The sequence below is a fragment of the Malaclemys terrapin genome, chromosome 5 (assembly GCF_027887155.1).
Source record: "Malaclemys terrapin pileata isolate rMalTer1 chromosome 5, rMalTer1.hap1, whole genome shotgun sequence".
Classification (NCBI taxonomy): domain Eukaryota; kingdom Metazoa; phylum Chordata; order Testudines; family Emydidae; genus Malaclemys; species Malaclemys terrapin.
In genome coordinates, this window is record NC_071509.1 from 143,869,689 (window position 1) to 143,933,702 (window position 64,014).

Below are 64,014 nucleotides of genomic sequence, written 5' to 3' on the forward strand. Positions count from 1 at the left end.
GTGGTACACCCAATTCAAAGTGATCTAGGACGTACCTGCCCTTTAATGACATAACCCCATCTTCCTGCTTTACCATACCTCTCAGTAGTCTCTTACAAAAGCAAGTCTAAGCACTTTCAAACGTAGCCTGCCTCACTTCCCTTCCCCAATATTTTACTGAATGTATTTGTGCTATTTAAATGAAGTAGGTCCTGCCTGATTTTTTCCCCATTTCCCTTGATTTGTGTCCTCATTTAAGAACTTACTCATTTATGATTTATTTAATACAATTGTTAAATCACCCGTTGCTGGCTTATCCAGTTACATAGTGCCCTTTTTGATCCTTTCCTTGTTTTGTTTTGGGGTTTTTGTTTGTTTTTGTTAGTTTTTTTAACCTGGACTTCCTTGTCCAACTCTGCAGTTGAGGATGCAGTAATACCATTTGTGATATGGTGACCAACACCATATATTCCAAAGAAGATTGAACAACTGCCTTGCACAACAGCATTACTGCTTGTTTTCCATCCCACTACTAACACAGCCCAGTCTGTTCGCTAGAGCTCACAGTAACATCCCTCCATCAAACCCTTTTTCTGATTAGTGAGCTCAGTTGTTGCCGCCTTGCTCCCAGGACTCAATTTCAGTTAATTTTCTGAACTGAAATGCATTTGTTATCCCTAAATAAGCCAAAACCTCTGAAGTCATTACATTTCCCTTATGCTGCTCCAACTCCAGTTTTCACCAGAAAGACCTCTTACAAAACCCTTGTTTGAGATAGGAAGACAATAATATAATAAACCCATAAAATCCCCTGCTCCAGAAGTTTCATGCTGTCAAAGTTCCCATCTACAGCTACCCTCATTGTCTAGCATCCTGTTACTCCCTACTCATGAGTTAGTCCTTTGATCCAGTGTGGAATCTTGATCCCCACTCTCAATATGTATTGGGTCACCCTGAACTGCTTTTTGAGAGAGTTCTCTGGACAAATCTTTAAATAGAATTTGTTAGATTCCTCAAAGCAGTATAGAACTTGAGGATCTAGTTTCCTGTGCCTTGGGTAAGTTTAAAATAACCAAGAGTGCAGTTTGCTATATGCCCACCAACAAATCTCATCCAAATCTAGTCAGTTTTCTACTCACCTCTCTAAAGTTAGAGTATATTTTAAAGTTACCAGACAAAAATAAGACATACCTTGAAGCCTAATGATCTGAATTGATGCTTTGATGTGCTGGGTTGTTCGTTTTCTTCGCACTCTTGGTTTGGAGCTTGCAGTGTGGACTCTGCTGGTCTGCTTTTGGATTGTCTCTGCAAAATGTAATGTCATTATGTCTAGAGAACTTTTATACTACAGATTAGGTACAACCTTGATTAAAAAAAAAAAGGACCAGATGTCTGACAAAGAAGACAGACTCATCAGGTGGAGAATCAGCTCAGTTAATGTGTGTTTAATGATAAAAAGTAACAATTAGGAACAAAAACTGGCCTAATTTAAGCTTTTGTAACTCGGCCTTTATGGCTCATAGACTTTAAGGTCAGAAGGGACCATTATGATCTTCAGTCTGACCTGCTGCACAATGCAGGCCACAGAATCTCACCCACCCACTCCTGTAACAAATCCCTGACCTATGTCTGAGCTATTGAAGTCCTCAACTCGTGGTTTAAAGACTTCAAGGTGCAGAGAATCCTCCAGCAAGTGACCCATGCCCCACACTGCAGAGGAAGGCGAACATTTTTTTGCAAACATCCCCATTTTACAGATGGGGATGGAGGCAGAGTGATTAAGTAACTTGCCCAAGGTCACAGAAGAAGTCTACAACAGACCTAGGAATTGAACCCAGGTTGAGACATTTTCAGTGTTTTAACCATTAGACCATCCTTCATCCCTCCTTTTCTATTCATTCATAATGAACCTCGTAAACCATGAAGTCACTATGAAGTGGCAGGGGTGACTCAGATCTTTGGTGTTACATTCCCTTTTACTGCAGTAAGGGTTTGACTTCTATCAATTCTTACCGAATGAAGGGGCTTTAACCATGCTGCTCCCATTACTACTACTATAGGCTACAAAGTTCAGTCAACTTAAACCTTTTTGAGCACCCAACCATTTCAATTTGACCAAGAGCAGCTGCCTGAGAGCCATCAGTGTTTAAGCTGAAAGCACGTATTCATGTTAGCATTAAGAGCTAGTTTCCTTACCTGTCATTTTTCTCATAATGGAGGCATCCACTGATCTGGACAGTTAAGTTGTAGTGTAGAATATGAATTCATATTTTTCCTAGCAGCATCTATGGTGGTACCCAAACATTTCAGACTAGTTTCTAGAAAGTTTGCCAAGTTTTGTTTAAATACAGAACTCCTGTACAGCTTTTCTCCAGAGAAGCTATGCCTGATGCCCCATCCATTACTGGCTTCCTGCCACTTCAAACCCAGGCAAACTTAATGGTTGTGTAGTTTTGCTTCTTTAAACCAATCCTGCCAACAACTTGAAGGTCTCCAGTAAATCTGTCCTTTTTCTATCTCACTCATCCCCAATAAAGTAATGAACCTCACTTTCCCAGAGCTGTGCCAGCTTTGTAGTGCTGTCAGGAGAAAACAGTAATATCTGCTGGCTCAAAGTTGCTAAGACTGAACTCCAATTCTGCCCTTGGTATAGGGTCTCACTTTTACAAAGACTTTTTCAAATTCATTTTTATCTCCTAATGAAGGAGGAAATAATTTTTATGATTTTCTTCCATGAACAATGGAGATCTACTCACATTTTCAAATACTTTTGCAACTTTGTAAATGTAAGCATTGGTTACAAAGGTATCTATAATTACAACCGAATAGACTAATTTTAACAGCAACTGAGGAAAAAAATTGCCAGGGCATTTTTCCTTCATCTTTCAGAATAAGCAAGGAGACAAGTAACCTGATTGGCTGGGAGAGAACCAGCTGAAGTAAGGTAATTTGACCCAGAACTGATCTACAAGTTACTTGCATGAAATATTAAGGGCAGACGCCAGGAAAAGGGAAACCCATAATATCCATAATTCCCTATGGATACTTGTCCTTATCAATACATCTTTCAAAAGACCATATATACTTGCCTTCCTTGTCTTAAGGGGCGTTTGACAGATTGCACCAGCATGCCTTTTTCTTGGTTTATTCAGAGATGCAGAATCTTTCTCTCTCATTACCTGCAACACAAAAGACTTGAGTTTTATCTCACCGCTGGGTATACTGAAGGAGTGCACTAACTCTCTAAAATTTTCCAATTATGACTTGACTATGAATGTGTCTACACAGCAATGTCAACCTGAGTCTGTGGCACTGATCCCATAGGCTCCATGTTTCTAAGCCTGAGCCGGAGTGCCCACATTGATTAGTCACCCTTGGTTTACAATTTCTGAGACTCTGGGCCTCATATGCAGACTCACGCATCCACAACACGCTGTGCAGACTCAAGTCAAGCCAGCCTAGCTCAGGCTTCCTAGTACCTTCCCCAGCTGTAACTGCTCTAGGCCCTTGGTTCATGGTGCACTATGAAAAAAACTTGACTGTCCATCCCACATGGCAGTACAAGAAGTTGTGGCAGCCCACTAACACATCCAGCTGAGCCTTTTTTGGCTCTGCACACACTCAGCAACTGGAGCCGGCAACTTCAAATAGTGCCTCATTTTCAAGAGCTTGTCCTGCTCATGCTTTCACTCCTGTCAGGAAGCAGGCAGAGGATCCATGAGACACTGGTGGACATTTTAGTGGCTTTTTGAGACCCACAAAATGCACCTGGCAGAAGACGACGATACAAACATGGCAGAATCCAGCTAGCTGGTGCTACTCATGACTCTCAATCTAGCTAACGATGTCGTCTCTGTAGGCCGGCACTTCTGCACGACAGTAACAAGAACAAACTGTTGGGATCACAGACCTGGACTGACCAGCAGTGGGTGCAGAACTTTCATGTGAAGAAAGTGACGTTTCTCGAGCTTTGAGCCAATTGCCCAGTCTCTCCATAGTCAGACCCCCCATATGAAGGAGGCCATGCCAGTCTGGAAGCAGGTTGCTATTGCTGTTTGGAAGTTGACTACCCCAGACTGCTACAGGTCCACTGCTAACCAGTTTGTTGTTGGTATAAAGGAAACAGCTGACTGCTTGCGAAGCAAGGGGCAAAGGCGCTCTGGCTGACCACCACGGGCGGTAAGAAGGAACTGAGGGGGCGGAGGGCCGGCGGCACCTGATATACCATGGCATGTGCGCGGAACTCCAGAAGGTGTTTCACCCAGCCCTACGGATACCACTAAGGCAAAAGTCTCTGACGACCATGCATGTGGGCACATGCACACCTACAATGGAATCGACATGAGCAAGCACTCAAAGATGAATAGTTTAGGAATGCATCTGTGCAGAAACAATAATAAATGAAGTACTAATGTTGCATGCTGGGGGAAGGGGAGTGGAAGACAGGATAGTGAGTGTTTTTTTAATTATGATGAGATAACTGAAAAGGTGAACTATCAGGCTGGAAGGAGGTTACTAGTGGAGTTCCTCAGGGATCGGTTTTGGGACCAATCTTATTTAATCTTTTTATTACTGACCTTGGCACAAAAAGTGGGAATGTGCTAATAAAGTTTGCGGATGACACAAAGCTAGGAGGTATTGCTAATACAGAGAAGGACCGGGATATCATACAGGAAGATCTGGATGACCTTGTAAACTGGAGAAATAGTAATAGGATGAAATAGGATGAAATTTAATAGTGAAAAGTGCAAAGTCTCGTATTTAGGGATTAATAACAAGAATTTTGGTTATAAATTGGGGACACATCAGTTGGAAGTAACAGAGGAGGAGAAGGACCTTGGAGTATTGGTTGATCACAGGATGACTATGAGCCGCCAATGTGATATGGCCGTTAAAAAGGCTAATGCGGTCTTGGGATGCATCAGGCGAGGTATTTCCAGTAGAGATAAGGAGGTGTTAGTATCATTATACAAGGTGCTGGTGAGACCTCATCTGGAATATTGTGTGCAGTTCTGGTCTCCCATGTTTAAGAAAGATGAATTCAAACTGGAACAGGTACAGAGAAGGGCTACTAGGATGACCCGAGGAATGGAAAACCTGTCTTATGACAGGAGACTCAAAGAGCTTGGCTTGTTTAGCCTAACCAAAAGAAGGCTGACGGGAGATATGATTGCTCTTTATAAATATATCAGAGGGATAAATATCAGGAAGGGAGAGGAATTATTTAAGCTTAGTACCAATGTGGACACAAGAACAAATGGATATAAACTGGACATTAGGAAGTTTAGATTTGAAATTAGACAAAGGTTTCTAACCATTAGAGGAGTGAAGTTCTGGAACAGCCTTCCAAGGGGAGTCGTGAGGGCAAAAGACATATCTGGCTTCAAGACTAAGCTTGATAAGTTTATGGAGGGGATGGTATGATGGGATAGCCTAATTTTGGCAATTAATTGATCTTTGATTATTAGCAGGTAAATATGCCCAATGGTCTGTGATGGGATGTTAGATGGGGTGGGATCTGAGTTACTACAGAGAATTCTTTCCTGGGTGCTGGCTGGTGAGTCTTGCCCACATGCTCAGGGTTTAACTGATCACCATATTTGGGGTCGGGAAGGAATTTTCCTCCAGGCAGAGGCCTGGAGGTTTTTCGCTTTCCTCTGCAGCGTGGGGCATGGGTCACTTGCTGGAGGATTCTCTGCACCTTGAGGTCTTTAAATCACAATTTGAGGACTTCAATAACTCAGGCATAGGTTAGGGGTTTGTTACAGGAGTGGGTGGGTGAGATTCTGTGGCCTGCATTGTGCAGGAGGTCAGACTAGATGATCATACTGGTCCCTTCTGACCTTAAAGTCGATGAGACTGCTACTGTGGGTGGGGTGAAATGGCTTAGTGTGTTTTTTTACTTATGGAACTGAAAAGATATATGGAGACATTTCTTTGGATACGACATCCCAGTTGTGCTTTAGCATTTCTTTGTTTTTATTCTTTGAAATGCACTTGTTATATGAAGTAGTGCAGTGATGGTAATAAGCTTTTGCAAATGAATTCAGAGCCTTTGTTAAAATGGCTGTATTAGAAAATGACAATACAAAAGTAGTGACAGACAGGACAGCTGCCATGAAAAGACATGGCAAAAAAAAAAGTGCACAAACAAAAACAGGGCACAAATCACAAACAGTGAAACCTATGCGAAAAAACCCTCAAATTTGAAGCCCTCCCTACTTCTGGGCGTACCCTGCCCTCCTCTTCTCCTTTCCCCTTCTAGTGCATTTTGTTCGTACTTGGTGCCGCTGCATGGGGGTGGAGGACTGCATGGAGTACATTTTCCCACTCCAACTAGCATTCAGCCCTGCTTGCATGAATCACCCAAACATAGAATTGTCTAATGGTTTCCTCGACTGAAGGACATGGTAGCGCTGAAGGGATTCATGATATAGGGCTGGCAAAGGACCCTGCACTCATGTGGCCATTAGTGCAAGCAGCCTCTCAAACAGGTCCTTCTGCTGCACTCTACCCTCCTCCCTCAAGTGACATTCCTGCTCAAGAACATCCTCGTGCACTGCAGCTTTTCTCCATCTTTCAACTGGCTGTGAATACTTTCCCCTTTTGTACTGTAGCTACTGACTGGCCTAGTCCAGGATGTCCACCATATAGTCACTGCAGGCATGCTTCCGCTTTGACAGCATTGTCACAGTGAGACATCCAAGGCTCCCGACAGACTGGCTGGCATGCAGAGGTGGAAGGGCCTCAAAACAGAAGCGAAACAGTTCATTATTGTCTCAGTATTTCTGAAAAGATTCACTACATCAGCAGAAGTGGTGCTTTTGGAATCTCAAGACCAAAAATTGATATTTTATAAAAATGTTGTTTCAGTATATTCTGAGAGCAACAGTCAAGTTTCCAGATACTTCTTGGACACAGCGATAGCTAAGCAAAGGTTAAAACCTTCACACACAATAGTAAGGTGAAATTTACTGTGATATATCTTTAAAAATTGCATACTATTTCAGCCTTGGAGTGTGTGTGGTGGGGGCACAGACAGTTGGCGATACTTGCCATGGTTTACTATCTATTGTTTCACAGTCCTTTCAGACTTTCAACACTGAGGACATAATTCTATAGATTTGTGAATGGCAAAGGGATATTCTATTCCAAGATACACCTCTACCCCGATATAACGTGACCTGATATAACACGAATTCGGATATAACTCAGTAAAGCAGCACTCCAGGGGGGGGAGGGGGGCGGGGCTGCGCGCTCCGGTGGATCAAAGCAAGTTCGATATAATGCGGTTTCACCTAGAACGCGGTAAGATCCCGAGGACAGCGTTGGTAGAAGTGTACTGTGTGAAAGCCAGCAGTGTATGCTAAAGAGCATTTCAAGCTTACGCTAATTGAGCAGCAAAGCCATGAGTGGGCTGAGCTGGGAGTTACAGAGGAGGGCCTGGAAAGTACACCCTGGCCAAATTGAACTTCCCATCTGGAGTTCCTACTCTGAGAAATATTTGCAACTATCAGCACCCGGGATGGATCAGAATTCATGGCGGTGTGAGGGGGGCAGAGAAGGGAGGGACAGGACGCTGCACTAGCTTCCACGTGGATTACAGCCTCCCTGTGAGCTACTGAAAGCTCTGTGCATTTGTTTATTTACCCTGGCCCAGCAATAGCTTAAAATACAGCCAGCTTGGAGTATATCTAAGTATGGACTACATGCAAACACACCTGACAATATGGACTCTCAATACTGCTTACCCAAACCATACACACAGACCCCACCCCCACAAGGACTGCTGGGACTCATAATAGGGAAAGTATCACAAAGCATACTTTGCTAACAAAGAACTGCAGAGCACCCCATGTAGGCCAGCACAGATCTGGACTGCATACAAACCCCCTTAGGTGTATTTTGTCCAGTTAATTCATTATGCTATGGTGTGGCCAATTTCTCTGGCACAATGCACTAAAAGGGAAGGCAATATAAAGCTTTTACTTTTAACACCCCAGCACATCTTTCTAACTGTGCAAGTATCCAGTAAATCTTTCATTAGAACTGCTTATTTAGCTGTTGGTTGCGCTTCCAGTCTCAGTTTTGAACTCCATGGAGCAGGAGTGATGCCATGGCCCTGGTGTGCATTTCACTGTTAGCAGCAATATGCTGCTGCTAACCCCACTGCTTGTCATAACGATAGCATTGGATCACAAGTCAGAAATCCCTCCTATCATACATATTAACTTGGAGTCAGAAACTTACCAGACTACAGGGCCACTACTGTCTCTTCTGTGGCAGGCTACGCCTTCAGAAGGTCATTAAACAGCTCCTCCAAGCATGGAGCCAGGATGTGCCATAGCTGCTTTGGCTACAAAGCCTCCTCAGGGACTGATGCAAGCACCTGAATCACTTTGCTAGCCTGATCCAGGGGCTGCTGGCTCCCCTCCAGGGCTATATTAGATTCAGAGGTCAGAAGGTCACCATCCCAACTGACTGGGCTATCTTGAACCACAGGGGACTCAGAACCTGCCTCACTTCCCAGCACCTGGTCAAAGTCCTCAAAAGACTGAAGATGAAAAAGAGTTCCCAGAGGTGCGGTTCTCATCCCTGTCTTTCCCACAGTCTCTTCTGAGCTGCTTGATCTGCTCTCCGCATTGGTCACTGGTCCATTGAATCCCTAACGCTTCCAGCTTCTCTAATACTTTTTGGTACACGTGGCCATTTCTGATACTCTTACTCAAGTCGAACCAGAGATATGCCAGAACCTGACAGGTCCTGTGACCAGGCAGCAACGTGCTTGGCACAGGACTTGTTCTTGCTGGCCGTAGATAATGCAGGAGACTGTTCACAGTTCAGTTGGAATAAAATAGAAGGGTTAAATGCCGAGCAGCCATACTTGAACCAGGGGGTTCCATCTGCTGGGAATTGATGGACTTTCTATCCCAAGACTAGCCAAACAAACAAACAAACACTGCCCCACAGAATTGTGGGATAGCACGGATGGACTCTCAGAGTACAAGTCTAGGGGCCTGTGCCCAAACTGCATCCACGGTGCAAAATGGCACTCTGGGTCAGACTCATTCCCCCTTGCCAGGTCCTATGGCTTGCTGGCCTGAGTCAGACATGAGTGTGTGTGTGGACAAAGTGCTGTTTGGGCCCAAATCTGAGTCTGAGCCCAGGTTTACACTGCAGTGTAGACAACCCCTATCTGAAATGTTAATAAAAACCAACTTGTGCTGTCTGGACACTTGCACATATTTGGATTATTTGTGTTTGTGGAGTATAGAGAAATTAAATCCTGAGTAAAATGAGCTGCCTCGTTTTACTGTTGGGCTTTAGTATTAAGAATTTTTCAAACATGTTGTCTAACAAATACCACCCCCCTTTACAGAGATGAAAATCATTTTTATAAAGATGGAAGGGTGAGATCTGCAGAAGCCCAACTGTGCTCTCATTGACAGTAATTGGGAAACACCCATTAACTTCAATGGGAGAAGAGCTCTTGAAAATCCAACCCTAATTCTTTATTTAACAATTGGATCACATTAGTAAATGACTTGAACCCCTGAACAGCAGTGGACTACAAAGGTGCTGCACAGTTAAACAAGGGGCTTTTCAAATAACCTGTTGGTCTGAAGCCAATATGGTGGCAGCAGAAGCGCCCAGTCTCCCAGGGCCCACATATCCCATCAACAGAACTAAATTAAACATTCAAAGGTGTGAGGAGTGCATCATTTTTATTCCAACAGCACCAACATGCTATTCACACAGATGTTTGCCTGTCTCACCGTATTTGGCTAGATGTTACCCCACCAAAGCCCCTCCATCACTCATTACTTTGTTAAGACCTTTGAGATAGCTAGTGTGAAGAATTGCTAACATTAATTGAAAGTACAGTAGAACCTCAATTATGAGCACCTCGGGAATGGAGGTTGTTTGTAACTCTGAACAAAAAGTTATGTTTATTCTTTCAAAAGTTTACAACTGAACAGTGACTTAATATAGCTTTGAAACTTCACTATGCAGAAGAAAAAGGCTGCTTTTAACCCTCTTAATTTAAATGAAACAAGCACAGAAACAGTTTCCTAACCTTGTCTTTTTTTTTTTTTTTAAAGATTCCCTTTTTTCTTTCAAGTAATTGATGTTTAACACAGTACTGAGCTTTCTCTGAGCTGCTACCCGATTGCATACCTCCAGTGTGGTTGACTGGTCAGTTTGCAACTCTGATGTTCTACTGTAGTGTAACACCAACCCCTGGTCTACCCCCTTTTTTTTTCTCTCTCCTTAAAACACTCACTCTCTCATTCCTTTTCAGGTTTGTGCTGTTCCCACTGATTTGCGATGTAGTCCAGGAACCTCTGACCCTTGATCAGGAAGTTACAGCCTTGTTCTGATTCCCAGTTTTCTATACTCCTTGTCAGTTCTTCTTTGAACTAAGTTTGCAATTGAAAGAAGGTAGTTTGTGTGCATTTCATTATCCATTTGGCCAACTTAGGACAGCCAGCCTGAGACCTTGTTAGTTTCAGAGAGGTAGAAACAGATTCCTTCAGGTACTGCACTTGCCTAAATCTCTGTCAATTTGTAGTTTTACTAGTGACACCATCACAGGACCTAACCAGATCAGCCACAACATCACCGGCTCATTCACCTGCACGTCCACCAATGTAATGTACACCATCATGTGCCAGCAATGCCCCTCTGCTATGTACATCGGCCAGACTGGACAGTCCCTACGTAAAAGGATAAATGGACACAAGTCAGATATCAGGAATAGAAATATACAAAAACCTGTAGGAGAACACTCCAATCTCCCTGGACACACAATAGCAGACTTAAAGGTAGCCATCCTGCAGCAAAAAAACTTCAGGACCGGACTTCAAAGAGAAACTGCTGAGCTTCAGTTCATTTGCAAATTTGACACCATCAGCTCAGGATTAAACAAAGACTGAATGGCTAGCCAACTACAAAAGCAGTTTCTCCTCCCTTGGTGTTCACACCTCAACTGCTAGAAGAGGACATCATCCTCCCTGATTGAACTAACCTTGTTATCTCTAGACTGATTCTGGCCTGCATATTTATACCTGCCTCTGGAAATTTCCACTACATGCATCCACAAAAGCTTATGCTCCAATACGTCTGTTAGTCTATAAGGTGCCACAGGACTCTGTCGCTTTTTGTAGTTTTACAATCACTTTACTATTTTAGACGTATTTCTTTCCACCATGTTCCACACAGCAAGTGGAAAGAGAAATACTTCCAAAATAGCAAAGTGATTGTAAAACTACAAACTGACAGATTTCAGCAAGTGCAGTACTCTTCAGTTTTGTTCAAATGCTTTGCATTTGACTCCCCTAATACACACACACGCACACAAAGCATTTGAACTGAACAGAGATTTTTTTCTCAAATATTTTAATTTTATTAACATTAGGTACTGCTTGTGGAACTAGTGGATGTAATGCTAACTAGATCCTTTTAAAGTACGTCAAGCCTTGCCTCATTGGGAGGGTAAAAGCACAGCTCCAGGCCTTTGCATTTGCCTTATATTGTGCTAGCTAAAAAAAGAGAAGATGCCAAGAAGTTTGAGATGGAGAAAGACTCTGAGCCATTCAAGATAAACGAAGGACTGGATGTTGCCAGAGCATGAATTCATCTGCTGCATATCTGACAGACTGAGGATGAGAGTCAGAAGTTTCAGTAGTCCAGGACAGAGGTTTTACAAAGTGTTACCCAGCAAAGTGACATTTAATTGACACCCATCTTGACTCCTTGAACAGGTATTCAGTATTGTGTAGGCAGTTTCACAGACTGAAGGCTGCCACTCTCTTGTAGGCTGCTGATTTTTTTAATCATTTTAAAAGGGGGGTGTAAGTATTAAATACTAAGCCTTGATTTAAAATGAGTTCACACATAAGTATATTTAAGGGTGTCCATCACCACAGAAGTGGATCAACATCGTTTGAAGAAATTCCATTTAGTTCAGTTTCTATCCCTTAAGCATCAGAATTTCTGGAGTGTTACGGAAATGAGATATATCACATGGCAAATGAACTGACTCAGCATCCAGCCTACTTAGAGAGAATTATAGCAATAGCGTGGTATGTTCCATCATCACAGACAAATTTCCCTATATAGTATTGGAACCACTGAATTTTAACTCTTAATTCCCAGCATGCATACATGATAGTTGGGGTAGGGCTTACATTTGTTAACAGCTTGTGGATCTTTGAGCGCTCTCTCCTGTCTTTCAGTAGAGTGCCACCTCTGTTAACCCATCTGTTTGGACTTGTGGATTATTTCTGAACAAAATACATTAATTAAAATGTGAACGTACACTTCAAGCCTTTCCTTTCCTTCTTCCGGAATGGCAGAGGGTCTTCAGGAGCACCACCATCTAGTAATACAACTCATTACATTTCCCCCAGAATAGGCTATTCTATAGTTAACGCTCAGGGAAGTTTTATTTTTTCAATCCACTATTTCAGGAATGATCAGCGTAATAGCTCCTTCCTCTAAAAAGACCATCAGTGGTGACTTGTGGTTCAACATTTAGACGGCTACAAAAGAATGAAAGTTATTTCCTCAGCACTAAAACACAGTATTTGCATCAACTTGAGACAAGGGTGGCTGGAAATTGTTCGAGCCCAAATGACTGTAAGTGGCAGCAGGGTGTATCACTGAGTCATACGAGAAAAATTAGAGGAGAAAAGCTCTTTAACAGCAATATTAATTGACTGCACTTGCCCTCTTTAGGAAAGAGAAATTAACACCATGAAACAATTAAGATTTCTCAGATGAGTTATTTGCCAAGAACACGTGCTGACTACACTCCTGAACAGGTCTTGTAGAACTAACAATCCAAAATGCTTTAGATACCAACCTACAATTGGAACAAAGGTTGACATGGGTCTAACGCTGACATTTCATCCAGCTTCCCTTAAGTTTGGCATGGATAAAGAGGACCTACAACTGACATGCCACTGGGGTTACTGGGATGTCGTGAAGCCAAAAGCTAGAACTCACTAAGTAGAATGCTATCACCAAGATTATCCATCTTTAACAGGCATTCTACTTGGACTCCCTCTGGCAGTTATTGTGAACAGTCACTTTTGTAGCAGGTCAGACTTCGTAAATTTACTTGACCCAATTTCCCAACCCCAGCAGCCTCTTCTCCAATCCAACAGCTTTTTTCTGCTGATGTTAATCATTAAGCCCACTACTCTTTAGAAATTGTGCCCCATCATTTTAAGTTAGAGTACAAAATAGAAAGTCAGGGCTCCTGGGTCCTGTTCCCAACTCTGCCCCTGACTGCCTGTGTAATGTAAGACAAGGTCCTTTGCCTTTCTCAGCCTTCCTTTCTCCCTCTGTTGGTTAGGGAGGAGGTTGGGGAGCTGTGGGGACCTGTTTGAGAGTGTCACTAGTAGCAGTGTAGCATAGGAGGTGTCCTATCAGGTTGAGTCATTGCAGATTATGATGTAGTGCAGCAGAACCCCGTTTTCCCAACCTTCCATTATGCAGCTTTCCATGTTAACCGAACCACCAGCGCACACAGGTCCAGAAGCCAGCGATTTCTCCTGTGGCGACTAGATGGCGCTGCAGCCTTGCATTTTCCCGTTCTCCTGGTTATCCGAATGTTTGATCTGGCCCCGGTCCCAATTAGATGTGATCAATGGGGTTCTGCTGTGTAATAGCTGAAAGAGTCAATTTTATTGGTATTTTATTATCTTTAAATCGTTAAGAGGAACAACTACTTAGCCCATAATGAAGAATCTTATCTTGTTTCTAAAGCAAAGTAGCTCCTCTTTGTGTGCGAAGAGACAATTTAACTGGATGCCACAAATGGGAGATGCTTTTGGTTTGTAAAACAAAATATGTTTGCTAAGAATTTTCATCCAAATTGATTCATGATTCCACAAACCAAACTTGTTTAATGTTCATGGGATTTTCCAACAGCAAACTGTTTCAACGAAAAATTTCCCACCCTCTCAATTCCTGGGCTCTGTCCCTTTTGGGGGGGGGGGGGGTTGTCATTTGATGACAGCAAGAGTGAGAACTGTTGGCTTTTCTCTCTGGCTCGGCCATAGCTTTGCTGTGTGACCTGGGATAGGTCATTTCCTTTCTCTGTACCTCAGCATCACAATCTGTCCAATGGGAAGAGAGACACTTCTGTAATTCCTGGCAGGAGTGAGTCTGGGTGAGAGAATGGGCATTAAAGCACTTTGTGGAAGAGAAAGGGTTGTTTCATAGTGTTGAGCGCCAAGGCATTCTGACATTTACTAAAATGAATAGTCTAAAGAAACAAGAAATGGTCGGGGACAAAGCCTGCAGGCATGTGAATCAGAGAGGCCAGGGTACGTGTTTGGGGTCTCACCAGTGCTTCAAACCCCTTACTGTCCTGTGGCAGGTGTAGCCCCTGACCTGTGGCTCTGCCTTCCATTATAGGCTCTGCACAAGGTCTTGGCCAACCTCCTGGGTGCCATGCTGGGGAGCTGCTGGCAGAATCCCCAGATACAGACAGGCCCCAATACCTCTTGGTGGTGAGCACGATAAGGAGGGGTGCGGAGGCAATTTTACTTTAATGCTGGGGAGGCCTGGAAAGGAGAGACTGGAAGACCCATTTTCCAGTCTGTCTGCCTAGCTGGGATCCCACTGGCCATCCTTGGCCAGGGCCGTCAGGGCAAGGCAACGTTGGGCCCTTCCTCCTTCAGCGACAGGGGAAGGAGCTGGGACTTCAAGCCAGAGCTCTGCCTGGTTCAACTGAGCACTAATCAAGGGTTCCAGGCTGGCCTAGGCCCATCAGCCGTCCTCCCCGCCATAAGATCCAAAAGATGGTTCTCAGAGAAGAGTCACTGACTCCTTCCTCGAGAACCAGAAGGAGCACAGGCAATCAGCCCCTCTCTCCTACCGGCCCTGACATATCTGGTGGAATTGTCCTCACAGTCACTCCCTTTATCCCACCAAGGACTTTAGAGTGGGGAAGGGTGAGGGTTTGTCTCCTTCCTGAGGAGCTGTTCATGAGTCAGAGCTTCCGGGGGGATGGGACCAACCCTGACACAGTGAACATTGTCCCAGTCTAGAGCGACACTGACAAGTTGGGACCCGCAGGATACATGCATTGTCCTGGGTGCAACAATCCCCTTCGAAATCTCTGCGATCACTGAGTCAGACATTCCAGTCTCAGCCCCTGGGAGATGGGAAGGGGCTCATTTGCACAGCATGTTCATTCACCTGCCCATTGACCCTGACCTGCCTTCTCCCCCCACAGCATGTCAGCTTCGGGATCAGGTCCAGAGTGTCCCTTCCAAAATCTGAGGGGGACAAGGGGTGGAGTGTGCTTTTATGTCTTAAAAGAGCAACACTGCGATGCAGAAACTACAGAACCCAAACCACCAAAAAGAAAATCAACCTTCTGCAGATGATGAAAATGAACATGTGTTGGTCTGCACTGCTTTGGATTGTTATTAAGCAGAACCTGTCATCAGCATGGACACGGGTCCTTTGGGAAGGTGGCTGAAGCACGAAGGGACATATGAATCTTTAGTACAACTGGCATCTTAGGACACCAGTTCCCTGAAGCCCCATTGGTAGAATTGAGACAAGGTGGGGTTGTTTCTCATCTGCATGCCCAGAAAGATCTATGGGGGAGGGATGGCTCAGTGGTTTGAGCATTGGCCTGCTAAACCTGGGGTTGTGAGCTCAATCCTTGAGGGAGCCATTTAGGGATCTGGGGCAAAAATCTGTCCAGGGATTAGTCCTGCTTTGAGCAGGAGGTTGGACTTGATGACCTCCTCAGGTCCCTTGCAGCCCTGATATTCTATGATCTGCTAGACCTCTCCCTACCAACAAACAACCCTCAGATTCAGCCTCTGCTTTGTGTCCCCAAGCAGACCCCAGCTGGGATGGAGTTAGGGAGGGGAGCAGTTTCTCCTGGGCTCTTTCTGCTCCTGCAACCTCTGTACTTTTATCACCTGAAATACAAGCCGTCATCCTGGCAGGGAAAGAAAAGAACAGAAAGTGGAGAGAAAGAAAAAGAGAATTCCCACCCCCACGCCAACCCATCTCGCTTCCACCACCCTCCTGAACTCTCATCCCATCCCACTGGGCTCCGTCTAGGCTGCAGCCATGGAGATGACACAGGGTTTGCTTTGGTATCGAGCATCAGCACTGAGAGCAAGGAGTCTGTTCTCTGGTGCGCTCCATGATCCCACTTCTAGCGCCAAGCAGGATTCAGTACTATAAATAAGCAGCCTGATCCCAATGCAAAGGGGTGAGGAGCAGGAAGGAGACAGCCAGGAACTACTGTGGGTGGAAGGCAGTTAGGAGCATGGGGGGCAGAATGGGAACTACTGGAGTTGCATAGGACTGAGCTGGGATTGGATAGTGCATTCATTCCCCTGCTGACAGCAAACAGCTGTGAAATTCCCTGGAAAAGTGTGGAGTCTCATCCCCCTCTAATGACCAGTCTACATAGAGGATAACAATCTACTACTGCTGTTTCTCCATTAGTTGAGGGGGCAGAAGTCTGTGTGATGGATCTAAAGGGCCTGCTTTCTGAGCACACCTTGGGTGGTCAACACACCTTATCAGAACTGAATTTCTAGTTGTTCATTATGTTTGCTTTAAAAAAATAGAGGAAAAGACATAAAAATGTCCATCCTCTTTCTTATATTTAATTTGCTGGTTCTGAGAAAAAGGCCTTTGTCTCAGAAGACAATCAGCAATGCTTTAGTCAGTGATGGAAGTGCAATCAACACAAATGTTTCTGACTCAACCTTTCTTCCACATCAATCTGTCTGCCCCTGACTTTCCTCATCCAGCCAGCCCCAGACTAGATTGTCCCAGAGACAAGGCCTGTTTCTCCTGTGACAGAACTAGAGCTCTTAGTGGGTCTTAGATTCAAGAAACCCAACAAGAGGAGCAAAACCATCAGGATTGGAGGGTGATGCCTCTCTCAAAGGGCTGTGTGACCTATGCTTGGGGACTCAGTGTTTCCAAGCTCATGTTTAACCATCCCCGTTGCATTGTAAACCTGACTTGACGTGGGTTTGACCCAGGTCTCATATCCACACTGCGCTCTGCAGATAGTCTGGCTTGGATCTGCAGCTTAGCCTGCCTCCACACTGTGCAGTGACAGGGATTGGACTTGGGTCAGACCAGGATTCAGACAGTGACCCGCCGCCTTAGCTCTGTCCTAGGACCTGGGTCCTGGGCGCTTGCTGACCCAAGCCAGATTGATTGTATCTGCCTAGACTGGGGGCTTGGGCTTAACCTCAATTGGAGCCCAGGCGTAGTGAGTTATCCACAGATCTGGGCACTAAACTCTCCACCCAATGAAGGGCATCTGTGGAGAAGAGCGGATGGAGTGTGAACGGACATACACATGGGCAGGGTACTCCCCTGCTCCCTCTGCTCACCAGCCTGGAGTGAGGGGAATGCAGGCCAGCTGCACACTCTCCACTCGCTCCCTGATAGCGTGGAAGAAAGGGCTGGGAAGAAAAGCAAACAACGTCCCGGTAGGAATCTCGGGGGGGGGGGACTTCAGCCCCCCCTGCCCTCCCTAAATGGTGCCCTTGCCCTGCCCTGAGACCCCCCCACTTGTTCTGAATTCAACTTTATATTTCACTGTGACAAGGCATGCTTGCCCTGCACTGGTTCAGCAGGGGTTAACCCCACTCTGGTCTGAGGCGGCCACATCCCCTCAACTCTCTTTTACAGACTAGTCTCCTTCTATTCTGGGTCAAGCAATCACTCACACCCCCTGCAGTTACTGTTCTTTGTTCCAGTTTCTTTCAGATATTCTTGGGGGGGGAGAGGCTATCTCTTGAGCCAGCTGAAGACAAAATGGAGGGGTTTCCCAGGGGTTTAAATAGACTTTCTCTTGTGGGTGGATACCCCTCCCTTCCCCTGTGTAGAATTCCATATACAAGATGGAGTTTTGGAGTCACATGGGCAAGTCACATGTCCATTCATGACTCAGAACTTACAGGTAGCAGCCATGGTTCACATGCTACCTTTAACGTCCTCATGTAGATTTATGTGGATTGGAGCCTTCCAAAATCCATTGTCCGTTAAGTGCTTCTTAATTGGGTACTTAACTTGCAAATTCCTTGTTAAAGAAGCTGACCAAATGCCTTACTAAGGCTATTTAAAAGTATGCAGCCAATATTCATAACTTTGAATATAGTATTAACACATGCATACAAATAGGATGAATATATTCAGTAGAGCATAACCTTTACATAGATATGTTACATGGCATATGTAGCATAAAACATATTCCAGTTATGTCATATATACATTCATGAGCCTATTTCCATAAAGCCTTATGGGGTGCAATGTCACACCATGGATTTATATAGAGACAATATGATGTTTTCTGTCTTATTATCTATCCCTTTCCTAATGATTCCCAACATTCTGTTCCCTTTTTTGACTGCCGCTGAACATTGAGTGGATGTTTTCAGAGAACTATCCACAACTGAACATTGATTCCTACAGTTTGTTTCCTATATTTTAACTAGTTAACAAGAGGACCTTCCCTCTTATCCCAGGAGTGCTTACTTGGCTTAAGAGCCTTTGGTGAGCGACCTTGTCCAAAACTTTCTGAAAATCTAAAAACACTATATCCACTGGATCACACTTGTCCATATGATTGCCACCCTCCTCAATGAATTCTAGTAGATTGGGGAGGCATAATTTCCCTTTCCCTTTCCTGGGTTCGCTTATTCGCACAGTAGTGTCCAGGAAAGGAACCTATCCTTGCAACAACGCCGGATGCCAACTCTGTCCACATATCTATTCAAGTGACATCATCATAGGACCTAATCACATCAGCCATGCCATCAGGGGTTCGTTCATCTGCACATCGACCAATGTGATATATGCCATCATGTGCCAGCAATGCCCCTCTGCCATGTACATTGGCCAAACAGGACAGTCTCTACGCAAAAGAATAAATGGACACAAATCTGACATCAGGAATCATAACATTCAAAAACCATTAGGAGAACACTTCAACCTCTCTGGCCACTCAATAACAGATCTAAAGGTGGCAATTTTGCAACAGAAAAGCTTCAAAAACAGACTCCAATGAGAAACGGCTGAATTTGAATTGATATGCAAACTAGATACAATCAACTTAGGCTCGAATAGAGACTGGCAATGGCTGAGCCATTACAAACATTGAATATATTTCCCCATGTTAAGTATTCTCAGACCTCTTGTCCAACTGTCTGTAATGGGCTATCTTGATTATCACTACAAAAGTTTTTTTCTCTTACTTAATTAGCCTCTTAGAGTTGGTAGGACAACTCCCACCTTTTCATTCTCTCTGTATTTGTATTTATATCTCCTCACTATATGTTCCATTCTATGCATCCAATGAAGTGGGCTGTAGCCCATGAAAGTTTATGCTCAAATAAATTTGTTAGTCTCTAAGGTGCCACAAGTACTCCTGTTCTTTTTATAAAATTGGGTCAACCATGCTAACCACACTAAAGATTTGGCCTACCCTGTGTGACAAAGTTCCTCCTCTATCTTGGTGGGTCCTGCGCTTATTGGTGGATTTTCTTGCCTCAGAGATTCACCATGTGGGTTGGGGAACAGCCCAGAGACCTTCCCCTCTGGAAGAACCCACAGTCCAGGTCAATTGGGAGGTTTGGGGGGAACCCAGGCCTGCCCTCTACACCGGGTTCCAGCCCAGGGCTCTGTGGACTGCAGCTGTCTATAGTGCCTCCTGTAACAGCTGCATGACAGCTACAACTCCCTGTGCTACTTCCCCATGGCCTCCTCCAAACACCTTATTCTCACCACAAGACCTTCCTCCTGGTGTCTGATAACGCTTGTGCTCCTCGGTCCTCCAGCAGCTCACACTCTCACTCTCAGCTCCTTGCGCCTCTTGCTCCCAGCTCCTCACACCACAAACTGAAGTGAGCTCCTTTTTAAAACCCAGGTGCCCTGATTAGCCTGCCTTAATTGATTCTAGCAGCTTCTTAATTGGCTCCAGGTGTCCTAATTAGCCTGCCTGCCTTAACTGGTTCTAGCAGGTTCCTGATTACTCTAGTGCAGCCCTTGCTCTGGTCACTCAGGGAACAGAAAACTATTCATCCAGTGACCAGTATATTTGCCCTCTACCAGACTCCTGTACTCCACTGGTCTGGGTCTGTCACACCTGATTGGTCGGTCTGTTTTAAAACATGGCTGTCATTAAAAGAGGTTTTGTAAAAAATTTTAACTTAAACAGTAACAAGTCACCAGGACCAGATGGTATCACCCAAGAGTTCTGAAGGAACTCAAACGTGAAATTGCAGAACTACTAACTGTGGTATGTGCAGAGATGAAGGAAGAGGGGGACACGCATCAGGGCCCTTATTGTGCCACCCTCTTGTGGGTTCCAGGACCAGCTGCTCCAAGAAGCAGTCATTTAAGGGGTCAAGAAAGTTTATCTCTGCATCCCGTCCTGAGGTGGCACGTACCCAGTCAATGTGGTGATAGCTGAACTCTCCCATTGACTTTATTTGTATAACATATCTAGTCTCCCTGAGCATTTTACACTCACTATCACTATCCTGGTCAATCAAATAAGTGCTGGAGAGATGGAAATAAAGGAGGAACTGAATTTCCCCAAATTCTTTCCCAAGGTTGAGGGTGGGCAGGGAGTCAATTCTGCCTGTATATCCCATCCAAATGCTCGGAGGGGAGGGGGGAAGGAAAAGGAGGGAGTTACTGCCAGGTGTCAGGATGGGTAGGCAGTCATGAGTGACATCTGTGCTGAGGATATGAACCCTCTGGGGACGGTCCTGAACTTAGATAACCCACAACGTCTTTGTCGAGAATCCCAGCAGTTCCCTTCAGAATCTCTCAGGTTTTGAATTGATTTCATGATTTCTCACTTATGCAGGCACCTCTCAGGATCTCTCGTGCCTCTGAATCATGGAGCTCTGAATCATCCGCAGCATGGGGCAGGGATCACTAGCAGGAGGGTCTCAGCCGATTGAAGTCACTAAAACACAGGATTGGGGACTTCAACGGTAGAGTCCAGGGAAGGGTCTTGCAGCCTGCAGCATGCAGGGGGTCAGACCAGATGATCATAATGGTCCCTTCTGACCTTAATGTCTAAAACACTCTGGGACCCTCGGCTCTTTGTCTTGTTCCAGGGGAGAGATCACAGCAGGTGTGAAAACTGGAAACTCTGTATGGGGAAAGGAAATCAGGTGGGTTCATGGGAGATTTCTCACCAAAACATTATTGTTTTAGCCCCAGCCCATTTTAAGTAGCAATAGGCTGAGGCTAGCACCACAGATGCTCTAATGTGAAGGACATTCTGCTTAACGAGGGATTTAACTAACCCTGTCTCTGCTGGGAAAACATACAGCCTGACAATCATCCCCAAATGGGGTCCTAAAACACAGAGAATGTAAGTCCAGGAGCTAGAATGGCAGCCCACAACATTTTGGCACCTGAGGCAGGGAGCTCAAATGATGTCCCCATGCCCCCTCACTTGGGACAAAACTTTGAAAGGTCTCAATTCTGCCTTCTTCCTGTTCTACTCCTCTCATGGTACTGCTCTGCTACCTACCCCAATAAAGGAGAACTAACAACTTAAAATGCCTTGTTCAAAAATTTTAAGTAACACTTAACTTTCAAACGCTTGAACAGCAAATGTAACTTTTCTTGTCTGCATAGTAAATGGCATTTTTATCTGTTTGAATAATCAAAGTGGTGTTTTCTGTGCCTTCTTGGTTGCAAAGATTTGAACTGCTTCCTGAAGGTCCACAGTCTGGGCCAGCTCATGCTCTATTGAGATGGTTGCAAGGCCAACAAGCCTCTCCTGTGTCATTGTGGAGCGTAGATGTGTTTTTATTAAATTCAGCTTGGGGAAGCTGCGTTCTCCACTGGCAACTGTTACAGGAAGTGTTAGAAGTATGCGCAGAGCAACAAAAGCATTTGGAAAGAGGGGGGTCATCTTACTTGTGCACATATATTCCAGAACAGCCTTTGGAGTTGATCCTGCTGAAATGTATCTTGAAAGGGCTTTCAGTTCATCACCTAAATCACTCGCATCAACACTGTCTCTAGTGCCCTACACTGCTGGTGTAGGTCTTCTTCAGGTACAGTGAGAAGTTTTGGAATATCATACAACACCCCAACTGTACTGCTGGGTTCCTTGAGCTGCATGAAATGTTCTTCAACTGACTATATTGCACAACCACAGCCTATTAGGGAGCTGAGGAGGTCATCCAACCCCTGCTCAAAGCAGGACCAATCCCCAGACAGATTTTTGCCCCAGATCCCTAAATGGCCCCCTTAATGATTGAACTCACAACGCTGGGTTTAGCAGGCCAATGCTCAAACCACTGAGCTATCCCTGAGTTCTACTGTCCTTGATTCACATAACCAGGATAACAACCCTTTATTACTCCTGCCCCAATAACAAAGAGACTGGGGATCCCACAGCAGCCAAAGTGACCATTTGGGCAAGCTAGGGTGACCAGATGTCCTGATTTAATAGGGACAGTCCCAGTTTTGGGGTCTTTTTCTTATATAGGCTCCTATTACCCCCCATCCTGATTTTTCACACTTGCTGTCTGGTCACCCTAGGGCAAGCAGTCCATCGTGCTAGGTGAGGTGGGTGTGCCCATGCAAACGAGATCATCCCCTAAAGACCTTTTCCACAACTCACCACCAGATGTCGGGGTAGAGCCTGTTCTGACTCTGCTTACGCTTGTATTCTTGAATGGGTGGGAAAATAGCTTCAGTGTGAAGTTCCTCTGCCAACTTCTGTGCACTCTTCAGAATGTTTTGAAATCCCTCATCTGACCGGTAAGACTGTAGGTATGACTTTGCTTTGTCCAGTTGTTCCATTGCTCCAGATATATCAAGGTCAACACCTTGGAGTCTCTTGCTTACAACATTTATTTCAAACAGTATGTCATGCCACAACACTAAGCCACGCAGAAATTTGAAGTTATGTATGTTTCTGGTGAGTCCATTTCCCTCTGCCAGTGTTCTCCCATGAACAGTTCCTGTCATAGCATTATCCTCCATAATGGCAACATCTGTCTTCCCAATTTGGTGTTTGATAGGCTTTATCACCTCCACTCGACTTTCCCATCATGTGGCTTTCAGTGTCAGAGAGGATGTTCTCAGATGTTGCTTCAAAATTTGCCATCGGTGAGTTGATGCAGAGAAAAATACATTGATGCATCTGAAGAAGTGGGTATTCACCCATGAAAGCTCATGCTCCTATACGTCTGTTAGTCTATAAGGTGCCACAGGACTCTTTGCTGCTTTTATAGATGCTTTGAATTACATTAAAAAATTCAGCAGCCTCACTAGAAGCTGATGCTGCATCACTGACCACCAAGTTCAATGAATGAGAACTGCATGGGACAAAAAAAGCTCAAGGGTTTAACTCTTGGATCCGTGTCTGCATTCCTCTGTTCTTTCCTCTCATGTTGGCACCATTATCGTAGCCCTGACCTCTCATGTCAGCTATCGCAATTCCTATTGTGATGGTGTACCCCATAAGGCTTCATGGGAATAAGCTTATGAATGTATATATATGACATAACTGGAATATGTTTTATGCTACATATGCCATGTAACATATCTATGTAAAGGTTATGATCTACTGAATCTATTCCTCCTATTTGTATGCATGTATCATTTTTGTATTTGAAGTTATGAATATTGGCTATGTACTTGCTTGATTTTAACTACCCTATTAGAACATTTGGTCAGCTTCTTGAGAAAGGAATGTGCAAGTTAAGTGCCCAATCAAGAAGTACTTAACGGACAATGGATCTTGGAAGTCTCCAATCCACATAAGAAGTCTACCTGAGGAAGTTCAAGGCAGCATGTGAACCATGGCTGCTACCTGTAAGTTCTGAGTCATGCATGGACATGTGACTTGCCCATGTGACTCCAAAACTCCATCTTGGAGCTGGACTTTGCATAGAAGAGAGGAGGGGGTCTCCACTCACAAGATAAAGTCTACTTAAACCCCTGGGAGACCCCTACATTTTGGTCTTCAGATGGCTCAAGAGATAGCCTCTCCACCCCCAGGGATACCTGAAAGAAACTGAAACAAAGGACACTAACTGCAGGGGGTGTGAGTGATTGAGTCCCCTGGGAAGTAGATCAGCACTGTATATTGCTAACACTGTTGCAAGCATCACAAAGCATTTTGGGGAGGGTTAAATGTGTGTGAGTGTAGAGTGGAAGTTTCCTTTGTAGGTTACAAGAGACCGAGAAGGGGGGAAGAAGAAGAAAAGAGCAGAGCACAAATTAACTCAACACTGCAACTAGCAAGCTCAGTCCGAAGATAAGACGCTGGTCCCCGTCCAATGACACTGCTCACAGCCGAGACTTGGCTGACAGCCAAGAAAGACGGGGACTTGAATGTGCCTGAGCGGCGGTGAGAAAGAGAAATCTAGCTGCACACACCTGCAAAAACAGCAAGGCCAGCAGGAAGGAAAACAAAGACTAGGAGCTGCAGAGATGGAAAACACAGACAAGACAGTGAAAGAGGGAGCCGAGCGTCATGTCCCTGGAACCGGGGTGTTTTGGGAACATTGAAGAGACCACAGAAAGCCGGTTTGGACTGGCACAGAGGGCACCAGGAGCAGAGGTCCCCGAACGGAGCACGCCTCTCCCCCCCATTCCAAGGAGCAAGGATTTAAAACCCTTCTGAGAGCTGGAGCAATTTGGAGAGCACAGCAGATCCTTGGATGACCTGGGCCCAGGACAGCATTCCCGTCCACCTTACCCCCCCCCCACCTTCTTCTTCTGACTTTACACCCAGATTTGGCCAGTCTGGGTCGTGCGTGTGTGTGTAAGAAAGTGGGTTAGGGCTTGGGGCATTAACGCTTTCTTTCTTCCCCTGAGAGACGTGGGAGCATTCCTAGCACTCTCTGCTGTTATTTTATTATTTTATCAATAAAGCTTTAAAATTTAGACACTTAGTGTGCCTCGTCATCTCCTCCCCAAAAAAGATCTTGTGACCCTAGCCTGATCAACTGTGGCCTGGGCATGAAAATCTGTCACAGTTTTGGTGGAGAATTGTGATGGGGGGAGCCCTGTGGAGCGCACCAACTGTTCTGCCCTTGGTATTTCATGTTTGCTCTGTCTGACACTGTTGGTATTGCATGTTGAGGATTTTATGATAAAGGTGGTGCCCACCCTCAGCCAGAGTAGGACTGAGAACCAGAGAGAGGTTTAGCGTTCCTCTCTCCACCCCGGTTGGCGGGGGAAGGGTGCAGGTGGGTATACCCCCGGTTGTAGAAGTCCTGGGTATTAGGAGGAGGACTTAGAGATTCTCGCTCCAAGCGGACAATCCTTGGTTCAAACACACTCAGCCGTAGTATACCTGAGTATAAGAGGAGAGCTTAGGGCTTCTCGCTCAGCCCAAGAGGGGCACTTGAAGAGGAGAGCTCTGGGTTTCTTGCTCAGCCCAGGGGAGCACTTGGTGTATGGACCCTCGGTGGGAACAGACTGAGTAATATGGAGGGAGACTTAGCGTCTCTCCCTCCGTCCCAGGAAGGGTGAGCATTGTAAGTCCCGGTGCCAGTCGGTGTGAGCAATGTGAAATCTCAAGTGATTGAAAGATCTTTAGAGTTGTACTAACGGATTGTGACAGCATGTTCGGGGAACAGAAGGGTATAGCTGCGGGAGTCCCGCAGTCGTGGGCGATGACATCAACGATGGGTTCAAGGCTGGACGTACGGGCATTCGGGAGTGTGGACACGGTAGTCCAGCTGCCCAATCAGCTGGTGTCACAGGAGGAAGGTGGACCTGATACCCATGCAGCGGGGCAGGCAGCAAAGAGGGACAGGACCCTGCTGCCTGTTTCAAAGAGGGGGAAAGACCTCTCCCAGCTGGAGTGGGCTCTCATCAAGGTGGGATACAATCCCTGGGGTTCCATGATGGAGCTTCAGAAAAGGGTGCATTCTTGGCAGGATTTGTTGGATCTATATACTGAGTATGAAAAACAGAAAGGTTAAACCCTAGGGGCAGCTGTGGGATTAATTTGGACTGCAGCAGCCATGTGGTATCAAATGCTGTCGGAACAGAAAGAGGAGTTGAGGAGAAGGGAAAAGGTGTGTAGGGAAGCGCATCATCAGAGATCTACAACCTATCTTGAAAGATGATCCTTTACTCTCACAGATCTTGGGAGACAGACCTGTCCTCGCTTACAGACAACCCCCAACCTAAAGCAAATACTCACCAGCAACCACACATCACTGAACAAAACCACTGACCCAGGAACCTATCCTTGTAACAAAGCCCGATGCCAACTCTGTCCACATATCTATTCAAGTGACATCATCATAGGACCTAATCACATCAGCCATACCATCAGGGGCTCTTTCACCTGCACATCTACCAATGTGATATACGCCATTATGTGCCAGCAATGCCCCTCTGCCATGTACATTGGCCAAACCGGACAGTCTCTACGCAAAAGAATTAATGCACACAAATCTGACATTAGGAATCATAATACTCAAAAACCAGTGGGAGAACACTTTAACCTGTCTGGCCATTCAATGACAGACCTGTGGGTGGCTATATTACAACAGAAAAACTTCAAAACCAGACTCCAACAAGAGACTGCTGAGCTGGAATTGATATGCAAACTAGATACAATCAACTCCGGTTTGAATAAGGACTGGGAATGGCTGAGCCATTACAAACATTGAATCTATCTCCCCTTGTAAGTATTCTCACACTTCTTATCAAACTGTCTGTACTGGGCTAGCTTGATTATCACTTCAAAAGTTTTTTTTTTTCTCTTACTTAATTGGCCTCTCAGAGTTGGTAAGACAACTCCCACCTGTTCATGCTCTCTGTATGTGTGTATATATATCTCCTCAATATTTATTCCATTCTATATGCATCCGAAGAAGTGGGCTGTAGTCCACGAAAGCTTATGCTCTAATAAATTTGTTAGTCTCTAAGGTGCCACAAGTACTCCTGTTCTTTTTGCGGATACAGACTAACACTGCTGCTACTCTGAAACCTTGCTAACACTAAGCTCTGACATAGCAGCATCCACAAGTAATGGTCTCTATCATCTCCCCTTGGCTAAGAGATCCTGTTCCCGCCAGGCAGACAAAAATCTGGCCCCAGTTACTAACACCCTTGTCACCCCTCAGCAGGGCTGCAGCAACATGATCTGCCTGGCCATGTGCTGAGGGACCTTTAGCCAGTACAGAACGCTGCAGTGCATCTTCTCTGCAACACAAGCTCCTGTCAGCATATCACTCCTGTTCTCTGCTCCATACACTGACTTCTCATGGATTATCAAATTATGTTCAAGAGTTTGGCCCTTATCTTCTGGGTGCTCCATGGCCTCGGCTGAGGTTATATAAAAACTTCCTAAAGCTCTGTGATGAAGACCACAGACTGCAACTTTGCAACTCAAGCACAATGAAACAGGCCACAATAACTGTGGGAGAGAGAACTGTCTTCGTGGCTGATCTCAGGTGGTGGAATGAACTCCCCCAGGCACCTCACCATCATTTGCTCCAAGTGCTTTGACTTTGCTTTCTCTAGTATAAATACATATCAGCACGTGCAACAAACAAACGCTACTATAGCAGAACTCTTCACTGCACACACTTCTCCCCCAGAAAGGAGGAGAGAACAAACATGTGACAGAAGGTTGCTTATTGCGCCACTGAAAGGTGCTCACATGCTGTGGGCATGAGCTTGGTATAAGCATCCACACAGAATAGAAGAGACTTTTGCTGCCAGGCAGCTACAACCTTATCTTATTCTCTGTGACTTTTCATTTATACTTGACAATACGTTATTTAATAAAATGGATACATTCAGAAGGAATAATGGTCTCCACTAGGTTTGAAATGCAATGTCCTGATGTAGGCTTAGTTGGGATGATGGTTTATTTGTGACTTTCTTGCTTTGCACAAGGAGGAATAACATGGGTTGAGTTTCTCAGAATCATTCATCGGCAGAGGAGAAGAATGTGAGAATGGGCCTTCATGGGGTGAGATGGGACCTTCAGGAAAGTCTCTTGAAGTTTTTCTTTTAAATTACATAGTCTAGCAGGGTTCTGCTGTTTATTCCCTATAGTTACCATGAATTCACAGATCTAGACGGATTAGCTAGATGACAGAGGTGCTGATTGTTACCAGGAGAGATACATACTTCCACTGTCATGGTCTGTAGTTCGCCTTTATGATACATGTATCCTCTACAAAGCCCTGGACTAAGAATATTAAAGTAATGACCAAATTACTTGTATCTACTCCACAGGGTTGGGGAATTAATCCCTGGACATTTAGAATCTAGAATATTAACTACATTGTATTTCTTCTCTGATTAGCTTCCTACTTCATTTTTTATACAGGCACTTATCAGAAAAAATATCAAAATGCTGACTTCAGAGTCATGACAATGAAAAGACATTGAAGTTAATTCCCTGGTATCTAAAAATACCTGATCAACATAGTATGGAATAAAAATGATAACTGGAGATTCTGTTGTAAAGTTCGCCGGCTGCTTTTATGAACTAGTGGTAATGTCGAGTGAAAAGAATATCACAATGTACTTAAAGTCACTGGGCTATGAAGGGAATCCAGTGTGGTTCACTTGAATTGGAATGGGATAGAAATACTGATATTAGCCCTTGTCTACACATGACAGTTTTTCCTGTGTTGTTTTTCTACTACACCTGTGTAACTACGGAGACAGAGCACATGCACATCTTTGTGTATGTGGCTTCAACAACTTCCCTTCTGAATCAGTGAATTTATTGTTGTGATTTTTTTGAAATTACTTTGCAGCAGTCTGAGCAGGTATCCCATGATGCAATGTTCTACCCACCCTCCTGCACCTGGACCACCTGCCAAGCCCCCCGGCGCCTGGATCCCTCCACTTTGCAGTCAGCAGTGACTCTCTCAGCCAGGAGGTAAAACAGGTTTATTAGTCAACAGGGACACAGCATAGAACAGAGCTTGTTAGCACTGAAATCAGTGACTTTAGCCCAGGGGTCAGCAACGTACGGCACGAATGCCAAAGCCTGCCGCAGCTCTGGGATTCCCGCTGCTGGCCACTTGACAGCCGGAGTCCCGCTGCCAGTGCCACTCAGCGCCCACTGCTGGCCTGGGTGAAGGAACCCCAGGCTGGCAGGGGGCTGATACCCCGGCCGGCAGCCGGAACCCCAGAGCAGCAGCGGGCTGAGCCGCTCAGTCACTGCTCTGGGGTTCCGGCTGCTATCCCCTTGCCAGCCGGAGTCCCCGCCGCAGCCCCACTCACCTTGCTTCCGGTTGGAGTTCCAGCGCAGGCCCCCAGCCAGACAGGGTCCAGGCCTCCAGCCATGCTCAGCCCTACCAGCCGCCAGCTCCACTCACCTCATCTGCCGATCTGGGGTTCCAGCCACTGACCTCCTGCCAGCCGGTTAACAAGTGATCACTCATAAGCCTCTGTGCAGCTTAAAGTATCCAAATATGTGCCAGACATCGGAAAACTCAGCAAGGAAAAGCAAGGGCAAGGATCACACTAAACTGATACGATCTGCATTTTAATTTAATTTTAAATAAAGCTTCTGAAACATTTTGAAAACCTTGTTTACTTTACATATAACAGTAGTTTGGGTATATAATATATAGACTTATAGAGAGACCTTCTAAAAACGTTAAAATGTATTACTGGCACGCGAAACCTTAAATTAGAGTGTATCAGTGAAGACTCGGCACACCACTTCTGAAAGGTTGCCGACCCCTGCTTTAGCCTAATGCATCTTAGAGAAATCCCAGGCCAGATGTCCTGGATCCCACCCCCCCTTCCAGTCCTCAATGCAGACTCACCAGCCTCCAGCTACTGGGCCTCTGACCTGCCCATTGCTCCTCCCCACTCTTTGTCTGCTTCCCGGGCAAGGAGTCACCTGGTTGGACCCCTCTCCTGGGCTCAGGTTCAGGTTACGAAGGGTATCGTACACTGTTTATGGGTAGGCAGCTGGGCAGCCTGACCTGTCCCAGAGCCTCAGTAAAAGTCACACGCCCAATTCCCATCACCATCTAGGCATTGATGCAGGGAAACTGAGGAACACCCAGTGTTAGTATAGGACAGTAAGACTCACATGCAACATAACAAGGTGAATAAAACCCCAGTTCATCACATCCTGTATTGTTGACAGCTATTTTGAAATAAATTACCAAAATAACTGAAAATGGTGTGATTCTATTGTGTTGCTTTGACAAATGAAATATGCAGAATTTTACAATATTGTGCACTGAATGTTTATTTTGTTTGGCCCAGAATTCCCTCAGGGGTAGCATATGTATGTTAACACTATGCTATATGCTACAAATGGTAATGATATGTTAATAAGTTTTGTTTTTGTTTCTCTTTTGTAGAGCGGGCTTTAGTCTTCTATTACTTCATTCTTCTTTCTGACAAGGTTAGTTCTGCTTGTTCTGCAAAATCAATAAAGATTTTTAAAAATTAAAGATTTCATTACTCCTTTGCACTGATCTCAGAAAATACAATTATTTTGCAATCTCACGGGTTTTTAAAACATGTGTTTATAATCAGTTAGTGACAGGGTGGACCCCCCCATCCTGGATGCCACTGGATGTACTGGGGTTTCACTGCTCCACCAGCCTGGATCCCCTCTCCCTGTTCTGCTGAATTAGGCTCTCTGGCCTCTTGCAGCACACACTGAAGTCAGCTCTGTGTGAGAGGACTCACCCAGCACTCCTGAGCACACCTCTTCTGGGGAATAAACCCAAAATAATACTGTCTTGCACTGAATAGAAATATCTGTACAACACAAGCTCCTAAAATATCGCCCTCTTACTCAACGTGAAGAGAGATATGCACAACTTCTCCCCCCCCCCCGAGTTAGAAATTATATAAACTGGGTTTAATAATAAACAAAACAAATTTTATTAACTATAAAAGGCAGATTTTGGTGGTTAAAGAGATAGCAAACAGAACAAAACAGATGACTAAGCAAATAAAACAAAACATGCAAACTAAGCTTGATTCACTAAAGAAACTGGCTACAAATTGTAAATTTTCCCCCTAAATATTGTCACAGGCAGATTACAGAAAGTCTTGAAAGCCAGCAGCATCCATCTGCAGCTTGAGACTTCAGGTATTATTACTCACAGGCTAGATGCCCTTCCAGCCTGGGATCAACCCTTCTCCCCGCAGTTCAATTCCTGCTTCCAGCTGTTTTTCAGTGTCTCTTTGGGTGGGGAGGCAGAGGAGAACCACGATGCTGTCACTCCCCTGCCTTATATCGCTCTTGTGTATGGCGGGAACCCTTCATCATCCAGTGGCAGAACATTGGCATTCGAAAGCGGGGGAGAGCCCAGTACCAGGTGACTCGGACCCAGGTCTCTGCAGGGCTGTGGCAGTCATTACTCGCAAGCTGTCTGGAGGGACCACAGGACTATGCCCTTTCACAGTCCATTGTTTTTGCTAATGGGCCATCAGCCTGTCTGGCTTGTCATTGTTGTACCTGAAGGGGTAGTTGTGGGTGACACCCAAAGTAGCACATTTGAAATACAGACACATGGTCAATATTCCTAACGTCAGATACAGAAATGATACAGGCACACAAACTGGATATTCACATTCAGTAAATCACAAACTTTCCAATGACAGGTTTCAGAGTAGCAGCCGTGTTAGTCTGTATCCGCAAAAAGAAGAACAGGAGTACTTGTGGCACCTTAGAGACTAACAAATTTATTAGAGCATAAGCTTTCGTGGACTACAGCCCACTTCTTCGGATGCATACCGAAGAAGTGGGCTGTAGTCCACGAAAGCTTATGCTCTAATAAATGTGTTAGTCTCTAAGGTGCCACAAGTACTCCTGTTAACCTTTCCAATGATATTTTCCATGAGCCATCTTGCATGAAGTACATCTCAGTTATGCCATATCCATATCATAAGCATATTTCCATAAAGAATCAATCAATCAGTCCGGTTTCCCCAATATGGAACATTTGCTATTGGATTTATACATTAATTTATATATTAATAATGTATATATAATATTAGATATATAATATAAATAATAACTTTATTTCCTGGCTCTCCCACCCCAGTGTCCTCCCCTCTCCCATCCTCTCTCCTTCACCTTGTCACTCTGCAGATACCCTGGGATCACTACACACCCGATTCAAAATCTGGAGCTGCAGTCACCCTCCTGTCCAGGAAGGAGGGCTTGGGTAAGAGCCTGGGGGGGTTCCAGCCCCTGCCCGGAGACAGTCCCCCAGGCTGGGCACAGAGGGGGCTAGGGAAGGGCACTCCCCGCACACACCCCACTGGAAAGCAGCAGCGGCTCAGCCCAGGTTCCTGGCTCACATTAAAGCCGAGGTTCTCAACCTGCAGCCCGTGGGCTGCTTGTGGCCCAGTCTGCACACGACTGCGACCCATGTGACATCCCCAGGGCCATACAGGTAATACTGCATGTGTCCCACAATGGTAACTAGGTTGAAAACCATGGCAATAAAGGCAGCAGCAGTGGTGGCGTCTGACCCAGGAAGTTCAATGTCTGACCTGCTGAGCAGCACTAGGGATGGGCTCCTACGAAACGTGTCCCAAGACTGCTCTCTGGCACAATTTGCTGCCAGTAGCAGATACTGACACCCAGCTATTTCTTTTTGCTACACTGTCAGAATTTGCTACATCCCACCCCCCTTCACCATCTCCTGGACTTCAAATAGCAAATTCTCACCGAGCAGGGGCTGCCTGTCACAAGTTGCTGCCCTGTATCTTTGTCCATCTCCTGGCCATCATATGTCATGAATTAAATTTCCCTTAGCTGTGGTGCTGGGGGCTGGCAATAGCCACTGGGGGCCATAGCAGTGATGCTGCAATACACAGACACACGGAGGGACTAGGAGACAGTGCCATTGTTAGTGTGGTGGGTGCCATAGATTTGAATTCCACATGCATCTGCAGGGCCTCCAGCTGCCATTAACTGTGTTCAGTGTAGCTGTACTGAATGGAGAAATTAGCTGGATCAGCTTGGCAAAGAAGGGGGTTGGACATGGATCTGCCACCTCCCATGAACAACAGACCTCCTTCTGCTGGGCAAGATGGCAGCACCTTGCGGGTTAAAACATCCAATGCATGCCATAGCTGGCATGTTTATTGTAACAGAGGATAGGGAAAGAGGAAAAGCAACAGAGAAAGTCCTTTGGCACACAGTGTGATCTGTGCCCTGAGCCTTTAGCTCCCTTTACAGCTTCAAGCAATCACTATGATGGGAGATACATAGCCCAAAGGAGGCTACAGAGTCAATTCATGATGCACAGAGAGAAGGCATTTGTGGCAACATTGTTAACCTCTTGGGTTCATACCAGATATAGCAAAAGTCCATTAATTTTGCAGTGCTGTTTGTGGTAATATTCAGGTGTTAAATTCTCTTCTCTAAGGGGCGGACAGTACTCTATTTTGGCATGATGCACACTGCAAGGGCTGGCAGAATCGGGGTGTTTTCCCTCCACTCCTGCACCAGCTGTGAGGGCACCATCTTCACTACAGATCTCGTGATTTACCTATTGCCTTTTTTGAACAAGACCCTACTCTGCCTCTCTGGAACACACCTCAAGGTAAAATCCTCCAACATAAGAAAAGGCTGCAGAAGTGTATCTGCAAATATTAACCTATCCCTTGCTTTCCCCCTATCCCCCACCCAGCAGTTGTACAGGCATCCTATTCAAGGGTGAAGTACGGTGGAAAATATCTTAGCATCTCTCAAAGCAGCCCAGTCTACAAAAGCACATGGGAGTGGCACTTAAAAAGTGAAACAGAAGCAATCTGTTAACATGGCTGTCTTAGAAATGAGTGTTGGCACAAGAACAATTTCTGATATCTTTGCCTTCCCCTAGCACCTGCAATGCACAGTCCATGCACAGAGGGGCCTTATAAGCCACTGAATGCCTGGTAAATCTTCAAGGGAATGGAAAGAAGATGAGAAAAGACATGGCTGTTGAAATTGTGGTTTCCTCCCAGCAGAGGGCTCTGTAGGCAGAAGTGTGGAGACGAGGTTTCCGGAAGCGATGTGAAAGTCTCAAAAGTGAACAGAAAGAGATGGAAAGGGAGTGCCTGGCCGGGGAAAAAGAGATGATGCATCTGGTGCAGATGCAAACAGTTGTGTGGAAGAACATTCTGTTGCCAAAATCATGACTAGCCGCCCAATCGAGCCATGTCCTGCACCCAGACGAGAACACAGGAGAGTGCAATCTCCATTGACTTCACCCCCTCTCAAGTAGCAGGGCTTTGCCCCCGCTATTCCACTCTCAGGAAAAGCAAAGCGTGAGCTGATGGTCCCTCTATGACCAGCTCCTAGCACCCAACTTTCATGAGTGTTGGAACCCAGCAACACACACAGAGGTGCATTGAGCACTCGGGCTATGCTCAGCCTCTGCTCCATTGCTCCTACCTTTGCACCATGTTATTGGGTAACTTGTTTTAATCAATTGGAGTTACTTAATTTTTTTAAATGTCCAAGTCTACTAAAAAACAGCAGTCTTGAATATTCCCACCAACATGTAACATTCCCAGGAGCAATTCCTAATGCAATGAAAACTGCAACATATTTCAGTCATTTCTTTGCTTTCAGCACATTCATTTCCCGCCCTTCCACCTTGCTAGGATCACTGCACTTTCATGCCCCTATTTCCTTTACTATTTGGGGCATTACACAGTGGCATCTTTTCTGCCTGTTCCACACGTTCCAGAAAATCTCTCCCTGTCCTCCATCCACTCATCAGTGCGGATCTCCCCAAAGCACCTGGCACAGAGCTGTCAATCTGCAGCTACTCAGCATATAGTCCAATGGCTGCTCTCTCCTCTCCAGTGAATGGTTCCTACGCCAGGGAAGCAGAGGGTAAGGGGATCTCTCAGAACCACAGGAGGAACCACAAACACCTGAGTCTCCATACTCGCCTTGGGAGCAAAGGTTCCCATTTTCATTGGAGAAAGGAAAACAGAAGCTCCTGTCACCACCGACCTGGCCAGATCACCCCACATGAATACCAGGGACCTTGCCAGGGCAACCCACCAGGCCTTGCTGCACCATGAAGGATAGTCCAGGCCTTCTATAAGCTGTAAGACCTGGTGCGGGGGACAATGATTAGGCACGAGTCCCAGCAATTCCACTCAGGAACCTCAACCATGCAAAGCCACCAATAACTTCCTGTGCATTGCCAGGCTTCATACCCCAGCTCAGCACACGAGTCCCCAACAATTGATCCAGCTGCACTACACTGGTTAACTACCCACCTGTGCCTGTCAGATGTGGGGAGCTCCTGGATGACAATGGCCACATGCAGGGCCATCCTTAGGGAAAACAGCACCCTGGGAAAACCTGTATTTTGGCACCCGCGGCCGAAGATGCCTTCCAAGGCTCCCCTCCACCTTCCCACACAGCCTCTACCGCCCTCCCCCATTGCCCCAAACTCCCTTCCATGACCTGGCACGCCAGGCCCATCCTGCTTCTTGCCTCTTAACCACAGCACCCCCCTGACTGCATCACCCAGCCAGAGGGACGGTCTTGCCCCGCAGTGACTCACGTCTGGATGCCACGGTAATGGGCACCATAGGAAACCCCACAGCAGTCACTTTGACTCCCCCAGCCAGTGCCACAGGGACCCCTCATCTGGACGCTGAGCAGGACAGCCAAGACGATGTATTGGGCGGTCTGCTGCACTCTGACAGGGTGAGTGGGCTCTGGGGCAGAGTCGTACCTCTACTGCACCTGCCAACCTCTCCCACTCAGCACGGCATCCAGCTCCTCTGCCAGAGCCCCAGGGGGTCGGCAGCCCAAGGGGAGGCACAGTGACAGGAAGGCACCAGAGGACTGTGGTGGCAGAGGCACCTGGTGACTTGAGAGCCCCAGAAAGGGGGGAGGGAACCAGAGGTGTATAGATAGAATCACACTGGTGTGGGGATACGAGGAGAGGGGCAGTGACATGCGGGCTCCAGAAGAACAGATTTCTCCCACCCCCATACTGAGTATCTCCAGTGTTCAAGTGCCCCTCCCCAGGCCTAGAGCAGGGGGCTATTGGGGAAAAGGGAGGTTAAAATGCTCCAGCACACTGGAGGTAGCAAGGGTGGGTAGTGATGGTGGAAGTTTGGCTCCTGAAATATCCCCAACCCCCTGCACTAGCACATCCCTTTGGTCTGAGTAAGAAAAAGGGGGAGCCCCTGAGAGCTGAGGAGCATGGGGACCTGTGGGGTCAGAGTGTGGCATGCAGGAGGGGGACCCTGAAAACTGGGGAGAATAACAGGGCTGAGAACTGGGAGGCTTGGACCTATGGGGCAGAGGGAGGAGGCCTCCTGGGAGCTGTGTGGACATGGAGGGGGATGGGAGCTCTGGGCATAGGGAGGAGTCCCCCAGGCTCTGGGGGCACAGAGGGGCCTCCTGGGAGTTGGGTGGGCTGGGACCTAGAGGCATAGGGAGGGCCCCTGGAAGCTGGGTGGGTGTGAGCTGGGGACACTGGGAGGGGTTCGCTGGGAGCTGGTGGCACAGTGAGAGGTCCCCTGGGAGCTGGGGGCAATGGGAGACTGGATTGGGACCCCCTAAGACTTATTGGTCTCTTTGCTCTGCAGTTTTAGTTCCCAGTCCCTTCCCGTCTCCTCCCACCCTGGAAGAGTCTGACAACTTCCAGCTCCCATTGGCTGGCCACATTCATCTTGCATTGGGCCCATGGAAAGAAGAACGGCAGGGCTGGGACAATCTGGGGTGGGGGGGGGAGAGGAAGGGGAGTGTGGCAGGTTCACTTGTAGAGCCCCCCTTGGGACTGTCACTTGATGTGCTGAGATACCACTGAGCCTGACCCTTCTGCCAGCATGGGCACCCCTTGCCCTGCAGGACTCCTCCAGCACAGGGCCACACCCTCTGCGGAACACAGACACCGAGATGCACTCAGCCCTGGGGCAGCTCAGTGCACAGCCCTTCTGGGAGCCTAAACCCCAGATAAATTCATCTCACGTTGTAGAAAGTTGTATGCAGTGTGAGTTCATATTATTCGCCCTCTTTCTCATTGCAAAGTAACAATTGCTTACACTGGGTTTATTAATAAACAAAAGTGATTTTATTAAGTATAAAAGGTGGGATTTAAGTGATTATAAGAGATAACAGACAAAGCAGACAAAGTAAGTTACTAACCAAAATAAAACAAACACGCAAGGCTAAGCTTAATACACTAAGAAACTGGCTACATATAATATCTCACCCTCAAAGATGTTCCAATAAGTTTTTTTTCACAGACTAGACTCATTTCTAGTCCGGGCCCAATCCTTCCCTCTGTTTAGTTTATGTTCGTTCCAGCAGACATCCTGGATGGTAAGCAGGGGCTTTCTCATGACTGGCCGCAGCTTCTGTCCTGTTTCATCCCCTTATATAGATTTGGCAAAAGGCGGGAGTCCTTTATTTCAGCTTGACCCTCCCAGTTCCTTATGGAAAAGATGGTTTAAGATGGATTCCAGTATCAGGCGACATGGTCACATGTCCCTGTGAGACCCCAGTCTCCATACTTTATGGGCTAGCCCACACATCCGAAGGAAGACTCACAGGAAAACAAAACCATTCACAACTAGTTCTAGTTAAATCCAGTTCCTGAAATACCATTAATGGGCCTCACTTAGTATGACTACATTAGTAATACAAGTTTATACCTCATATTTCTAACTTCAGACATAGAAATGATACATGCATACAAATAGGATTAACACATTCAGTAGATTATAACTTTTTCAATGATATGTTACAAGAGGCAGTTTGCATAAAGCATATTCCAGTTATAGCATATTCATAAGCATATTTTCATAAAGAATATGGAGTGCAATGTCACAGGGAGACCCATCTCGCAGTGGCAGAGTCTAGGGGCAGAACTTGGAGCCAGGCTGGGAGGGACAACCTGTGGGGTGGGGAGCAGGGGGACTCTGCTCAGGAGCAGGGAAGCAGATGCTCCTGCCATGCCAGGCTGCAACCCACAGGCAGCCTCTGCACCACGGTGCCCCCTGGCTAGAGCACCCTAGACAGGGGACCACATTGCCCTGCCCTAATGCTGGCCCTGGCCACATGCTTCTTCATGCTGAGCGGAACTCTCATGTTAGTACTCCACCACTGCAGCTCAGGGGTGAGCGCTGCACAGTTCTCTAGGAACCTACACTTCAACCTCCCCATGTTCTGCTCCCACTGCCATTCCTCCCAGTTCTGCAGCACTCTCCTGCCCCACCAGCCCATGCTAGTCAGCCAAGCCCAGATGTGGCACTCCACCCAGGAAAGCCACTCCAGGAAAATGTCATGCAGAGGTAACTGCGCAATTTCCTCCTCCTCCTCCTCCAGCCATACATCCAGGGCATCACTGTGGGTGTCTCCCAACCCGTCCAAAGCTGTCTGGCTGTGTAACTGCCATTATACATGGAGCAGCCTGTTTGTATCAATGATTGTGGTGATCGCACCACTCAATGGTGTTTCCTTCATGGTGCCTGGCAGCAACCTAAGTTCCCTCTAAGCCACGCGGCTGCGCAGCAGGCTATCAAGGGTCATGCAGGCGGGGAGAGGTGCCTCTCCTCTAGCCCCGACCCCAGAGCTGCCACAGCTGGGGCGAGGCACCTCTCCCTTGGCCCCAGGCTGCTGCACAGAGAGAGGGCCACCGCAGCCTGTACCCCCTCATCCCTGGACCCACCCCAGAGCCTGCACCCCCAGCAGGAGCCCTTGCTCCCTGCACCCCAACACTCTGCCCCAATCCTGAGGCCCCTCCTGCACCCCAAACCTCTCAGCCCCGACCTCACCCCAGAGCCCGCACCCCCTCCTGGAGCCTCACCCCCAACACTCCAACCCTCTGCTCCAGCCCTGAGCCCCCTTCCATTCTCTGAACACCTCAGCCCCACCCCTACCACATATCACATCCTTATTGGTGCACATAACAAAATTCATTCTGCATATGGATATAAAAAATTAGAGGGAACATTGCATCAGCAACTCAGTCATCTAGCTAAACCAGTGGTTCTCAAGCCTCATATGCAGCTCTCTCTGTGTTATGTGGGCTGCATCCACATAACATATATACCACCTGAATGGCCCTGAGGATGTCACATGAGCCACAGCTGCATGCTGGTTGGGCTGTAAGTGGCCCACGGGCTTGCGGGTTCAGAACCAATGAGCAAAACCTTCTAGATCTATGAATTCATGGTAACTATAGGGATTAAACAACAGAGCCCTGCTAGACTCTGTAATTTAAAAGAAACATACCAAGAGACTTTCCTGAAGGTCCCATCTCACCCCATGAAGGCCCGTTTTCACATCTGTCTCCTCCGCTGATGATTGAATCTGAGAAACTCAGACCCATGTTATTGCTCCTCCTGCACAGCAGGAAAGTCACAAATAAACCGTCATCCCAAGGCCAAGGTCAGGACATTGCATTTCAAACCTCATGGAGACCATTATTGCTCCTGAATGTATCCATTTAATTAAATAACGTATTATCAAGTAGAAATGAAAAGTTGGACCCTATCTCTGTACTGGAAGATAGGGATAGGGTCCAGAGTGACCTAGACAAATTGGAGGATTGGGCCAAAAGAAATCTGATGAGCTTCAACAAGGACAAGTGCAGAGTCCTGCACTTAGGACAGAAGAATCCCATGCACTGCTACAGGCTGGGGACCAACTGGCTAAGCAGCAGTTCTGCAGAAGGGGACATGGGGATTACAGTGGACAAGAAGCTGAATATGAGTCAGCAGTGTGTCCTTGTTGCCAAGAAGGCTAATGACTTCATTAGTAGGAGCATTGCCAGCAGATCAAGGGAAGTGATTATTCCCCCCTATTTGGCACTGGTTTCGCCACACCTGGAATATTGCATCCAGTTTTGGTCCCCCCACTACAGAAAGGATATGGACAAATTGGAGAGAGTCCAACGGAGGGCAATGAAAATGATTAAGGGGCTGGGGCACATGATTTATGAGGAGAGGCTGAGGGATCTGGGCTTATTTAGTCTGCAGAGGAGAAGAATGAGGGAGGATTTGATAGCAGTCTTCAACTACCTGAAGAGGATGGAGCTCAGCTGTTTTTAGTAGCAGCAGACGACAGAACAAGGAGCAACAGTCTCAAGTTGCCGTGGGGGAGATCTAGGTTGGATATTAGGAAACACTATTTCACTAGGAGGGTGGTGAAGCACTGGAATGGGTTACCTAGGGAGCTGGTGGAATCTCCTTCCTTAGAGGTTTTTAAGGCCCAGCTTGACAAAGCCCTGGCTGGGATGATTTTGTTGGGGTTGGTCCTGCTTCGAGCAGGGGATTAGAGTCTAAGTTCCCTCTCAGCCGTGCAGCAGCTATAAAGGGCCACGCAGCAAGGGCCTGGAGAGAAGAGAGGTAGGTGGAAGGGGAGCCAGTTGGTGCATGAAGGGCTGCTGCAGGCCTCTCTCCCAGCCCCGGAGCTCGCTGCTGCCGGTGGGGAGAGAGAGACCCCTTCCCCCAGAGCTCCATGTTGCCAGTGCCTGGCAGGAATTGAGAGGCCCTTTCCCCTGGAACACCGTGCTGCTGGCAGGGAGAGGGCTTGGGGGAGTCCTCTGGCTTGAGTCCCGGTGCAGCCGGTCTCCACCAAGGGCCAGATTAACTCTTCTGGGGGCCCAGAGCTATTAGATTTTGTGGGTCCCCTAGGCTCCAGGGTGTGGCGAAAAATGCAGGGTTCAGAGTGCAGGAGGGGGCTGCAGGTTGAGGCAGGGGGCTGGGTGCAGAAGGTGGTGAGGGTGCCGACTGGGGGTGCAGGTTCTGGGGTAGGGCTGGGGGTTAGGGGCTTGGAATGCGGGAGGGGGCTCAGGGCAGGAGGTTGAGGTGGTTATTAACACTTAGGAAACTAAAAAACCAAACAAGTAGAAAACATCACTTTGACAATTTAAGACTATAAAACGGAAGAGAAGAACTAGCAATATGTAAATAAGAAATTTGATTTAAATTAAAAAAAAAACACCTATATTTAAAATGTCATAATTTAAATAAACATTTTAGTTGTGATTTTTAGCCACCCTATGAAGAGGAGCTCCCAAAGGGTGCTGATGAAAATCTGGGCAGGTAGGAGAAACACCAAAACAAAATCAAGAACTGTTGTTTGAAAACACAAGGCAAAGGAGAAAGCGACATCACTGAAGGCAACCGAATTAAGAAGAGAAAATTACTCTTGCCTTTTGTTGAAAGCAACCTGAGCAGAAAGAGTAGGTGAAAGACAGACTGCAAGGGATAGAGAAGTGTTGAGAAAGTGAAAGGTAAAGGCCATGTGGTCCCAATACAACAGTCTCTTTGATCCTATATAAAACGTACATGAATTGAAAATTTATACATTTGGGCTTTAATGCAATTTCTATACAGATAGGGTCTGAAAGCAAGGCAATTTAACACACGTTCTGAAACTGGGGCTGCACAGTTTATAGTTTCTGGTAAATCTAATCTGGCTAGTGTATTTATCTATTTTTATCATCAGTCAGAACCTCATCCCCTCCCCCCGCATCCCCAGCCCCACCACCCCCACACTCCAACCCTCTGCTCTAGCCTGGAGCCCCCTCCCAAACACCGAACAAACCAATCAGCCCCACCCCACTAATTTTGTTATGTGCCCCAATATGGAAATGATTTGTCACACATCACCTCCATGCTGGTGTCACATAACAAGATTCATTCCGCACACGAGTGGGGAAAATTAGAGGGACACTGGAACTTGGACTAGACACCTCCTGAGGTCTCTTCAACCCTAATCCTCGATGAGTCTGTGATGTTAAATTACAGAGAATAAGAAAATCAGATTGTAGCTGCATGGCAGCAGAATTCTATTCTGTGTGGATGCTTACACCAGGCTCATGCCCACAGTATGTGAGCACCTTTCAGTAGTGCTGTAAGCAACCTTCTGTCACATGTTTGTTCTCTCATCATTTCCTGAGGGAGAAGTGTGTGCAGGGAAGAGTTCTGTTATGGTAGGTTTTGTTTGTGGCAGTAAGTACATGTGTTGATATATATTTATACTACAGAAGGCAAAGTCAAAGAAATGTGGCTTACATCTGGAGCAGAAGGTGGTCAGGTTGGTGATGGTCTTTAGCTCCGGGGGGAGTTCATTCCACTATCTGAGTCTGGCCAAGGCAGTTTTGTCTCCGCATAAATAAACGTTACCCTTACTGTAACCAGTTTCAACGTGCTAGAGTTGCAAAGTTGCTGTATATGGTCTTCTTCATAGAGCTTTAGGAAGTGTTTTAAATAACCCGGGCCCAGGCCATGGAGCACCTTGAAGATAAGGACCAAGATCTTGAACATAATTTGATATTCTGGGGCAGGCAATGTAGGGAGCGGAGGACAGGCGTATGCTCACAGGAGCTCATGTTGCAGAGAAGATGCACTGCAGCGTTCTGTACTAGCTGAAGGTCCCTCGACACTGATGGTTTCGTGGCCAGGCAGATCACATTGCTGCAGCCCTGCTGAGGGGTGACAAAGCTGTGAGTAACTGAGGCCAGATTTTTGTCTGCCTGGAGGGAATAGCATCTCCTAGCCAAGGAGAGATGATTGAGAACGTTACTTGCAGATGCTGCTATGTGAGAGCTTAGTGTCAACAAGGAATCCAACATGCTCCTTGACTATGGCCTGAACTGACAAATTGTGGGGAATTAACTTAAATGTAGGTGCTGATCAGAGGATGTTCAGAGCTTCTTGAAAAATCATAAACCAATCCCATCCCAATGTGGGAACCTTATCCCAGCCTCTTGCTCTACATAACTCTGTCCCCAGAATGCGATTTTATTCTCTGCTTTATAATCTTTGCATATCCCCATTACACAGCCACTCCAGCCTGGCCTGACGCTCTGAGATTCAAGGGAATTGGCAAAGACGTTATTCACTTGGCCCTTCCCTCAGGGCACTTCAAGGATTTCTTGCTTGTGTGGATTCTCTGATGTTTCGAAAGGTGTGAGCTACACCGGTATGTTTTCCCACAGATCAGGCATTTATAGGGTTTCTCTCCTGTGTGTGTTCTCTGATGTATATTAAGGTCTGGGCGCCTCCTGAAGCTTTTCCCACAATCAGAGCATTTGAAGGGCTTCTCTCCTGTGTGTATCTTCCGATGACCGTTAAAGGTTGTGATGCTACTGAAGCTTTTCCCACACTCAGGGCATTTATAAGGTTTCTCTCCAGTGTGTTTTCTCTGATGTGTGGTAAAAGCTGAACTGTATCTGAAGCTTTTCCCACAGGTCAGACATGTATAGGGTTTTTCTCCTGTGTGGATTCTCTGGTGTTGATTTAAAAGTGACTTATCACTGAAGCTTTTCCCACAGGTCAGGCATTTATAGGGCTTTTCTCCCGTGTGGATTCTCTGGTGTCTAACAAGTTGTGAGGGCTGAACAAAGCTGATCCCACACTTGGGGCACATATAGGGCTTCTCTCCTGTGTGGATTCTCTGATGGATAATGAGTCCAGCAGTGTCAGAGAAGTGTTTCCCACAGTCAAGGCATTCATAGGGTCTCTCTCCCGTGTGCATTCTCTGATGTGAAACAAGGTGGTAGCCCTCCCTGAAGCTTTTCCCACACTCAGTGCATTTGAAGGGCTTCTCTCCTGTGTGCATCTTCTGATGCCTGTTAAAGTTTCCACTGCCACTGAATGTTTTTTGACACTCAGGACATTTATAAGGTTTCTCTCCAGTGTGTTTTCTCTGATGTGTAGCAAGGACTGAACTGTATCGGAAGCTTTTCCCACACATCAGACATGTATAGGGTGTTTCTCCTGTGTGGATTCTCTGATGGTTAATGAGCGTAGTACTCTGAGAAAAGCTTTTCCCACACTCAGCACATCTATAGGGTTTTTTCCCCTTGTGGATTGTCTGCTGAGTAAGATGGGCTGAACTCCCAGGTAAGCTTTTCCCAGAGTCACCAAACATACTGGGTCTGTCTCCAGTGGGGATTCTCTGCTGGGCAGTTTCTTTGATTTTTCCAACCCCTCTGCTCCGGTGAGCTGATTCACCCTGTCTCTGCCCTGGCTCTTTTCCTTGTTGCCCCTGTGGCCTGGGCTGGGCCTTACAAGTTTTTCCCATCCCTGGTCACTGGGAAATATTCACCTTGGATCTTCCCAAACTGTCCTATGTGGTTCCACCTGCTCAGGACTCCCGCTGAGGGTTCTCCTCCTCGGTCTCACTCACCGTCCCATCGCCTGCTGGGACAGAGAGATAATCCGGTTTGGAGTCACCCACTGAGATGCAGAAAAAAGGGGACATCACAAAGGGGAGCGGGAAAGGAGAAACAAACCAAACAACTGCCCCCAAATCCTTTCTCAGAGTAGAGAAAGAAGGGAACAATTCTGCCACCTCATTCCCATCTGAATATGGAGGAGAGTGTTTCTACATGGGCACACAGGATTGGTGAAAACTCAGGAGTGTCATTTGCCATGAGGGTGTAAAACACAGTTTCTGAGCCACTTTTGCCAATTCCTTACCTCTGTGGGCATCTCTCAGTATCTCTCTTTCCTCCTCTCCCTGGAGTCTGGGGCCCCACAGCTCCTCCCTTCACTCCAGCCAAGAGATCACATCAGGTCTGGAAATTGGAACTTCTACTTGGGGTCAAGCAAACAAATGAGCAACATGAAGTTAGGGCCCAACAGTCAGTTATCTCAATAAATGGCCTGAGTTTCAAAAACGCTGAGCCTGCAACGCCGGGGTTTGGTTCTGAGTGTCCAGAGCTATTGATACCAGGCCACTTATTCCACTGTCTGACTAAGGATTTGGAAATGTACGTTTAGGGTCCCGTAATTAAAGTTCCAGGCCTTGGTCGTTTGATTATAGCACAGACTCAGCCCCTGCCACCGGGAATAAATCTGTGAGACATTTTTAAACCTGACCAGAAACAGCGATTTAATAGTCAATGAGACAGCTCAGATGGCTAAAGACAAGCATGTGTGGAAGTGTTGGTAAAATCAGATCCTAAATTAATAAACAAAACTTACCAAACGGAAGAAGAAATCGGTGTGTGTGCAGAATGGAGAGTTATTCAACCCTCAGAAAACACACACATCACAGAACGGCAACTAAAATTATTAGGGGTTGGGAACGGATCCCATATGAGGAGACATTAAAGAGGCTAGGACTTTTCAGCTTGGAAAAGAGGGGATATGATAGAGGTATATAAAATCATGAGTGATGTGGAGAAAGTAGATAAGGAAAAGTTATTTACTTATTCCCATAATACAAGAACTAGGGGCCACCAAATGAAATTAATGGGCAGCAGGATTAAAACAAATAAAAGGAAGTTCTTCTTCACACAGTGCACAGTCAACTTGTGGAACTCCTTGCCTGAGGAGGTTGTGAAGGCTAGGACTATAACAGCGTTTAAAAGAGAACTGGATAAATTCATGCAGGTTAAGTCCATTAATGGCTATTAGCCAGGATGGGTAAGGAATGGTGTCCCTAACCTCTGTTTGTCAGAGGATGGAGATGGATGGCAGGAGAGAGATCACTTGATCATTGCCTGTTAGGTTCACTCCCTCTGGGGCACCTGGCATTGGCCACTGTCGGTAGACAGGGTACTGGGCTAGATGGACCTTTGGTCTGACCCAGTATGGCCATTCTTATGTCATTTTTAACCAGAGCTGAGAGATAAGCATGTCTGACCTAGGAATTCTCTCCGTCTCAAATATAAAGTTACCAGCCTAAATCCTTCTGCTACCAAATTAGTTCAAAAGTTGATAACACTTTTTCATTCTGGAGAGAGACTTTCTACCCTGAAGATGAACATTGGCGCTGCCAGACAAGCTCAGACCCAAGGTCCATCTCATAATTTCAGCATTTTATAAACAACTGAAAAGGATAAAATTGTGCAGCCAAAGAGCAGAATCAAAGGTGCCTCTTTGGGGGATCCCCGTGACCATGTCCCCAGGCAGTGCGTTCCCCCAGCAGCGCGGGGACCAGGCAAAGGCAGGAACTGGCTTTTCCTCTCCCTGCCCCTCCCCTTCTCCCCAGGACAGTCACTGCCCGGGGGGGCTGCAGGGAATGGGGCTGGGCGGGGCTGGGAGCCGGGAACCCCCCATTGCCCCTGCCAGTCTCTGCCCCGGCTCCCTCCTGCCCCTCGGGCTGGGAGCCGCGGGCCCTGGCCCGGCCCGGGGCGGTCACTCTCCCGGGGCTGGCCCGGCTCCTGCAGGCGCTGGGGGGGTCGGGGGGCAGCAGCTCTGGGACTCGCAGCCCCCCGGGAGCAGAGCTGGGGGGGGCCGCTGGGGCGGAGTCACTTCCCTGCCCGGGGCCCCCGCACCTGCAGGCTCGGCCGGGGCTCGGCTCCCAGTGGCGGCGGCGGTGGCGTGTGACCCGGGAAGTCCAGCCCCGGCTCCGCGGCCCTGAGCGAGGGGGCCCCGCTTCCTGGGGTCGGCTAGTCTGGCTGGGGGCCGGGGCATGCGCAGTAACCGCTGCTGAAGCCACTGACACCCCCCCCCCGTGCTGCCTTCACTTGCCAGCCCCGCTCGCTCCCTGCAGCAGCCGCAAGGCGGGGGCGGGGCCCAAGCCCTGGTCGGAGCCGGATCAAACGGGGCGGCCGGGTCCGAGGGGGGCTCCAGGGAACTGGGTGCGCGACTCTCGGAGCAGCCAGAAAGTAAGAGCTGTGTGCTGCGGGTACTTCATTCGGAGTGACACCTGCTGGAGTTCGAGCCCCTGGGGGCGGGGTCTAAATGTCACAGAGGACAATGTCCTGACTCCACTGGTGCCGCATCCCACTCAGGAAAATTGCATATCAGACCTCATCCTGACAGAGAGAGAACAACTGATCTAGGGTGACCAGACAGCAAGTGTGAAAAAACGGAACACGGGGTGGGGGAATAATAGGAGCATGTATAAGAAAAAGACCCCAAAATAGAGACTGTCCCTATAAAATTGGGACATCTGGTTACCCTAAACTGATCACCAGGGCCAGCTCCAGGCACCAGCCTACCAAGCTTGTGCTTGGGGCGGCACCTGGAGGGGGGCGGCGTGGTGCTCCGGCTCCGGCCGCCGGGGAGAGCGGAGCCCCGGCCGGGGCTCGCCGCCCTCCTCCCGGGGCTCCAGCCGCCCTCCCCTGCCCTCCCCTGCTGGGGGGGGGGGGGGGAAGAGGGCGGCCGGAGGCTTTTTTGCCTGGGGCGGCAAAAAAGCCAGAGCCGGCCCTGCTGATCACAGAACTAATCAGTGGTAGTTTGAGTAAAAGTCCTTGTGACTTGATTCAGAGTAGCAGCCGTGTTAGTCTGTATCTGCAAAAAGAACAGGAGTACTTGTGGCACCTTAGAGACTAACACATTTATTTGAGCAGAAGCTTTCGTGGGCTACATCTGAAGAAGTGGGATGTAGCCCACGAAAGCTTATGCTCAAATAAATTTGTTAGTCTCTAAGGTGCCACAAGTACTCCTGTTCTTCTTGTGACTTGAGTACATCTGTTATTTGCAAACAAAGTCCAGACCAGTAATATAGATGCATACTTGGTGCATTTAAGAGGCCAGTTACATGAAGCTGAAAATAATTTGAGCCAAATCAGCTGGACAGAAGAATTGAAATAGAAAAATGTGAATGAGAATTGGACATTGTTTAAGAACACAGTAGTAAATGTCCAAAATTGTGATTATGTGGTTGTGAACAAGAAGGCCTGCTGGTTTAAACAAAATTGGTTGATGGCAGCTATATAAATCAGTCAATTAATCCATCTGTCAAATGCAAAAAGTGAAAGTTGATAAGTATCAGGGGGTAGCCGTGTTAGTCTGTATCTACAAAAACAACAAGGAGTCTGGTGGCACCTTAAAGACTAACAGATTTATTTGGGCATAAGCTTTCGTGAGTAAAAACCTCACTTCTTCGGATGCATCCGAAGAAGTGAGGTTTTTACTCACGAAAGCTTATGCCCAAATAAATCTGTTAGTCTTTAAGGTGCCACCAGATTCCTTGTTGTTTTTGAAAGTTGATAGTTATACAAATAAATCAGGAGCTAAAAACTATAGAAGAGTGAAAAGTGAAGGACAGAAACACCAGGAGAAATCTATGGCAGCAGAGTTAAGGATGACACAGAGGAGTTATGAAGGGGTTTTTAAACAATATTAAGAACAAAAGGAATTCTAAAAATGATTGTGGTCCATTATTAGATGGAAATGGTAGAATTGTCAAAAATAATGCAGAGAAAGCTGAAGTCTTCAATAAATATTTCTGTTTTGTATTTGGGAAATAGCTGGATATTGTGGTCATAGCAGATGATGCTGATGAAATGCTTTCCATTCCTAAAGTATTTCTGGGGGATGTTAAACAGCAGCTACTAAAGTGAGATTTTTTTAAAATCAGCAAGTCAAGATAACTTGCATCAAGAGTATTAAAAGATCTGGCTTAGGAGCTCATTGTGCTGTCAGAGTTGATTTTCAATAACTCTTGGAAGACGGGGGGGGGGGATGTGGGTCATTATAAGCCATCAGCCTGACGTCCATCCCAGGCAAGATGATGGAATATCTGATATGGGACTCAATTAATAAAGAATTAAAGTATTAAGCTCCGGCAGCTGAGCTGCCATAAAGCATTATGCAAAATGAGTGGAAAACAGACATATCATAAGTGCACTATGCTGTCATAAGTGCGCTGAATTGAGTGTCGTCAGAGCACCTGTTTATTTTCCTCTCCCCTCCCTAGTCCCCAGCCAGAAGAGTACAGAGCAGAATGCACTGGGTACTGCTGATGCAGTGCAACGTCATTCGTAATGAGACTCCCCCTCACCCAGAGTTCAAATCAGGGTAGCTTGTTCGTGATGCAGTGGAAGGTGTGGTCTAGGGTGACTAGACGTCCGGATTTTATCAGGACTGTCCTGATATTTGCTTCTTTGTCCCGCATCCTGACTAATGTTTGGACAAACAAGAAATTTTGCCCTCCCGGAGGGACTCTCGCCCCGCCCCCCCCGACCCAGCTCCGCCCCCTCCTTCCCCCATTGGATCCCTCCCCAAATCCCTGCCTTGGCCCTGCCTCTCCCCAACCACGCGGCATTCCTTCTCCCTCCCAGGCTTGCAGCTCCATGGCGGTGCAAGCCTGGCGGGGGGAGGGGGAGTGGCGGCGCCTGGATCCTGGAGCTGGTGAGTCAGCTCCGGCACCCAGGCACCGGGCAGGCGGGCAAAGGGAGGCTGGCAAGGGAAGGAGGGAGATGGGGGGGGCTCAGCTCTGAGCCCCCCGCCGCGTGAGAGGGCTCCTGCCCGGCCCCCGGGCCGCTGCACACTGGGGCCTGGGGCCGGGAGCGGGCAGGGGCCGGGTGGACGGCGCGGGGCGTGGTCCGAATCCCCACTGCTGCCAGGGAGCCCCGCGCCTCTCCCTCCCGCTCGCGGCTGCAGCTACTTCCCAGCGGAACGCGCCTCCAGCCCCCCGGCTCGCCCTGGGCACATGTGGCGCGCATCCTGCCGCTGGCAGGGAGCCCCGGTGGGAGGGAGACTAGGTGCGGGGTGTGCGCGCCGCATGTGCCCGGGACGGGACGGGGCGGCGGGAGGCGCATCCTGCTGGGAAGGAGCCGCAGCCGTGAGCGGGAGGGAGAGGCACTGGGCTCCCCGGCAACAGCGGGGATTTGGCCTGCGCCGCCCACCTGCCTCCTGCCTGCTCCGCACTGCCCGCGCCCGGACCCACCGCGCACCGCATGTGCCTGGGGCGGGCCGGGGGGCAGGAGGCTCCGCGGGGAGGGCAGCGCGCGTGACCGGGGCCTGCTAAGGCCCCCGACCCCTTTGAAACTCCTTTTTTTTTTTTTGCTGCCCCCCCCAACCCCCCCGCATCCTGATATTTTATATCTCTATCTGGTCACCCTAGTGTGGTCAGATGTTAGGCTGCATGTGTGTGTTCTTTCTGCAGGCTCCACTGACTCTGGCCGGACAGCCCAGCAGGCTCCAATCAGACTGCCCAATAAATCCACAGACTTGGACTGTAGCAAAGGGCAAAGGCACTTGGTCAGGTTTCTTGTCAACAGAGAGGAGAGAGCAGCCATTGGACTATATGCTGAGTAGCTGCAGATTGACAGCTTTGTGCCAGGTGCTTTGGGGAGATCCGCACTGATGGGTGGATGGCGGACAGGGAGAGATTTTCTGGAACGTGTGGAACAGGCAGAGAAGATGCCACTGTGTAATGCCCCAAATAGTAAAGGAAATAGGGGCATGAAGGTGCAGTGATCCTAGCAAGGTGGAAGGGCGGGAAATGAATGTGTTGAAAGCAAAGAAATGACTGAAATATGTTGCAGTTTTGATTGCATTAGGAATTGCTCCTGGGAATGTTACATGTTGGTGGGAATATTCAAGACTGCTGTTTTTTAGTAGACTTGGACATTTAAAAAAATTAAGTAACTCCAATTGATTAAAACAAGTTACCCAATAACATGGTGCAAAGGTAGGAGCAATGGAGCAGAGGCTGAGCATAGCCCGAGTGCTCAATGCACCTCTGTGTGTGTTGCTGGGTTCCGACACTCATGAAAGTTGGGTGCTAGGAGCTGGTCATAGAGGGACCATCAGCTCACGCTTTGCTTTTCCTGAGAGTGGAATAGCGGGGGCAAAGCCCTGCTACTTGAGAGGGGGTGGAGTCAATGGAGATTGCACTCTCCTGTGTTCTCGTCTGGGTGCAGGACATGGCTTGATTGGGCGGCTAGTCATGATTTTGGCAACAGAATGTTCTTCTGCACAGCTGTTTGCATCTGCACCAGATGCATCATCTCTCTTTCCCCGGCCAGGCACTCCCTTTCCATCTCTTTCTGTTCACTTATGAGACTTTCACATCGCTTCCGGAAACCTCGTCTCCACACTTCTGCCTACAGAGCCCTCTGCTGGGAGGAAACCACAATTTCAACAGCCACGTCTTTTCTCATCTTCTTTCCGTTCCCTTGAAGATTTGCCAGGCATTCAGTGGCTTATAAGGCCCCTCTGTGCATGGACTGTGCATTGCAGGTGCTAGGGGAAGGCAAAGATATCAGAAATTGTTCTTGTGCCAACACTCATTTCTAAGACAGCCATGTTAACAGATTGCTTCTGTTTCACTTTTTAAGTGCCACTCCCATGTGCTCTTGCAGACTGGGCTCCTCTTAGAGATGCTAAGGGTATGTCTACACTATGAAATTAGATCAATTTTATAGAAGTCGATTTTTTAGAATTAAATTTTATACAGTCTATCGTGTATGTCCACACTAAGCACATTAAGTTGGCAGAGTGCTTCCTCACTACGTGGCTAGCATCGACTTACAGAGCAGTGCACTGTGGGTAGCTATCCCACAGTTCCCGCAGTCTCCGCTGCCCATTGGAATTCTGGGTTAAGCTCCCAATGTCTGATGGGGCAAAAACTTTGTCGCGGGTGGTTTTGGGCACATGTTGTCAGACCCCCCTCCCTCCCTCCTTCCATGAAAGCAACGGCAGAGAATCATTTCATGCCTTTTTTCTGGGGCTCCGTCCGCCAGCTCCTGCCAGCTGGGGTCCCGTTCAGCCCCGCTCAGCTGGCAGAACTCGATGAGGTTAATCAGGGGTGCCTGGACAGACATGGCTATCCTTCTCTTAGAGCACCCAATGGGAGTGACTCCAGATCATTCTCTTCTTTAAGTTTCCTCTCATGGAGATTGAGTCCTGCCTGGAATATCATGCGAACTGGAGGCTTCTGCCTCAGGCTGCTCACCCTGCCGGCAGCACCGCGCGGTCGCACCTACCCCAGCCTGTGGAATGACAAATCCAGAACGAAGGATTGCACTCTATGGGCCACATTAAGATTATTTCAGAGTCCTAGATAGCATTTAGTTCCTATAAAAGGCTTCATGAAAATTTCCTCCGCCCCTAACAAAAATGTTAATTTATCAGAGCAGCCGAAAGGGTAAGGAACCCGGGACCATAACTTAGGCCTGGTCTACACTAACCCCCCAATTCGAACTAAGGTACGCAACTTCAGCTACGTAGCTGAAGTCGACGTACCTTAGTTCAAACTTACCGCGGTCCAGACATGGCAGGCAGGCTCCCCTGTCGACTCCGCGTACTCCTCGCACCGAGCAGGATTACCAGAGTCGACAGGGAGCACTTCTGGGTTTGATTTATCGCGTCCAGACAAGACGCGATAAATCGAACCCAGAAGTTCGATTGCCTGCCGCCGAACCAGCGCGTAAGTATAGACAAGCCCTTAGAGAGAGCTTCCATATTATTTAACTCATAATTGATATAATTCAAAGTAAAATTTCACAGCATGGTCTGTTCTAAGACTAAAAATGCAGGAGGGGAGTCAGAAAAAGGAACAGTGATCTGTTTCTGCCTGGTTTCAAACCAGGGCCATTTCATGTGTTAGGTGAACGTGATCATCACTACACTACAGGGCTTTCACATGTTAGGTGAACATGATAACCACTACACTACGGGGCTTCTCTTTTTTTGCCACAGACTTTGCTGAATGCACAGAGATTTTTTCTCTAGCTACAGAAGCTACCTAATGCAATGTCTGTATCTATGGCCTTCCTGCTCACAAAGCGGTCATGCCCTCGCCCAAGACTGACACAGCACGGAGTGCATGTGACACAGCGACCTAGCTCGGGCAGGATCGCTAGCGAGGCATGATACTTTTGCCGTTAAGCAAACACAGCAATTCTTTCCTGGCCTCTGCCACTGAATGCCTCCATGCATTACGCTGTGCCCTATCCGTGCAGGAGGACTGCATGAGCTCGGAAAACATGTCATCACAAGTGCGTTTTTTTGCCTTCTAATCTGCGATTACCTCAGGGACGGAGATGATAGGGGAAGCTTAGAAACATTCTGGGGGAACTGCATGGCAGGGTTGCCCGGGGGGGGGCAAATGGGGCAATTTGCCACGGGCCCCGCAGGGGCTCCCAGCCCCACCTCCGCCTTCCCCCGGCGCCTCAGTGCACTGCATCAGGAGCGGCCCTGGACAGTGCTGCAGCAGCGTGGCTCCAGCGGGGCCTGAACTCCTCCCACTGAGTCAGAGCCGCGTGGTAAGGGGGCGGGGCTGCGAGCTCCGGTCCCGCTGGAACAACGCCGCTGCAGCGCTGTCCAGGGGCCAGGGCAGCTCCTGGACGTGGCGCGTTGAGGCTCCGAGAGAGGGGAGAGGCAGCGGTAACCCAGGAGCGGCCCTGGACAGCACTGCTGGGGGGCGGTCAGGGGACGGGGAGCAGGGGGTTGGATCGTGAGCGTTCTGGGGGTCTGTCAGGACTCGGCGTGGGAGTGGATGGGGTCAGGGCAGTCAGGGGACGGGGGGGTTGGTGGGGAGTGGGGTCCCGGGGTGGTGGTTGGGGGGGGCGGTGAGGGGACAAGGAGCAGGATGGATTGGGGATTCTGAGGGGAGCAGTCAGGGGGCAGAAAGTGAGTGGGGGTCAGATGGGGGCAGGGTCAGGCTGTTTGGGGAGGCACAGCCTACTCATTCAGCAGTTTGAGGCTTGCAGACAGCTATTTAACACAATGAGCCAAGCTGTTACCTTTTCCCTTAGGGCTACCATCCCTTTCACTTTTCAAATGCCAAAATATAGTCTACATTTAATTTCAGTGCCATAGGGAGATGGAGGGTAGCTTCATTTAAAATTAGCCACTTTAGATTAACAGTGATAGAGCCAAGAGAGCCATGGAGGAGGGATCACATGAGAAGAGCAATATTATACACCACCTACCTCCTTTCTAACCCTACCAAGGGAGACCCCCCTCCCCTGCATTCCCCAAGACTCCAGAGGGGTTAATTCAGTGGTTCTCAACCTTTTGTACTGGTGACCCCTTTCACATAGCAAACCTCTGAGTGTGACCCCCCCTTATAAATTAAAAACACTTTTTAATATATTTAACACTATTATAAATGCTGGAGGCAAAGCGGGGTTTGAGGTGGAGGGTGACAGCTCATGACCCCCAGTAATAACCTTGTGACCCCCTGAGGGGTCCTGACCCCCAGTTTGAGAACCCCTGGGTTAATTTAATTTAGCACCCTGTGTCCATTCACATGCATGTGCTATTTTGAGCATTTCCGTTTTCACAACATAGGCTCATCCCAGATTCTGGAACAAGCTCAAATGCTCAGTTCATGGAGTATGTACATAAGCTGTACTAAAGACAAACCCATAGTAATCGTCTCCAGTTTGTGAGGGACCCCATGGAGCCAGTCTCTAGGAAACAGATAAATTCATGCAGGTTAAGTCCATTAATGGCTATTAGCCAGGATGGGTAAGGAATGGTGTCCCTAACCTCTGTTTGTCAGAGGGTGGAGATGGATGGCAGGAGAGAGATCACTTGATCATTACCTGTTAGGTTCACTCCCTCTGGGGCACCTGGCATTGACCACTGTCGGTAGACAGGATACTGGGCTGGGTGGACCTTTAGTCTGACCCAGTATGGCCATTCTTATGTTCTTAAGTTCTAACCTAAATGAACCCAAAGTTATGCAGACAGATATGAGTCAAGGAAGCCAGCAGAGTATCAGAAACCTAGAAAAATCTCTGACTGGATGGGCTCAGGCGTTTGGTCACAAGCTGAGGTGGTTCAAAAGTTTTGGATTTTTTTTAAGCAGAATTTTTTTATTGTTTCTTTAAACAATCAAACACAGCAAGCAGCAAATATTTGGCCACACACTTCTGAAACCCCAAACCATGTTCAGGTTTTGGCAGACTAATTTCAGCTTTTCAATTAAAAAAAAAACACAACAAATTTTGAAGAAAAGCAGACATTGTTCATGATTTTTTTCTGCTTTTTAAAAACCCCTAGTTTTCGATTCAAAAAAAGTTTTGACTGAAAATATTTGTCCAACCCTTTTAATGAGCTTTTAGCACTAGCTGATGCTGAGAACCAGTGATACCTTGTAAAGGTGACTTGAAAAGAAGTTTTCTCAAAACTGGGTTTGTGCCGAGATGCAGAAGGTTTTTAAATGTTTATTTTTCCCAGGGCCACCCTGGGAGGAGGAAGGGGCAAGTGGGACAATTTGCCCCGGGGCCGCAGGGGCCCCCACGAGAATATAGTAGTCTATAGTATTGCAACTTTTTTTTTTATGGAAGGGGCCCCCAAAATTGCTTTGCCCCAGGCCCCCTGAATCCTCTGGGCGGCCCTGCTGCATGGTCACCTGTGCTGCTGAGTGCTACTGAGTTCGCCACGCTGGCCAAACAGGAAATGAAATTCAAAAGTTCACGGGGCTTTTCCTGTGTACCTGGCTAGTGCATCTGAGTTCAAAGTGCTGTCCAGAGCGGTCACAATGGAGCACTCTGGGATAGCTCCTGGAGGCCAATACCGTCCAATTGCATCCACACTACCCCAAATTCGACCCGGCAATGTCAATTTCAGCGCTAATCCCCTCGTCAGGGAGGAGTACAAAAATCGATTTTAAGAGCCCTGTAAGTCGACAGAAATGCCTTTGTCATGTGTACGGGTGCAGGGTTAAATCGATCTAACACTGCTAAATTCAACCTAAAATCGTAGTGTAGACCAGGGCTAAGACGTTTTCCACCTTACTTCACCCTTGAATAGGATGCCTGTACAACTGCTGGGTCGGGGGGAAGCAAGGGATAGGTTAATATTTGCAGGTACACTTCTGCAGTCTGTTCTTATTTTGGAGGATTTTAGCTTGAGATGTGTTCCAGAGAGGCAGAGAAGGTCTTGTTCAAAAAAGGCAATGGGTAAATCAGCGAGATCCGTAGTGTTGCTATTTTGGAAGATGGGGCCCCAAAGGTGGTGCAGGAGTGGAGGGAAAACACCCCCTATCCTGCCAGCCCTTGCAGTGTGCGTCATGCCAAAATAGAGTACTGTCCGCCCCTTAGAGAAGAGAATTTAACACCTGAAGATTACCACAAACAGCACTGCAAAATTAATGGACTTCTGCAATATTTGGTCTTTTATATAACCTCGACCGAGGCCATGAAGCACCCAGAAGATAAGGTCCAAGATTTTGAATATGATTTGATAATCCATGAGAAGTCAGTGTATGGAGCAGAGGAGAGGTGTGATATGCTCACAGGAGCTTGTGTTGCAGAGAAGATGCACTGCAGCGTTCTGTACCAGCTGAAGGTCATAGAATATTAGGGTTGGAAGAGACCTCAGGCGGTCATCTAGTCTAATCCCCTGCTCAAAGCAGGACCAACACCAACAAAATCATCCCAGCCAAGACTTTGTCAAGCTGGGCCTTAAAAACCTCTAAGGATGGCGATTCCATCACCTTCCTAGGTATAATATATGGAGATATACCTATCTCATAGAACTGGAAGGGACCCTGAAAGGTCATTGAGCCCATCCCCCTGCCTTCACTAGTGGGACCAAGTACTGATTTTGCCCCAGATCCCTAAGTGGCCCCCTCAAGGATTAAACTCACAACCTTGGGTTTAGCAGGCCAATGTGCAAAAAACCACTAAGCTACCCCTTCCCCCCCTTCACCTGTCCCATGCTTCACCACCCTCCTAGTGAAATAGTGTTTCCTAATATCCAACCTAGACCTCCCCCACTGCAACTTGAGACCATTTCTTCTTGTTCTGTCATCTGCCACCACTCTGAGAACAGCCTAGCTCCATCCTCTTTGGAACCCCCCTTCAGGTAGTTGAAGGCTGCTATCAAATTCCCCCTCACTCTTCTCTTCTGCAAACTAAATAAGTCCAGTTCCCTCAGCTTCTCCTTGTAAGTCATGTGCCCCAACCCCCTAATCATTTTTGTTGCCTTCCACTGAACTCTCTCCAATTTGTCCACATCCCTTCTGTAGTGGGGGGACTGAAACTGGACGCAATACTCCAGGTGTGGCCTCACCAGTGCCAAATAGAGGGAATAATCACTTCCCTCGATCTGCTGTCAATTCTCCTACTAATACAGCCCAATATGCCATTGGCTTTCTTGGCAACAAGGGCACACTGCTGACTCATATCCAGCTTCTCTTCCACTGTAATCCCCAGGTCCTTTTCTGCAGAACTGCTGCTTAGCCAGTCGGTTCCCATCCTGTAGCGGTGCATGGGATTCTTCCATCCTAAGTGCAGAACTCTGCACTTGTCCTTCTTGAACCTCATCAGATTTCTGTTGGCCCAATCCTCCAATTTGTCTAGGTCACTCTGGACCCTATCCCTACCCTCCAGCATATCTACTTCTCCCCCCAGCTTAGTGTCATCTGCAAACTGGAATTAATCCCATCATCCAGATCATTAATAAAGATGTTGAACAAAACCGGCCACAGGACCGACCCTTGGAGCACCCCACTTGATACCAGCTGCCAACTAGACATGGAGCCATTGATCACTACCCATTGAGTCCGACGATCTAGCCAGCTTTCTATCCACCTTATAGTCCATTCATCCAGCCCATACTTTTTAACTTGCTGACAAGAATACTGTGGGAGACTGTATCAAAAGCTTTGCTAATGTCAAGATATATCACATCCACCACTTTCCCCATATCCACAAAGCCAGTTATCTCATCATAGAAGGCAATCGGGTTGGTCAGGCATGACTTGCCCTTGGTGAATCCATGTTGACTGTTCCTGATCACCTTCCTCTCCTCCAAGTGCTTCAAAATGGATTCCTTGAGGACCTGCTCCATGATTTTGCCAGGGACTGAAGTGAGGCTGACTGGTCTGTAGTTTCCTGGCTTCTCTTTTTTCCCTTTTTAAAATATGAGCACTATATTTGCCTTTTTCCAATCGTCTGGGACCTCCCCCGATCACCAGTGGGAGCTGGGAAGAGGATTCAGCTTCTCAGACAAAAATTCTCTCACATCAGACATCTTTAAATTCTTTGGGGGGGGGGGGCGTTGCCTTTCTTGCCACACTGCGTATCATTTACTTTTTAAAGCATCTGTCATACAATGAAGGCTTTACAAAGCTGAGTAATGCAGTTACACTGGGTTCCCTGCAACCATGGGGCCCTCAACAGACCCCAAGTGGGAAATGATTTGGGAAAGAATTCAGCTTCTCAGAGAAAGGTTTCCCACATCAGATATCTTTCAAGTCTTCATGCTGCATAATTTACTTTTTTATAGCAAGCTTCATGCAATGGAGGGTTTATAGAGCTCAGTGATGCAGTTACACCAATAGCTGTGATAGGCAACTTTCTATGAAATTAATCTGTAATTAAAATCCAAAGTTATTACTCTGATTAATAATGTATTAACAGGTATCAGAGTAGCAGCCGTGTTAGTCTGTATCCGCAAAAAGAACAGGAGTACTTGTGGCACCTTAGAGACTAACAAATTTATTAGAGCATAAGCTTTCGTGGACTACAGCCCACTTCTTCGGATGCATATAGAAGAGATATATATACACACATACAGAGAGCATTGTAAGTATTCTCACACTTCTTATCAACCTGTCTGTACTGGGCTAGCTTGATTATCACTTCAAAAGTTTTTTTTTTTTTCTCTTACTTAATTGGCCTCTCAGAGTTGGTAAGACAACTCCCACCTGTTCATGCTCTCTGTATGTGTGTATATATATCTCCTCAATATATGTTCCATTCTATATGCATCCGAAGAAGTGGGCTGTAGTCCACGAAAGCTTATGCTCTAATAAATTTGTTAGTCTCTAAGGTGCCACAAGTACTCCTGTTCTTTTTATAATGTATTAAGTTATCCAAAATCTAAAGTCATTCAACTTAACAGCAATTCCTTACCTTGTACTCCAAGCAGCCTCCTCTATGGAAACCACAGTGTGAGCCCTGTGAGTCCCTGACAGATGGCAAACTAAACAAATAGAAGTTTGATCCTCTTCACAGAACGGTTTCAGAGGCTTCCAGTGTTCCTCACACACTCTCTCCCCTCCTGCTCCGTCCAGTGCCTCTAAACTCAGCTGTTTGGCTGTTTCTACTTCTATCACTAGTTGCCTATTTGGTCTGAAGTTTCTTGTTCCATAGTCTCTCCTTACTTGGAATAGGAGGCATCTGTATCCAATCCCTCCCAGCACTGACTGGTGCAGGCGCGGCTGAGATTGTGCCCACAATGCAGAGTGAAGGGTTCCATGAAATACTCCACACAGATTGGACAAGTAGCTTCATGCTGGAGACTTGCCACAGGGTTCTTTGGCGCCATGGCTCCTTTTGGACAGTGAAACAGAGTAAGGTTCACTTAAATTCACCCAACCTGCAATACAACTGGGTGTTTCCTTTCTGGCACCGACTCTGCTGTTTGCTCAGGGTCGAGCACCAAAGAACGACACTGGAGCAGAGAGAAGCTCAGGGGGTTGAAAGCTAGCTAATAATCACAGACTTCAGAGGTTCAAGGGACAACTGTGCAGCCATTTAACCTGAGTAGTACACAAACACTGAGTCAAACATGGCCCTGGGCAAAAAAATCAGAGTTTGTGTAAAGGGTCGTAGTGTTACAATCTACCTCTGTCAAAGGGCTATTTTTTATTTTGGGTAAATGCAATCTGAGTACAGCAGAAAATTCAGCAGGTGCTCAAACTATGTTTGAAAAAAAAGTACAAATGCTTGTTTGGCAGGAAGGGGGAGTTTGTCGCTATTCATCTTTATACAGTGCAAGCTCTTTGGGACAGGGACATGTAAGCTACCCAGCAGATTTGTGTATTGTGTATTTTCTTGGGATGGTGAGCTGGGTACACTGTCTTCTTCCTGGCCTGCCACACACAGAGCCTCCAACTTGGGAGAGGTGAATGAGGACTATAGAGCAATAGTTCTTAGAGAGAACACCCATTGACATGCATGGGGTAGTTCCCTCCTCTCAGAGCTATTCGCTCAGGCTCTCTGCAGACTCAGGCACATGGCACTGTATCCGTTATGCTTAGGTCACATTTTCAATCACAAGGGCTAGCAAGTTACATTTTGATTGTTGATATTTTGTGATGAAACCAGAGATCTGTTCTAATCAGGCAACTCCAGAGATTGGTCTCTAGGGAAGAGTCCACAGTACCTGTGCTTAAACCCACACCTGGATGTATGTTCCATGCAGCAGAGCAAGGGCTGCAGTGTTCACAATGAATGTGAACACCTGGCTGGCAGTGCCTGGGCTGTCAAGGGAGCGGTGTGCACAGCTCGTTCCTTCCATACCCGGCCTGGCAGCAGCTTGGACACATCTTGCTTCAATCCTGTGTGTGAGGAAAATGCCTCACACAGAGCTCTAGTGCCCACATCTCCCTAATGAAGAGTGCGGGGTTGACAGGCTGTGACAGTGGCCAGGGCTCCCTGCACCTTCCCAGACGAAGGAGCCTACAGGGGAGAGATTTAGGTGGAGCCAGTGATCAAGGGAGAAACTCCATGAAAGTGGGAGATTCTGTGGCTCTGAGACACTCAGTCTGAAAAGGGAAGGATTGGATTAACCCAGATCCACAGTGCTTCCTACCTTGTATTTCTGCAGCCTCCTCCATGAGAAGCACCGTGTGAGATCTGTGCTCAGGGGCTCTCTCACAAACCTCAGACATGGCTTCCCCATCCTCCTCACAGAATAGATCCAGGGCTCTGCTGGTTTGAAATCCATCTTTTTAATTTTTCCCCACTGTATTTGCTAGCTGATTAGTTATTCCAGAGAGCCCCTTTCCAGATCCGGGCTCTGCAGCTGGGGCAGCACACAGGGTCATAGTCCCCCTCTGCCTATGTCTCACAGTACTGAGTGATGCAGCCTTGGCAGAAGTTGTGCCCAAACTGTAGGGTCACTGGGTCTGTCAGATATTGCAGACAGATGGGGCATTTGGTTTCCTCTTGGATTTCCTGTACAGGAGTCACTGAGGCCATGGCTGCTAGGATCTCTGGTCTTCTGTTCTCTCTGCATCAGAAATTGTTTTGCTGACCATGGGAGGTGCCTGTCCCACCTCATAGCAGCTGCACAGGTGCAGAATGAGGTGAAGAAAAAGGAGAGCCTGGGAGGTGGAGCAGGAGAAAGATAAGAAAACAAGGAAGCAGGAACTACATAGGCAAGGAACAGGAGCAGTGGGGTGTAAAGAAGCAGAAAGTGAATGAAAGGCAAAGTAGGGAAAGGAAACAAACAAACAAGAACACAAAAGTTTAAACTCAGGGTCTACACAGTCCAGGCAGGGGTTGGGGATTGGATTGTACGCCAGCAGCTGGCTCACGCCACCCTCTTGCTGCCACAGCCTTACTGCTATTGGAGTGCGCTCGCTCCAGCAGAGTCAGCATGTGCACATCTACCCGAGCTGAGAATCACACCTCCCAGGTGCTGTGTAGACGTGTCCTCAATCAAACTAGGATTTTCTTAATTCACAGTGGGGGCATCCACAGCCACACGCAGACTTGCACTGAAACAACATTAGGTGGGAACTAAACCCCACTGAGTGATGTCAGTGACAATGCGTGTGCAGAGGAGCCTTGGCTTGGCTGTGTCTTGCGGTACATCCAGCCACCCGCCTGCGAGCAGCCGGGCTACAGGGGCTCCCTCAGTTAAGGCCAGAGGCAGCTGGTCTGTGCTAGTGACACAGCAGGAAAACAGCAGCAACTAATCGAGAGCAACCCTTGAGCTGAAGGGTGAGATTATGGCAAATCCTCAAAGCTTTATGACTTCGCAGTCTAAAGGATACAGCCCAGCCCATTCACAATGCCAGCTGAGAGCTGGAAAGAAGATTTTCAGTTTAAACTTTGTAAAACTCCACACACAGCAGGGAAAGTAACAATCCTACCAGCCCCCCCCCCAGCCCCCCCCCCGCTCATTTTTTTCTCTGTGGGCCAAGACTGAGCTCATAATCACTATGTGGACTGGATTTGCTGGGGGGAAATACAAGCCAGGGATCCTCATTTGACTCTGGGGAGAGGCGTGTCAGCTCAGAGAGAAGGAACAGTAAGGACTTTTCAGCACAGAAAGCTGAATATGCTGAAGTCCACAATTAGCAGCAATCTACTCCTCTGCACAGGCTTCTTGCTGCTGAAACTCCCTGCAAAGGTTCCCCTCCAATGCATTTGCCACCACAGGCCTAGGTTCTCACTTGGGTTGTAGCATTGCTCCTTTGCCTGAGCACTTAGCCAGTGTTTGGGGCCTTGCTAGGTTCTTCCACTGGGAGGAGAAATTTATAGGAGAGTAATGGGGTCAGCACCCACCTCTCATAAGTGTCCTGTCTGCTTGGGTGTGTCTGTGTTCTTTCAGTAAGTAGTCCCTACCCTGGTATGGGGCTGTATCTCCAGACTTCCTCCCTGGAGACACTATCTTCCTGTGGTCCTCTTCAGACTCAGTCCCTATGCAGTCTTCACAGCCTCCCCCAGTCCCTGCTAGCAAACTGTCTTTGGCATAATCCTAGCACCAGCCAGGAGCCTCTAGCTCTCGGGTCCTTGCTAGCAGACTGTCTTTGGTCCTGCTGCTCTTCCAGCCAGGCACACAGTCCTTTCTTCTACAGCTCCACACAGCAACTAATTACTACTGTAGTCTGCAGCTCCTGTTATATGGCCTTCCTGGCCCCTGATTGGCCTACTCTTCTCTTGGCTGCTCAGAGGACCTCTCGACTGCTCCTTTCCTGGGATTGGTGTGGCAGAACCCTGAGGGCCTAGTCCACCCATTACATGGAGTCAGGTATTTCCTTGGTGCAATTGTTCCTATTTACAAACAATGTCCACACATTCCTGTGTCCTGAAAACACTAGAAACAAACAGCAGCCTCCTTACTCAGAAATAGGGTTACCAACTTTCCTGACCAAATGCCATTTGTGGCAATGGCGACTGGTTGGGAAATTTGGCAACCCTACCCAGAAATCCTAGTCTGCCTTTCCAGGGAGTTCTGTCACTCCGTGTCCTGCCAGGATCACACTGACAACTGCTTCTCTTGGCCTTCTTTATAATATGGAGATATACCTATCTCATAGAGCTGGAAAGGTCATGGAGTCCAGTCCAGTCCAGTCCTCTGCTTTCACAGTAGGACCAAGTACCATCCCTGACAGGTTATTTTTGCCCCAGATCCCTAAATGGCCCCCTCAAGGATTGAACTCTCAACCCTTGGTTGAGCAGGCCAATGCTCAAGCCACTGAGCTATCCCTCCTCCCCACTACCTCTCATACACCAAGCTGTCCACCAATCCCTCAGATCCTGTGTTGTCAACTAGCTCCGGGGTTACCCCTCTTAGGCCTGCTCTACACTTGAAACCATGATCAACCTTAGTTACCTCACCTTGGACTGTGAAAAATTGTGTGTCCTGAGTGCCACAGATAGATCAATAATAGTTGGGGACTGGTCCTGCTTTGAGCAGGGGGTTGCACTGGATGACCTCCTGAGGTCCCTTCCAACCCTGATATTCTATGATCAACCTAATTCTGATGGTGACCTGGCTACCTGCCTCCCAGAAAGGGGGGTTAACTAGAGATATGGAAAAACCACTTCCATCAGTGTAGGAAGTATCTACAATTCAGCACTTGAGTGACAGCGTTGAATCTGTGCTGCTGTATTGGCTGTAGTATAGGCATACCCTTATTCTTCCTGAGGCCTACACCTAAAACTTAGGTTGACTTAGCTACCTCACACAGAGCTGTGAAATATTTAGTGAGGTCGATCTAACCCAGGAATCTCAAACTCAAATCACCATGAGGGCCACATGAGGACTAGTACATTGGCCCGAGGGCCACATCGCTGACACCTTTTCATACAACGATACAAAAGTATAGTCAAAAATGAAGAGTATGCTATTAAAAGTCAATGTATTAACTTTTTTAAAACTGTAATGTGAAGAGGGGTTTTAATAAAATATAAACACCTGTAACTATTCCTTATGTGGTCAGAGGGAAGCTTGGCTCCTATGGCGGGCCACAGGAAATAACTTCACGGGCTGCATCCGGGCCATGTGTTTGAGACCCCTGATCTAACCCCGATGTAGACACAGCTAGGTCAATGGAAGAATTCTTCTATCAACCTAGCTACTGCCGCTCCCAGAGGTGGATTAACTGCACTGATGGAAAAGTTTGGGTCCATTTCAATGAGGACAACTAAGCCTGCAGAACCTGGCACATGGGGCCTAACCCAGAGGTTGTTCTTCTGCGCTCTGCCTTTTCCCCGAGCAGCATGGGCAGCAGGCAGACAAGGGTTACGCACAGCACAGCTGGCCCTCTTCTTGTTGTCAGATCAGGGCTCGGCCCACAGTTTGAAAACCTCTGTTAGATCCAGAAGTGATGAGTAGGGTGGTCACGTGCCACCGTCTCCACTATCAACAGTCACACATCACCCCTATCTGCATTGCCTAGATGAC

The 64,014-nt window shown here is 47.4% G+C and overlaps 1 protein-coding gene and 1 long non-coding RNA gene across 4 annotated transcripts; both read right to left on the reverse strand.

The window, feature by feature from the left end:
• Positions 1–29,556: 29,556 nt before the first annotated feature.
• On the reverse strand, positions 29,557–46,315 carry LOC128837699 (uncharacterized). 3 transcript variants are annotated; one of them, XR_008445022.1, is made up of 5 exons: positions 46,224–46,315; positions 44,419–44,532; positions 44,045–44,139; positions 39,218–39,327; positions 29,557–30,410 (listed from the first exon to the last, which is right to left on the reverse strand). It is a non-coding gene; the product is annotated as an uncharacterized LOC128837699 (long non-coding RNA). The 3 variants fall into 3 exon arrangements; XR_008445021.1 differs by lacking the exon at positions 29,557–30,410 and having other exon boundaries at positions 38,713–39,327; positions 44,045–44,136; XR_008445020.1 differs by lacking the exon at positions 29,557–30,410 and having other exon boundaries at positions 38,714–39,327.
• Positions 41,508–44,038, reverse strand: LOC128837697 (zinc finger protein OZF-like). Its single transcript, XM_054029044.1, has one exon. The coding sequence runs from the start codon at positions 44,018–44,020 to the stop codon at positions 42,833–42,835; it is 1,188 nt and encodes a 395-aa protein (XP_053885019.1). The 5' UTR covers positions 44,021–44,038; the 3' UTR covers positions 41,508–42,832.
• Positions 46,316–64,014: the final 17,699 nt, after the last annotated feature.

Coding starts and splice junctions, on each gene's coding strand:
- LOC128837697 (XM_054029044.1), bottom strand. CDS start 44,020: ATGGGAAAAACTTGTAAGGCCCAGCCCAGGCCACAGGGGCAACAAGGA.